General features: G+C 38.1%; 2 protein-coding genes and 2 long non-coding RNA genes across 4 annotated transcripts; 2 read left to right on the top strand and 2 right to left on the bottom strand.

The window, feature by feature from the left end:
• Positions 1 to 27694: 27694 nt before the first annotated feature.
• On the bottom strand, positions 27695 to 28995 carry LOC110683198. Its single transcript, XR_002503575.1, has 2 exons — positions 28619 to 28995; positions 27695 to 27924 (listed from the first exon to the last, which is right to left on the bottom strand). It is a non-coding gene; the product is annotated as an uncharacterized LOC110683198 (long non-coding RNA).
• Positions 28996 to 29558: 563 nt separating this feature from the next.
• LOC110683716 (inactive leucine-rich repeat receptor-like serine/threonine-protein kinase At1g60630) lies at positions 29559 to 39386 on the top strand. Its single transcript, XM_021860113.1, has 2 exons — positions 29559 to 31825; positions 38318 to 39386. The coding sequence occupies exons 1-2, from the start codon at positions 30505 to 30507 to the stop codon at positions 38974 to 38976; spliced, it is 1980 nt and encodes a 659-aa protein (XP_021715805.1). The 5' UTR covers positions 29559 to 30504; the 3' UTR covers positions 38977 to 39386.
• Positions 39387 to 63313: 23927 nt separating this feature from the next.
• On the top strand, positions 63314 to 65441 carry LOC110683373. Its single transcript, XM_021859731.1, has 3 exons — positions 63314 to 63634; positions 64473 to 64601; positions 64698 to 65441. Exons 1-3 carry the CDS (start codon positions 63314 to 63316, stop codon positions 65439 to 65441), a joined length of 1194 nt encoding a protein of 397 aa, XP_021715423.1.
• Positions 65442 to 67969: 2528 nt separating this feature from the next.
• Positions 67970 to 69932, bottom strand: LOC110683709. Its single transcript, XR_002503664.1, has 3 exons — positions 69787 to 69932; positions 69637 to 69710; positions 67970 to 69310 (listed from the first exon to the last, which is right to left on the bottom strand). It is a non-coding gene; the product is annotated as an uncharacterized LOC110683709 (long non-coding RNA).
• Between the last annotated feature and the right edge of the window lie 2157 nt (positions 69933 to 72089).

The raw sequence follows: 72089 nt of genomic DNA, 5'->3' as shown, positions 1-72089 counted from the left end.
AACTCTGATTCGTTTTTTTATCCATCCGACTGATTTTCTCTATAAATAGCCTCTTAAAATTCCGTTTTCAATCATCAATTCTTATTCTTTCTAATTCTAACCAACTCTCATCAAGAAATTCTTGATATAAACTTCTCTCTCTTTTCTAAACTAGACTTTTCTCAAATACAAAAATCCTATTGATTGCATTAATATTCAACCAACATAGATAAACAGGTTTGGGGTTAATCCTATTGATTGCATGTTAATCAGAAAGCGCACATGAATACGATCAGAATAAAGTAGAGGCCTATTATTAGGGCAGGTTCAATCTCTTTTAGGTTGGATTTGTACCTTCATCCCCGAACTGCCATTCATGGTTCCAGAGTTATTGGAGTTGACGATCTCCTGGATCGTTAAGGGGTGTAACCTTCACCTCGTGAACAGTTTACAAGTTCCTAAAACTTGTTGGCGATTCTTTTGCTCTAGCTTCCTTCCCTTTGGACGCCACCATGCTTTAGTGTATGATCACAGTGGGGTTCAAGCTAGGGATAATGCTTGAAATATTACCTACAGTTTTTGGCGACTCCGCTGGGAAGGATTTCTATTTTAATTCCTGAAATTTATTTCGGCAATGATTTAGAATGAGTGGATCAGACTCGAAAAGTTCTAAGTATTTCATGTGCGTAATTTTGAATAACATTATTGTCATATTCATAAAAAAGATCTCATTGGAAAGACCATCCGTAATGAGTTAAAAACATAAGATTTTTACACATAGGAAATTTGAGGGATATCTTTCACAACTAGGATCGAAATAATGCTGCGCGAAACTGGAAAATTTTATCGAGCACAGAAAGCTGCTGAGGCAAGTAGAACTAGCGTCAGGAAGCAAAGTCTAGTGCAACTTATTTAACTTTAGCGCCAGGCGACAGCTTCTATCGCCAGGCGCTAAAGCTAAATTGTCTCGCCGGCCTTTGTTTGCTAACGCCAAGTTCTTCCAATACCGAGCCAGAAATAAGCGTTCTAATTTTGACCAATTTTTAGCACTATTTGCTCGATCCTATTTCCTGATTGATTTTTTCTCATTTTTCTGAAACCCATATGTGTTCTAAATATGGACATAACCCCCTGGGAATTCATGCTCCATCTACCTGATTAAACGCTCTTAGCAACAAAGGGTGCATCCGAGAATGTTGAATTCACCAAACCATGGAAGCGAGATTTTCTAAACTCGCGGTGTCTCATCCACTCGCGCCAACCCTTCATGGTTAGGCTTCTGCGCAGTGCATTTGGACAATTAACCATGGACCCTCTTTGACTAACCCATATCCCGAACTTTAGAGAATTAGAGCCATGGTTAGGTTGCAAACTCATTGCATCATATTGTGACTACTTGTGCATTCTTTGCTTGTGCATACTCTATGTTTTTCCTAACCGTTTGTTTGACTTGTGATTAAGCCTAAATAAACTAATTAATGACTAAAGGACTTTGTTTAATTAATTAATTAATTAATTAATTTGAGCTAATAAATATGTTTAAAATCGAGTCATTGTCCCTTTAAGTCAACCCGGATTTTTATTCCCATATACTGCACAAGAGTCAAATTGTTTTGGTCATAGCCGGAGTTTTAGGAAGAACTAAAGTCGTACAACCTAAGGATCTTTAGCCCCGAGTTTTATCTTTAATTTGGCTTTGGTTTCATCCCAATTAGGGTCACAGATCAACAGTTATGACTAAAATACCACAACCTGTCAGGTTTAATACATATACGCGAGGTCTTAACTTAGTCTTTGTTCGAGTCTAGTCACATAGTCTAGCCACGTGGTCATGACACGAGTCTTAACATGTCACCTAAACTCACTAGTCTTAGCACACACTTTGTACATGTCACCATGACCATGTCTTAGGTTCATGCATGAGTCGGTTTTCCGTCATTTGAGTTGGGGGTACATTATATTCCAATTTCTTCATATCCCTCCATCTACATCATTTTTCTTCACATCACGACCTTCATTCTTCCTACCTTCTTTCATATATGCATGTTGAATAAAGTTGAGTCAAATAATTAACAATGAATATCCCTAATTTCCCTTTCCACGGTACTTGGTCAAGGAGAGAAGGACGATTAATCAAGGACAACACCTTTATTCAAGTCTTACTTTTTGATAAACCAATTCGTCAAAAGAGGAAAGCTAAAAAGATAATGGCAACTCAAGAAGAAGTCAACCAACTTAAGAATCAATTGACTACCGTGAATGAGGCATTGAAGGTTTTAACCCTCAAATTCAATGACCTTATGAAGCAACAACAGATGGGCCTCATGCATGAAAGTTTGAGCAAGTTGTCTAATGACTACAAGTTTCAAGGCATTAGCTCACAAGGGGTCTCAGTGGACAAAGATCTTCTTCCGCAGAATTTCAATGCCAACGACATCTCGAAATTCAAGGCAACTGACAACCCTTATTTTCATCTAAGAGATTTTGAAACAATAATGAGTATTAAGGGTATTGATAAGAAAATGTTTCCCTCTATATTTTCTCTATATCTTGAAACCGTTTGCCAACAATGGTTCTTCTCCCTTGAAAAAGAGATAACCTCTACCTGGGAATCGATAGTAAACGCTTTCATTGATAGGTACAAGTGCAATATTCAAGTTGAAATTGATTATAGACAACTTGAGATGCTAAGACAAAAAGAGAATGAAAGCTTTACTTCTTTCTTTAATAAATGGAGGGAAACTTCCGCTAAGATGATTGAGGTGCCCACTGAAAAAGAATCTGTGAGGATGTTTATCATGAATCTCCAAGAGAAGTATTCAAAGCATTTAAAATATCAACACATTCTGAATGCTTTCAAGGCCGTTTATGACATCGGAATTGAAATCGAAGATGACCTCGCAAAGCAAAAAGCTACTAACAATAGTAACCACGGTGGCTGGAAAGGAAAGAAGAATGACAATCCTTCTTCTTTCGAAAACGCCCACTCTAGTAATAATGTTAGTACCTTTGACCATGATGGTGTCTTAGCCATGGACAATCAAGGATAAAAAAAGAAACGGCCCAGGAGAGAATTCACACCCATTGGAATGACCTACGATGCTGCTTTTGACCGTCTCTACGATCGAGGATTAATCAAACCTATTGGCACTACCGAGGATCTAATGCCAGAAAAGTGATCTTCGGGATGGAATCCCAACTCCTATTGCAAGTACCATCGAGGAAAAGGTCATACCACTGATAAATGTTACAGGTTTCAAAATCTCATTCAAGATCTCATAGAGGCAAACAAGATCCCATTGCCTCTAGCTAGCGAGAAGACTGGTTGATGATGAAGCAAACAACACAAAACAAGAGGCGAGATTCAACGACGAGATTTCATGACCTCTTCTTTTCTTTTTTATTTACCCTTTCCCCAATAAGTCTACCACAGGCACCTTTTTATTCCCCTTAGATTAATTTTGTAGATTCTTTCTTTTTCCTTTAATAAAATGAGCATTTATTTTCTTGCATATGATTATTTCATTACATTGCATTAAAAAAAATAAAAAAAAATATCCATGTCAAACTAAGCACAAGGTATACCAATGATTTGAGGCACCCCTTGTAGCCACATCATATTACCTTTCACCCTTCAGATATACAATTCTTTTTTGATAAACCACTTTGAGCCTCGTCTAACGATAGACCTTTCTTTTTCAACCCATATCTACCTAACCTTGGGATGGGATAGTGTGCAACTTATGCAGTTTTCAATATCATAAAAAGCTAGAGTGACTTCAAAAGATTAAAATAGAAAAATTAGAAAAATAAATAAATAAAAGTGTACAAAAGGGTAAGTGTTCCAATGTCTTTGATATGAAAATGTCTTTGATAAGAACACGTCTCAGATTGCATCTGTTATCGAGTGCTCGGTACCGTGCCTTAGAAACATGAATGCCAAGTGAGTGATAGACCGCATGATCGAGATTTCCCACACTTATAAAATTAAAATAAATAAAGAAAAAGAGATAAGAGAGCTAAAATGAGTTAATAACCTCAAGCATAAAAGCATAAAGATTCAAAAGCAAAGTTGCACACCTTGGGGGCTTATCGAGGGTCTTGAGATTTCATCCCCTTCTTCTATAACCTTTAGCCTAACCACGTTACAACCCTTTAAAAGACCTTTTTGAGGTATACACACACTTGTGTGAGTTTCGGCTAGAGCTACGTTCGGCGTGATTCCTAATGGATATGTAGGCAACCTTACATCGAGGTGCGACCGTAATAAATATGCATTCATATTCACATTCACACACCATGATCATATCAAGGGATCTCCTATGCTCATCCCTATTTTATTAGAGCTAGACTTGGGGGCTAAATCCCTACATAATTAGCTTACCTAACCTAAGAGTCACCATCATTTGACTCTTCTTGAAATAATATCTTTTTCCACACACTTAGCCCTTGCGGCCTAACTTTAGAATCACTATCACACACATCACAGATACATGACCACATATACTTCCCTTAGGAATCCTTAGTCATGAAATCTTAATACAACGCTGAAGTATGCCTTGTCATATCAACATCACTCATCAATCATAATTGTCATTGCATCACGAAGTATGAAGTGCTTAGCCTCCGTGCCTAAGTTACCCAAATACTTTCATCATTGAGTCAACCATTGAGATATCCTAGGATGGATTAATCCTTGCACCTTGAGAGATAGTATCAAACAACATTTGACTAAGCTCATTCAACATGCATTCGAAAACTTCGATTCTTTTTTTGCGTCTTTCTTTTTCGGGAGAAATTCGGTACCCTCCACAAAAATGATGGAAAATTTTTGCTTTTTTGCATTTTCGAGTCCCACGATCATAATGCAATGCACACACGGGTCATGAGTCACACGTGTCATTTCACTTCGAGTCGAGTCAACCTTGAGTCAATTACAGCGAGTCAAGTTCATACCTTGAATCACGACAAGTCAATGAGTCAAGCAACACTAAGTCTTAGGTCAACCCTAAAGAAAGATAAGCAAAGTCCTATAGTCAAAGATTAAATGCAGGTGCATCCCAGCAAGCAAGAACATTCCTGGATTTTTTCAAAAAAAACCGCGAATATGATACATGAGATTTTTCTAAGATGAGAGGAGTTTGAGCAAAATTACATAGATCAGTAAATAGAGATGAAGATCTTTAATTTACAAAATATTTGAGCGGATTTGGTTGAAAGGAAACGACCATGTTCAAAGTTCGAAGTGAAACCGAGCAACAGCGGCAGCAAGACCAGAATAGGGAAGACCCAAATCCAGCGCCAGACAACAACATATGGCGTTTAGCAACAGATTTCAGCGCCTAGTGCTAGATCTCAGCGTCTGGTGACAGAGCAAATTCTTGGCGCCAGCGATATTTCAGCAGCGACAGAGCTCGAAGCCTCTCAGAACGGTTATTTCGACTTCATACAACAATTTCGGGTTCCTTGGTACGCCAGTTAGCCCCTATAAGAAAATTGACATGATTAGTAGTCGGCTCGATTACAATCGTAGTAAGTGATTGACCTGACAAAAAATCGTCTCACTTAGCCTAAGCGCCTAAAACACTGGCTCATTACAAGCACCAACGTATCGGTTTAAAAGAAAGCACTTAAACGACAATATTTCCACATACGGATTTTCGCGCATTCTTCTTAAACGACAATATTTCCAAATATGGATTGTCGCGCATTCTTCTTAAACGAAAATTTTTCCAAAAATTGGATTGTCATCCCCAACTAACAATATTTCCAAAAATGGATTGTTGCGCATCTTCTTCAACGACAATTTTTCCAAGATTGAATTGTCATCTCTAGTAAAGTTTCCAAGCGTGGATTGTCGTGCTCCTTCTTTGTTTGGCAATTTTTTCCAAGTTTGGATTGTTATCGCTGGCAAGTTTTTCGACATTGGATTGTCATACACCCAGTTCTCTATGGCAAAATTTCCCAAAGGATTGTTGTAGGTCTTTATTCATCATAAATTTCGGCAAAGGTTCCTCAACGTGGATTGTCATTCATTTCAGTTTGTGGCAAATTTTCCCGAATTAGATTGTCGGTCGACTCTTTTTTGCAAATGTTCCAAGACGCGGATTGTCAACTGTGGCAATATTTTCCTAAAAGGATTGTCGCATAGCGTTGGCAAATTTCCAAGGTGGATCGCTTTTAAGAGTTATATTTCAAGATGTGGATTGTCGATCATAGCAAAATTCTTATGACAGATTGTTACGAAGCATTGACAACTTTTCCCAAAATTGGATTTTGGCAAATTTTCCGAGATACGGATTGTCGCTTTATCGTGGCAACATTTCCAAAGATGGATTGTTACGAAGCATTGACAACTTTCCCTAAATCGGATTGTCAAACATCATACAAGAGTTGTGTTGGCAACTATTCCCAAAGAAAAGAGGATTGTCATCACAGCAAGGCACCGACATACAGGTTCGTTTAGCAAAAGGCACCGACATACAGGTTCAAAAGCAACAGAAGCGCCGGCGTATTGGCATAATGGAAGCAAAGTTCAAGCGAGCTTTTAAAGATCGACAAGCGTGGGTCTTCGGTAATTTTCTTCAGAATATTATCGCAACAAATGAGGATAGATTCAGGCAAGGATATCTTTGGCAGAGTTCCCTAGCTTGTGGAGAGTTGTCACAAACAACTGAAGGTGATTTCAAGCGAAGTTGTCTTCGATCGTGTTCCCTGGCTTGCGGAAGATGGTCACGAAATGCTAGAAGGTCGTTTCAAGCGAAGCAATCTTTGATGGGGTTCTCTATCTTGAAGAAGTATATCATGGCAGAATTGGAGGCAGTTACAAGCATAGCAGTCTTCAAGCGGCATTATCTAGCTTGCAAGAGGTCGTAAAAAATGCAGTAATACAACAATTCGCAAGCAAATCGGTTACTTCAGAAGCGTGTGCTCGACGGTGCAAGATACGCGTTTCTTTAACTCTCTTATCTGTTTTAACTAACGCTAGTTTTCAGGTATCGGTGTTACAAGAATGGTTTAGGATCGCTGAACGTTCTGAATCATTCTCCGTCCCTATCGATACTTTGACTTTTATTTTCGAAACTAGTTTTTCTCCAAACTCAGTCAAAGTAGGGGCTTCTGTAGACACCCAAATGTGTCTCCCCAAAAACAAACCCAGTGATGAGTACCTTTCATGTCATTTGATTATCGAACAAAGCGAAAGTGTGAAAAGTCTAGTGATGAGGATGTTTTTATTAAAATATCTCCTTTCTGTTTTTTAAAATATTTCTTTTCTTACCTTATTTTTGAAAAACGTGCATTCTAGTTTATTTTGGTCCATGATAAGGGTCCAATAATAGTGTATTTGGATGGGGTTTGAAAGGAACTTTCAAACGATAAATTATAAGCCCAATTCTGATGAATAATGAGGAAGTTATGGCTAAAATACTAAACTGGACCCGGTTTGGTTTTTATATGCGGCCCAATGATCTAGAGGAGGACCTATTATTAATTATCATTCCTAAAGCTATAAAGATTGATTTTAGTCTTTTAGAATACTCTAGAAGGTTCTTTTAAATACTAATGGAGTTAGAATTGATAATTATGTTTCAACGAGTTTGAAATTGAATAAAACTACTTTTTTTTAGAATCCTTGTTTTGTACGAAGTGGAATATATTCAGATTTTATTTTCGTGCCTTATAATACGTATCCAAATTTTATATGGTTGGATAGATCTTGAAATTATCTTTCCAATGATATATTATAATATTAAATCCGAGCTATAACGAAAGGGAATGAGATACAAAACTCTATCCAAAACTGATACCCTTCCAGTATTTCGACAATATCTTTTTATATACAAAATATTTTAATCTGATTCTAATTGGGTTAGAAATTAGACTTCAAGAGCTTTCCAACGACATATTATATGACTTTTTTGAACCTCTGGATCAAAAGATATGATAAAAACAAAATCCACAAAAACTGTTTTCCAACGCCTGGCGCCCCGTGTAGCGTCTGGCGCCTATCCTGGCGTCTGGGGCTAGAGTCCAGCATTTGGCGCCATGCGCGTGTTTGACGCTGAGATCGAGTTTTATTCTCGTCAAAACTCTGATTCGTTTTTTTATCCATCCGACTGATTTTCACTATAAATAGCCTCTTAAAATTCCGTTTTCAATCATCAATTCTTATTCTTTCTAATTCTAACGACTCTCATAAAGAAATTCTTGATATAAACTTCTCTATCTTTTCTAAACTAGCCTTTTCTCAAATTCAAAAATCCGCATTCATAAGACCTAGATACACCTAGCATAATTCGAAGTTGCCTTCGCCCTAGACGTGAAAGGTTTTAATTTCTAAGGGTTTGGTCCCAAATCTTTATTTCAATTATTTAATTTAATTGTTTGTTTTATTATTTTCCTTGAAGTTACTAACGTGTGTATTTTGTTATTAGAAAGAGGTAAGAGGCATCCAAGTAAGTGCTTTAATTGATTTATTGTTATTATGATATAGAAATCATGCTTAGGTTGTTATTATGATTCCTAGTGTTATGTTAGGGTGATTTGCTTATATCAATTATGATTTCTATGATGCTTCCTATTTTCTTTCCTAATATTCATGTTAGTATCATGTTAGGGCTAGATATTTGATCTTTATTGTTTAGTGACATGCTAGGGTTTGTTATTAATCTTGTTAGTATCATGCCTAGGATCTTGCTATTATTATGCTTTAACATGATTATGATAAATATGATTATGATTATGATTTTTAATTATTATTATGATTTATTATGTTGCTTGATATTTATTGTTATTGCTTGATCACACCTTTTATGCATGTTTAAAGGGAATTGGTACTTGTAATCACGCTTAATAAGATAATTAATAATCTTGTTTAGGGTTAATATGATTATAATTCAAGTGATCGCCAATAATAGTTTTATTTGTGCATTAATATTCAACCAACATAGATAAACAGGTTTGGGGTTAATCCTATTGATTGCATGTTAATCAGAAAGCGCACATGAATACGATCAGAATAAAGTAGAGGCCTATTATTAGGGCAGGTTCAATCTCTTTTAGGTTGGATTTGTACCTTCATCCCCGAACTACCATTCATGGTTCCAGACTTATTGGAGTTGACGATCTCCTGGATCGTTAAGGGGTGTAACCTTCACCTCGTGAACAGTTTACAAGTTCCTAAAACTTGTTGGCGACTCTTTTGCTCTATCTTCCTTCCCTTTGGACGCCACCATGCTTTAGTGTATGATCATAGTGGGGTTCAAGCTAGGGATAATGCTTGAAATATTCCCTACAGGTAGATTGTTACGGTTCGAGTCAATACCTCAACAACCTCTTATACCAAAGAGGCGTACAAGGAAACCACCACAACTATCTCCACAAGATCCATCTCTAGTCTACTTTCAACCAATGGCTACTAAGGAAGATATCGAGAACATCAACAAGACCATTGAGATGTTGTCTTACATGATGTAAACACTCACCACTAGAGTCAACACGGTAGAGCAAGACAATCAGAACAATGTCACTGCCGCTGCAATGGACAAGATTAACGAACACATGAGTAAGATCTCTAAAGAGTTCACTTATGTGGAGCAACCTGTCACCTCTTCGTCCATAAGGGACAAGCTTCCTGAGAAGTTTTCCACTGCTGACATTCCCAAGTTAAAGCCTACTGATAATCCGCTTTTCCACTTGAAGGCCTTTTCTGCGACCATGGCTCTTAAGGGAGTAGATGTGACACTCTTCCCTGTTGTGTTCCCTCTTTCCTTAGAGCATGCCTGTCAACAATGGTTCTACTCTCTGGAATCCAAACATGTTGCGACCTGGGAGGATGTCGCTGAAAGCTTCATGAATCGTTACAAGTGTAACATCCAGGCCAAGACTTCTGAACGTGAACTCTCCATTCTCAAACAGAAAGATAATGAAGGCTTCATCACTTACTTAAGCAGGTGGAGGGAAACTATTGCGCTCTTGGTGGATTCCCCTAAGGAAAAAGAGATGGTTTGCTTGTTTATTGCCAATTTTACTCATAAGTACAATCAACACTTGAAGTTTCTGCCTTTGAGTACCTTCGAAGCTGTATACGATATTGCAATCAATATCGAAGATGAACTGATGAAGACTGCTGGTAGAAACAATAATAACAACAGCACTTGGAAATACAAGAAGAACGACACTCCTTCTTCTTCGTCTTCCAAGCCCAATAATGCTACCAACAATATCAATATCAATGATGTGCTGGCCCTTAATGCTCCTCCTAAAAGATTCCAAAGGTAAAGGAGGGTTTACATGCCTTTGGGAATGACTTATGATGTTGCTTTTGATCGCTTTCATAGTCAAGGGCTGATTATGTCAATTAGACCGTTTCCAAAACCTCGACCAGAGAACAAAACCGCTAGCTATGACCCCAATGCTCATTGCAAGTTTCATCAAGGCAAGAGTCATAATACTGAGAAGTGTTGGAGGTTGAAGGATGCGATCCAAGACTTGATTGATGCTAATCAACTTCCAGTCCCTCCAGGGGGCAAGAAGCCTAACATTCAAATAGGTCCTCTTTCTAATGCTTTGGCTATCATAGGAGATGAAGTCTCCTTTGATTTGTCAATACTCATTCAACCTGTGAATGAACCTTTGCTGGAAGTTGTATTTGTCTCGAGCTATGAAGAAGTGAATAGAATTTGGGATAGTGACGATGAAGACATCTATCTCAAGGATATAGCCTGTTCGTCTCTTAGCACAAATGAAGATGTTTGGGGAGACCATGAGGTCAAGGTTCTCACCAGAAGTGGACGGTTGCAACAGCCTAGTCCACCTCCACCTCCACCGCAATCACAACCAATAGTTGATCCCATCGACCTTGTGAACAACGATGTGGTCAAACAATTACAAAAGACCAAGGTGGAAATGAATGTATGGAAGCTTTTGGCCACCTCTCATGAGCATTGAAAGGCTATGATGAATGCTCTGGTGAAAATAGGAGTTGATGATGATATGACTTCTCAAGGACTGGTCAACTTTATCACTACTGAATTGCCAAGTACTAGAAATTTGATTTCCTTTTCTGACAAGGATCTGCCCCCGGAAGGGGACCAACATAACAAGGCAGCCTTACACCTCACTGTGGTTCTAGGCAGATGAATGTTCCTATGAGCCTGGTTGATAATGGGTCTGCAATCAATGTATGCCCACTCCGCACTGCAAAGAAGTTGGGCATAAAAAATGAAGAACTGACTCCCTCTACTCAAGGGATTCGCGCTTATGATAATACTCACCGTCAAGTCGTGGGTAATATCATGCTAAACATAACTACTAGAGCCATTGAACGTCGCACCAAGTTTCAGGTGGTGGACATTAAGGCTTCTTTCAATCTGTTGTTAGGACGTCCTTGGCTTCATGAGCTAAAGGCGATCCCATCGTCATTGCAACAGAAAGTGAAAGCCATAGTTGGAGAGGTCCCAATTACCATTGATGCCTCCCCCATGCGCATTCAAGTTATCGATACTCCCATCGTCCATGTTGAACATCACGAAGAAGATGAAGATCTCTGGGGTTTTTCGTTTGATGATGTTCTCATGATCGAAGAAGAGGAGATGTGTCATCTCGACTTTGATCCTTATTCAAATACCATTGTTAATGCCATTATGAAGAAGCAAGGGCATTTCCCTGGAATGACCCTCGGACTCAAAAAGAAAATGGCTCAACTTTGGGGTCATCCTGGTGCACTTAAGAAAGATACCTTTGGCTTAGGATTCAAGCCAACAAAAGAAGATGTGAAACAAGCCCTTCTGAAAATGAAGGCTCGCAATAATGCTCGAATCATGAAGAGGGAAATGGCCATGGATCCATATCCATTCACCCACAATGGCGAATATATCAAAGAAGGGGAAGACTTCCCATGCTATGAATTCCCTGAGCCTTTCGTCCACGATGGGAAGCGTGAAACAGGATTCGAGATGTCCTTGATTGTGAATTCATCGATGAAGGCGAAGAACTCTTCACAACTGTAGACACCCATTTGTGTCTCCCCAAAACCAAACCCAGTGATGAATACCTTTCACGTCGAATCATAATCGAATGAAGTGAAAGTGTGGAAAGTTTAGTGTTGCGGATAGTTTTAATTTCTTTTCTCTTCTCTCTGTTTTTGAAAACTTATTTTAAGAAAATATCCAATACAGTTTGGTGGGTCCATGATATGGGTCCAATAATGGTGTAATTAGATGGGGATTGCAAAGACCTTTCCAACGATATATTATAAGCCCAATTCCGATGAATAATGAGGAAGTTATGGCCAAAATACTAAACTGGGCCCGAATTGGTTTTTATATGCGGCCCAATGATCTAGATGAGGGCCTATTATTAATTATCATTCCTAAAGCTATTAGGATTGATTATAGTATTTTAGAATACTCTAGAAGGTTCTTTTAAATCCTAATGGAGTTAGGATTGATAATTATGTTTTAAAGAGTTTGAAATTGAATAAAACTACTCCTTTTAAGAATCCTTGTTTTGTACGAAGTGGAATATATTCAGATTTTATTTTCGTGCCTCATAATATTTATCCAAATTTTATATGGTTGGATAGATATTGAAATTATCTTTCGAATGATATATTATAATATTAAATCCGAGCTATAACGAAAAAGATATGAATGAGACATGAAACTTTATCCAAAACTGATACCCTTCCACTGTTTTGACTATATCTTTTTATCTATAAAATATTTTAATCTGATTCTTATTGGGTTGGAAAGTAGACTTTAAGAGATTTCCAACGACATATTATATGCCTTATTTGGACTTCCAGATTAAAAGATATGATAAAAACAAAAATGCACGAATTTCTTAAATCAGCGTCTAGCGCCAGCCATTGGCGCCTGGTGCTAGCCATTAGCGCCTGGCGCCAATTAGCTGGTGCTGGCGCTAGCTCTATTTTGCGTGCGCCAATCTCGTTTTGCGTGCGCCAAGTGTTCTATTTTGATATTTTATCTTTTGGCTGATTTCTCTATAAATAACGTATTAAAAACTCCGTTTTCATTCACCAATTCTCACGAATTCTCATCTACAATCAATTTTCATTCGCAATCATTAAATCTCTCTTAATTCATTCATCTCTTCATCTTTCTATTTTTCTAAACTTTGTTTTCACATACAAAATTCCGCAGTCACAAGATCTAGAAACACCTAGCCATATTTGAAGTTGCCTTCGCCCTAGACGTGAAAGGTTTAATTTCTGAGGGTTTGGTCCCAAATCTCTATTTCAATTATTTAATTTAATTGTTTGTTAATTATTCTCCTTGAAGTTACTAACGTGTGTATTTTGTTATTAGAAAGAGGTACGAGGCATCGAAGTAAGTACTTTAATGGTTTTTATTATGATGTAGAAATCATGTTTACATTGTTATTATGATATTCCTAGTATCATGTCTAGGGTAATTTTAATATTAAATATGATTCCCGCGATGCTTCCTATGTTCTTCCTAATATTTATGATTGTTAGTATCATGTTAGGGTTAAAGATTTGATTTTTATTACTTAGTGACATGCTAGGGTTTGTTATTAATCTTGTTAGTATCATGCCTAGGATCTTGCTATTTTTATTATGCTTTAACATGATTCATGATTATTATTATGGTTAATATGATTGTTGTTATGATGATTATTTCATTGTTATAATTTTATGATCATGATTATATTTATTATTTTATTATTATGTTGCTTGATACAATATTTATATTTATTGCTTGATCACGCCTTTATGCATGTTTAAAGGGAATTGGTACTTGTAATCACGCTTAATAAGATAATTAATAATCGTGTTAGGGTTAATTTGATTATAATTCAAGTGATCGCCAATAATAGTTTATTTGTGCATTATATTCAACCAACATAGATAAACAGGTTTAGGGGTAATCCTATTGATTGCATGTTAATTAAAAAGCGCACATGAATACGACCAGAATAAAGTAGAGGCCTATTATTAGGGCAGGTTCAATCTCTTTTAGGTTGGATTTGTACCTTCATCCCCAAGCCCTTTTTTGGTTCTAGACCTTATGGAGTTGACGATCTCTTGGATCGTTAAGGGGTGTGACCTTCACCTCGTGAACGGTTTACAAGTTCCTATAAAACTTGTTGGCGACTCTTTTGCTCTATCTTCTTCCCTTTTGGACGCCACCGTACTTTAGTGTATGATCACAGTGGGGTTCAAGCTAGTGGGATTTAAAAGCTTGAAATTATTCCCTACAACAACTAAGAAACCAGCTAGTCCAAGCTCTGATGAACTGAACATTAACCTTCTTTTTAGACTAGAAAAGAATGAATCTAAGCCTGTCTGCAATGATGATTCCGAGCTCATTCAAGCTGTTATATCAAGCAAGGATTTTGACCCCTCCGAGTTAATTGTCAAGGCTGATAATATTTCAAAGGGATGGCGCAAGACAGTGAAGATCACTACGCCAAGCGAAGAGAAGTTGGAAATAACTGGTGGCGAAGGTCCTATGTTTGATGAGTCTGAGTCGTTTGGGTCCGAGTCCGAGTCTGAGTCTAAATATGTAGACGAGTCCTTAGGGTCTGAGGCCGACCCTCTTTCTGTATAGAATCCAATCCTGAGTCTCTTATTAAGCCGTCTCTTTCTGTCCCAAATAATTCCGGCGAGGTTGCAGCTGACCTTGCCCCCCTTGATGTAATGACCAAAGAATTCAATAAAATGAATACCTTTGCTTACGATGCGTGTCATTCCCCTAACCCTATTCAATATTGCTTTGCTAATGATAAAAATGACAAAGAAATAATAAAAGCAATGGAAGAACACGAAAATAAAACAACAATTATTGAAGATACAGAAACAGTTAATATTTCCAATGATACGACTATCAAAGAAGTAAAAATTGGATTAACACTAAGTCAAGATGAACGCAAAGAGCTAATTAACCTTCTTAGTGAATTTGTTGATGTATTTGCTTGTTCATACCAAGATATGCCAGGAATTGACAGGGATATAGCTCAGCATACAATACCACTCATTCTAGGTATGAAACCTGTTTAACAAAAGTTGCGTCGTATGAAACCGGATGTGGCTCTCAAAATCAAAGAAGAAATCAGAAAGCAATTGGCTGCAGGTTTCATCAAAGTATCCAAGTATCCAGAGTGGATAGAAAATGTGGTTCCAGTTCCAAAGAAAGATGGAAGGGTCAGAATGTGTGTTGATTACAGGGACCTCAATAAGGCAAGCCCGAAATATGGGTTCCCTCTACCTCACATTGACATTCTGGTCGATAACACAACAAACCACGCACTCCTATCATTCATGGACGGATACGCCGGATATAATCAAGTATTTATGGACGAGGAAGATATGGAGAAAACCACATTCATCACACAATGGGGTACATATTGCTATACGGTAATGCCATTTGGGTTGAAAAACGCGGGTGCCACCTACCAAAGAGCAGCCACAACATTGTTACATGATATGATGCACAAAGAGGTGGAGGTCTATGTCAATGACATGATTATTAAGTCAAAAGATCGCCCAGGCCACATAATTGCACTTCACAAGTTCTTTGAAAGAATCCGCAAGTACAACATGAGATTAAATCCAGCAAAGTGTGCATTTGGGGTCACATCAGGCAAACTACTTGGATATGTGATCAGTTCTCGAGGGATTGAAATTGATCCCACAAAAGTCAAAGCAATCATGGCCATGCCACCGCCCAAGAATGAGAAAGAAATTTGAGGCTTCATTGGAAGGCTGCAATATATAAGTAGGTTCATATCAAAACTCACGACAATACGTGAACCTATATTCAAGAAGCTTAAGAAAAATGTCCCAGTCACATGGGATGATGATTGCCAAAAAGCTTTTGACAAAATCAAAGAGTACCTGGCAAACCCACCCATGCTAACGCCAGCAATGCCTGACTTTCCTCTTCGACTCTACCTTACGGTCACAAGAGAAACGATGGGGGCAATGCTAGCATAAGAGATCGAAAGCAAGGAAAATGCAATTTATCATTTGAGCAAGAAGCTTCAAGGATATGAGACACGATACACACCACTTGAAAAGTTGTGTCTCGTACTTGTGTGGGCCGCACAGAAACTAAAACATTACATGCTCACTCATACAGTGCATGTCGTGTTGAAGATGGATCCTCTCAAGTACTTGTTCGAAAAAGCAACACTGAATGGAATATTACCAAGGTGGATAGTCAACCTTGCTCAATTTGACTTGAAATTTTTACCATAAAAAGCCATCAAAGGTTCTGCGGTTTCTGACTTCCTAGCAGATTTTCTGCTAGAAGAAGTTGAGAAAGAAGAAGATGAGTACGATTTCCCTAACGAAGATTTACTCATGACCGAAGATGATAGTTGGACGCTCTATTTCGACGGAGCTTCAAACCAAAAAGGTTGTGGTGTAGGAGTCTTGCTCGTATCACCCAATGAAGAGCATGTCCCAATTTCCATGAATCTCAACTTTGATGTTACCAACAATGCCGCGGAGTAAAAGGCATACATTTTGGGATTAGAAACAGCTGTGGCCTTGGGATTTAAGAGGCTCATAATATACGGTGATTCATCACTAATCATTAACCAGATCTCCAAGAGATGGAAGGTGAGAAGTGAAAGTCTCGCTACGTATCAAGCTCATCTGAAAACTCTCACGGGGCAACTAGATGAAGTGGAATATACGTACTTGCCTAGAGAAGAAAACCAGTTTGCTGACGCACTGGCTAAATTAGCATCAATGGTGCGTATACCAACAAATACAATCAGAATGTCGTTGACCATAGAAAGAAGATATGAGCTGGCTTATGTTCATGCACTTGATGATGAATAAGAATCACAAGAAGAAGATGAAGAGCCATGGTATACAGATATCCTTAACTACGTGACAAAAGGAGAATACCCTCCTAATACTAATAAAAGGACACGCCGTGCTTTGAGGCTCCTGGCCTCACAGTATGTGCTCATCAGGGGAGAACTCCACAAAAGGAATGCACTAGGGAGAAATCTCTTATGCATAGCCAAGAAAGAAGCACACAAAACCATGGAAAATCTTCATGCCGACATATGTGGAACGCATATGAATGCAAAGATGTTAGTCCAGAAGATTCAACGACAAGGTTATTATTGGACTACCATGGAGAGAGATTGTCACGAATACGTCAAGAAATGTATGAAATGTCAAGTCTATGCAAATTTACAGCACGTTCCACCTTCGCTTCTCTACACATATACCTCTCCATGGCCTTTCTCTACTTGGGGTATTGACATCATTGGAAATATAACGCCACCAGGACAAGGGGGGCATGAATTCATCCTCGTACCAATCGACTATTTCACCAAATGGGTCGAAGATCCCTCATATGCTAAGTTAACGGCAAAACACGTAGCTCAATTCATTGAGAAAAATATCATATGCCGCTATGGGGTACCTCATGAGATGATTTGTGATAATGGAACGCATTTCCAAGCCGAATGCACGGAATTATAACAGAAATATCATATCAAGCATTACAAATCATCACCCTACAGGCCACAAACAAATGGTGCGGTCGAATCGGCCAACAAAAATGTAAAAACTATCATTGAAAAGATGACGGAAAATTACAAAGATTGGCCAAGTAAGCTACATTTCGCCCTTTGGGGTAAATTACAAAGATTGGCCAAGTAACCTCTGTTCATACATCAACGGGGGCTACCCCTTTCTCTTTGGTCTATGGAGTTGAAGGTGTACAGCCAATAAAGCTCAAAATCCCTTCTCTCCGAATCACGTTAGAAAGCCAACTAGATGAAGTCGACTGAATTAGAGCAAGATATGATGAATTAGTCTTACTTGACGAAAAATGCTTGGCAGCTTTGCATCATGTCCAAACCTACCAACAGCGTATGGGGCAACATTTCAATATAAAAGTCAAGACTAGGAACATAAAAGAAGGTGACCTGGTGCTTAAGGCACTTTGCAAAAATGTGTTGGATCCAAGAGGAAAATTCAGACCAAATTGCTCAGGCCCGTACATTGTTAAATCCATCATGGACGGTAACGGTTTCCACAATTTAACCAACTTGCATCAACTCAAGAAATTTTATGCCTAGTTTCATGGGTTCATGACCCAATAGAGCTACGTTTGGCCTGATTCCTTTTTAAGGATACGTAGGCAACCCCTCAAGGGGGCCCGACCACTTTAAAATAATAAAATCCTTCCTCCATCGATCAATTACACACGCCAGTTCAGCATTGCATCACGACAAAATGGAGCTAAAATCAAAAAAATTCCCGGTTCAGCATTCGGAGTCCACCTTGATACGGGAATTTCCACCGTGTCACGGCAGCTACCACCGTGGCACGGTGGATTTGCAGCAAAAAAAAGTTGCCGCACCACGGGGTATTCCACCGTGTCACTGCAGTTTCCACCGTGGCACGATGGAAGTCTAGCAAAAAAAAAAGTTGTCGCGCCACGACAGTTTCCACCGTGGCAAGGTGGAATATCAGACTTTGCGATTTTTTTTAGTGACGCAGACTTCGCGAATTCTGTTATTTGTTCGACGTATTTTTTATTCTTCCATTGCGTCCGACTTCTTGACTCGGATATATATATATATATATATATATATATATATATATATATATATATATATATATATATATATATATATATATATATATATATATAAAGTCATTGTAATTTTTATTTAAGGCGAAAATAAATATGCTATTATTATTGAAATAAATGTGACTATAATTATTGGCATCATGCGCCTTATTTTAAAAAATTATAAATCATATAAGCAAAGCAATACTGATCTAATCCTTCTTCACTTTAGGAACCTCCTTCTCTTTTTCAATTAGGTCGACCTTCACCATTAATGTGTCTTTTGTAGCCCGAACCGTCACACACCTAGTCGATCTTTCACCCCTTTCACCTTTCTTAGAATTCTTTGGTTGCTTCTCTCTATAAACCATCTTCTCCTTACCCTTCCCTTTCACGTAATTCTTCTTTTTAGGCATTATAGGAGTCTTAAACTCAATCCCTTGTGTTCTCGGACCTAGACGATCCTTAGGAGGCGCTTTCTTACTTCCAAGACGGCTCTTCACATCAAAGTTGTGTGATCCGACTCGAATCCTTCTACTTCTAGGATTCAACCATGCCTTTTATGCACTAGATAAGGGAGGAGGAGCTTGGTTACTTGCAGAAATGGTCCACAAAGGTCTTCCAATCCAATAAGTCTCGTACTTGTGAACGTTACTTTCATGCAACGATACTTCACGAGGACTATCGTTATAGCGTGGAACTACTTGTTCAAGTCCATATTGTCACATCAATCGAGAAGGACAATAAAAAGTCAGCCTTGAGATACTAGGAACATGACAATATGGAGTATCATTCGTACCAACCATCCTAGTAAGCCTCCACCAAGGCACCACCCAACGAATGGAAAATTCTCTCTTTGCAAAGAAATTCTTCTAATCTTCATACGACATGTTCACAGAGTAATTCTTCTTCCTGCGGACTAGATCGTTGGGACCATATTTTCAATATCGTCGGGGGCTTCAAAAAGTTCTAAACGCTCCATCAACCAAATCTGCAAAACAAAAAAAATATAAAAAAAATAAAAAAAAATAAAAAAAAATAATCGAAAAAAAAATAAAAAAAAAATATTTGCAGGATCCACCGTGTCACGGCAGAAGTGCACTGTGACACGGTGCCTATTTTGTGTCACGGGGCTACTCAGAGCGCGTTTTTACCTGCAGCAGTACTAGAGAGCCCTTCGTGACGGCTTTCTGGTCAGCTTTTGCTTCATCAAGGCCGCGCAAAGTTTCTCCTAGACACGTAGGCATAGGAGATCTCCCAGATTCAACATGTTCATGCACAGATGCTAGACAAGAATGTCCTACCCTACCGTTTGCAAATAAAATCTTGCTAAACATGCAAAAAATATAAGCCATTCTACGGTATACATGATAAGACTCAGAGACAGGACGATTGAAATATAATTTTGCAAGTTTTTCTAGGTCTACCTCATTACCACACACAATTCTATTTAAATCTGGATCTGTCAGATTCAGATGGCGTTCAAAGTCTTTGTAATAATACAACGTAGGGTAGGCATGACAATAAGATTTCTGGCAGGAAACCCAAAGATGGCACCGAATTCCTCCGGCAGGGGACAGATTTCATCGTAATCAAATTTAAAACAATGTGTTTCTGGACTCCAATAGTCTAATGCTGCCCTAAGAAAATCATGTTCAATCACTACATGTCTCAGGGAAAATAAACCCCTGACATGAAACAATTCCAACTCTCGTTTGTCAGCATTGGTCAAAGAATAAGACCAGTTGCGCAATGTATTATCAAAATTCTGAGACATTAGTATTGAAATATGAAATTCTAATTATTTTATGTTTCGTAATTATGCATATCACGAATATACTGGTCCTATTTTATAACAAAAACGCTCGGAAATACTCTGAATCTATCTTTCTATACGGGTAAACCACACCGTTGCAGAATACTCGCACCGTGACATGGGAATTACCACCGTGTCATGGGATTTTATGCCGCGACACGACAGCTTTTGCTGTGACACGGTGTACAGTGCCGTGTCGCGGTGCCCACACGATTTCTTTTTTATCCTTTTCCTATATTTATCCGGATTTATATTATTTTATCTTCACCGTTTATCTTGTAATTTTGTTTTTCGAGAGTTTAATTCCTAATAAAATTCTCAATTTTTTTTATTATTATTTTTTATGTTATTTTTATTATTTTATTTTATTATTTTTTATTACTTTATTCTTTTTTCTATTTATCTTTATTATTTATTATTTTATTTTATTATTTACTCTTATTTCTATTATTATTATTTTATTTTATTTTATTTCTTTGGGGAAGTTGTAAACCTTGTCCCATTTCCATACTTATTTATTTTAGAGGAGTTGCAAAACTAATCCCTTTTTTCTTTTCTTTTTATTTCTTTTTTCTTTTGGGGAAGGTCGGTACCCTCCACTTACATTTTTTTTTTCGCGTCATTAATAAATACACAATCATACACAATGAGTCTCAAGCACACACTAACACACACTAATAAATACATACACTGCGAATAATGTACAAAATGAGTCATGATGCATAAGCAGTGTCAAGTGTCACCAACTAAAGTACAAATAAAGACCCTCGGTCAAAAATCTGTAGAACTAGAAGAGTGAGGATTAGTATCATCTCCAGCCTGTGAATACGGGAGCGGTGAGCCAAAGAGTCCTGCCATCAACCGGGTATGTACGAGGAGTAGTATCCCTACTAGTCCCAGTAACTCCAGTAGCAGTCAAACTCAAAGTAGGACCCGTCCAACTAGGTGTAGACTGACTCCAAGAGGTAGGAAGCATCGGCGGAGGCATCATCCCATACACTGGAACTGAAAACAACCCTGGCATCGGTAGAGGAAGCGCCCCAGATGATGGAGCTGAGTATAAGCCATGATCCACATGAGTGATAACTAGCCTGAACTCATGCTCTGAAGACTGTGAAAACGACTGTCGCTGCCACTGACCCTGAAAGTGCTGGAACGGCTGGGAAGACTAAAGCTGATGCCACTGAGCCTCCTGAAATGGCTGAGAAAGCCGAGGCTTCCGCTGAGACTGAGAATGTCGATGAACCTCAGGAGATCGTATGCCACGACTAGGCTCTCCCTCGTCCGAGCCTCTATGCCTTGAGCGCGAGCGGGACCTCCGTCGTTCTTGAAAGACACAAAATCAAAAGATGACAACAGTGAAAAATAGAATAAATGGTAAAAATGAGAAAAAGTGAATATACCTCAAGAACATCGCTAGAACCGCCCCGACAACTCGCACCACGCCGAAGCTTGATGATGCAGTACTTCAAAGCGTCAACCAGCTTCATGAATCCCATCATCTCCGGGCGAGTAGGCTGAGAACAAAGCAAAGAAAAAATCAGTAACAAGCGATATTAAAAGGGATGAATAATGTATCAAAAGCTTACCGGCTCAAAAACATCTGGCAAAGACTCCTACGCCTGTCTGAAACCCTTTGGCACGTCAGCAATATGGTCCTCAGTAATACCGATCGGCCCCAGGTAGCGGACGGATTGAGGCGGGATCTTAATCCTCCCCACACGACGAATAGTCGTCTGAAAATACGATTGAATAATCAGGTTATTCGACGGTTTAAACAAAGACTAGCAACAAACTTCTCAAAAGAAATCATACCTCAAGAAGACGGGGTGGAGGAGCCAAGGAGGGAAGCAAGTCCTGTGCACAATCACCCTCCATACGCACAAGCTCCTGCCAAGGAAAAGTGTAGCGCTCTCCCCTGTTTATCAACTCCCTAAGCAAGCGTGAGTCCAGCATCGACTCCGGTGGAGACAAGGGCACCACAAAGCGATCACTATTGTGATGACGAACGACACGCTCCCCCAGATACCAGAAAAAGCAAAAAAAGTGCGGTGCGCTGAAAGCTGCAAGGCCTCAAGAAGATTAGTCATCCCAGCCCAAGGCCGATACTGGATATCAATAGCAACCTAAAAATTACAAAAATTTGCAATGAAATGCTGAAAATAACGTCAGGATAGAAAATAACGGGCCACAAAAGTAATTCTTACACCAACAAAAGAGGTGCCTCGGCGTAGCAGCCCGCGTAGCGCAGGAACAGACTCCACTCGTGACTCGCCTCGGTCACGCCAGCTGGCTCAGACAGAGAAGTCATGGACAGCTCCACGACGCCGTCGAGGGGCCAATCCCGGAAAGTACTTATAGAACCATAGCTGCAATGAAAAGTAATCTTTGAGCACATGAGTCGAACAAATTAAAACTAAACAAGAAGAGGAAGATCGTCACCTCTTCGACTCTCCATAAACCGTAGACAGTGACAGGGGCCTGGTCGTTCAGCTGCCTACAGCCATGACGTAACGACAAGAGAAGATCGGCATATCCAAGACTAGCCAAGCTAAAGGATCCTATCTCATTGATCTTGAGTAAAGAAGAAAGGTAGCAAACGAGCGCACGCGAACTCCTATCAGGAGAAAGAGTCATGGAAATGAAAATCAAAATGAAGATCCACACTCGCTGCTCAGGTGATATCACATCCATGTCGAAACCACGGGCCAGAATAGAAGCCAACTCTGATCGCCCGCTCCTAAGACCACCTCAAGACACCGGCTACCTCGGTCGCCCCCCATGAAAGATCAGACATCTGTTGTACGACCCAGTCGGTGAAGCGTAGACCACTGATCATGCTAAAATCCAGAGGGGTCACTGTCATCTCCCCCCAAGCAAAGTGAAAAGTATTGGTAGTATCCCAAAAGTACTCCAACAACGCGCGAACGACTGTCGCGCCACAACCCTGGGGGCTGCAAAACCCTACGATTGCCGAATAAAAATCTACTAAACCAGCAGATTCCCACAAGGCGTTCGTAACAGGATCCCTTGTGATAATCCCATGAAGTTGAGGAATCAAATCTCCAGCTCCGGAACCGTGATGGCGAAGCGGGCCATCGACTATGTCGGCAAGTGGACGGTGAGAAACGTGGTTCTCACAGCAGAAAACCAACTCATCCGACGACCACAGTGGGAGTGTCCTCCCAAAAATCCTGACGCCGGCCACGAGTGGAAAGATCGCGATCCCGTTGTCTAGGCATGTTATTACAAAAATAAAAATCTAAATGCTTAGCATCATTTCCTAAGTTATTTAGTTATTTATTCCAAACAGCTTAATGGTTATTTCAAGTTGCATTTTCTATTATATGCTAAATTTTTACCTCAAGGCTAAAAATTAGCGAAATAATGGAATTATTTCTAGTATTTAGTTTCTCCATGACGAACTAATACTATGTTCTCCTAATTGCATGATACTATGTTCTCCATGACAATGTAGTACATACACAAAACAAAACATGTTTCAAAATTGCACGAAAACAATAGATCGACACATCATGGCATATTTTACAAGATCTACAACCAATATACAAGTGCAAAGGAACGACAAAAATAACAAGAACATCATTTCACAAAAGTAGTACCAAAAAAAGAGAGGGATTTGCTCAATTCTTCACCAAATCACACAATTTTTGTCTCAAATCGCTCACAAATACATATACATACATATACAAGCTAATTCATGCCAAAAATTTTAACATAAATCCTCAAAATCAAATATCCCCAAATTGTTTTTTCAAGGGTTTTTACATGAAATTACTCACTTGAAGCAAAATTCGGGACAAAAATCAAAGGAAACTTACATGGATCCTTGTGGAGAATCAAAAATGAAGAAAATAGCAAAAAATTAGAGCAAAATTGATGAGGATTTGAGCTCCAAAGCTCAAAAAACCGTGAAGACAGCAGTAACAGCCGCCGCGACACGGTTAGCTAATTTGTGACACAGTGTTCAAAGTCCGTGTCACGGTGAATCTGGTCATGGCGGAGCTCTGTAACAGCAGCAGCGGCGAGCAGTAGCGGAGAAAAATAAAATAAGAGAACACAGCAGCAAAACCACCGTGTCACGGTGACCGAAAATGTGACACGGTGAACACGAACATTCTCCAGTGCCGAGCTGACGTGGCATGATAGTTCTTGGACTCAAAAATTAAAAATTTAAGGAGAAAAGAAGAACGGGAGATGAAAATGGTGAAAGAGCAGCATAAAATGACAAATGGAAGCTCAAATTTAAAGAGAAGAGCATCCCGTCATGCATCCCCGTTTCCCGTGCCAGGGTGTCCGTTACCGTGTAACGGTAAACTTCTGACGTGGCGCACGTGTATTTTAGCTGGTAAAAAAATGCTAAAATCGAACATTTGACCAGTTTTGCAACCACAAAAATCCCGCGTCACGGGATATTATTCCGCGTGACGGGACTAACTGCCGTGTCACGGGAGTTTTTCTTCGTGACACGGTGGTTTTGCGCGTGACCTGCATGCTCCTTGAAGTTGTCAGCGAATATTCCTGGCATTTTGACCAAAATTGCACGATTCTCCGCACAAATTAGACAGTTAGTTTCTCAGTAAAATTACGCAGAAAATTCTAACTAACATTTAAAGGGTATCAAAAATTACTATTTTACCCCTTGCTAGCGTCAAAGTCAATTTGTCGACATTTTAAAACACCTAATATGGTCGGATAGTCGACGTGAAGGTGTGAATCATCTGCAACCCACGTTCGGGGATAATCGAACCATCATACACTTGCAAATTTCAGCGATTACATTAGTTGTCGGTTTTCCTCAAGCATGGAAAACATTATCGGCGGATTTTTCTTCAAGTATAGAAAACCGCTAAGTCGGCTTTCCTCAAGCATGGAAAGCGTTATCGGTGGATTTTTCTTCAAGTATAGAAAATCGCCAAGTCGGCTTTCCTCAAGCATGGAAGGCATTATCGGTGGAATTCTTCAAGCATAGAATGACACCAAATTCATCAGTCGACTTTCCTCAGGCATGGAAAGTATCATCCGGTAGGTTTCTTCAAGCTTAGAAAGCTACCAAATTCATCATTCGGCTTTCCTCAAGCATGGAAAGCGTTTCAACGAACGTCATCCGGTGGATTCCTTCAAGCATAGGACGCTGCCAAACTCATTTGTCACCGATACACTGGTGCTAGATACGTATTCTATCCTTTACTCTTTTATCTGTGGAATTAACATTTTTCTGCAGGTATCGGCGTATACAGAGTGATTTAAGATCGCAGAACGTCTTAAATCATTCTCCGTCCCTATCGGCTACTTTAACTATCGTTTTCGAAACTACCGTTGCTACAAACTCAGTCAAAGTGGGGGCTTCTGTAGACACCTAAAAATGTCTCCCCAAAACCAAACCCGATGATGAACAACCTTTCACCGTCACTATTGGTCGGGTTCAGTATTAAATCCCGAGAGTGCTTAAAAAATCATATTTAATTAAATTCAATTTTTGAATAATCCATGGATCAATTTTGATGTTTAGTTAAAGCATAGTTTTTTAATTTCAGCCCAAACCTTTTTTTTATTTTATTGTATTATTATTTATTTTGGCCCAAACCTTTTATTTATTTTATTTACTTATTTTCTTTTTATCCCAAATAATAATAAATCAGAAATGGCCCGAAATTATCAATCGAAACTTAAAATGTTGAACGAAATTAGGGTTAAAAATGAATTTAGACGGAAAAACGGACTAAAGACACCCGCATCACGGCATTAGTCCACCATGTCACGGGAAACTGTACCGTCTGATGGTGGGATTCCCCGTGACACGTGGCACCTGCTGTGACACGGGGGTTTTCGTGTCCTTTCCGCGTAAACCTTTTACGCATTTTGTTTCCCATTCACTAAATATTTCCCGCGTCACACAACAGTCCACAGCGTCACGGGAATGTTCCCCGTCTAACGGTGGGGATTCCCATGTCATGGTACGCTTTGTCGTGTCGCGGTGTATTTTTTTAGGGTTCCGTGTGTTCCCTCATCACATTTTTTCTATAAATACCCCCCTCATTTCTGATGTACGAGGCATCAATTAATTCTCTGTTTTTTCTCTCTTCTATGCTCTAGCCTAAACACTAGCCTATCCTTCTTCTTTCAAAATTTCTTCTTCAAGCACTCCAAGGAATCTATACTTTACTCGTGGTTTTGTCCTTAAGCCAAGGCGTGAAAGGTAGAACTGTTTAAGGGTTTGGCCCCAAATCAACTTTATTTAATTTAATTTAATTATTGTTTTATTATTATTTCCTTGAAGTTACTAACTCGTTTATTATTTTATAGTTGCAAGCAAACAGAATCAAAGTAAGAATTATGTTCCTTTTATTTCTATTATTTTTTCTAACGATTTTATAATGTTGGAATTATTGTTAAATTTCTTCCAAAATTAATGTTTATTCTATTATATTTATTGATCACTATGTTGCATGTTTAAAGGGAATATGTAATTGAAAATCACGCCTAATAAGATAATTTGGACAACCGGTTTAGGTTCCTTTTAATCTTGTTATTAAATCAAGTGATAACGATATATTAGAATTATATGTTGCATTAATATTAAACCAATTTAGCTTAATAATAGTTTGGAGCAAATTTAATATCTGTTTGTATGCCTTTGAGATTGCAGGAATCATTTTTTCGCTATAAGAATCGAGTAGAGGCCAATACGGGCGAATGTGACTCCATGACTCACTTCATACCATCTTCCCCGATCCTCCTTTCGTGGTTCCGAACCATATGGAGTTAGTAATCTCATGGATTATGAATGGGGTGTAACCTTCACGGGTCAATCGTTGTTGCCTATCGTTGTCCCTTATCGTGGTTGCCTTTTTATGATCAGTGAACGGTTTACAAGTTCCTTACACTAGTAGAAAAAACGCTATTCGTAACTAACAAAAATAGGTTTTTGTAACCAACATTGGCCGTTACAAGTACTGGGGTTACAAATAGTCCTGTCTGGTGTAACGGACATTGTCCGTTACAAATGGGTACCTATTCGTAACCAAGAATTCAATTGTTAGTTACAAATAGTTATGTATTTGTAACGGACATTTAATATGTTCGTTACAAACAGGTATATATTTGTAACCCACAATTGATATGTCAGTTACAAATAGGTACCTAGTTGTAACGGACATGTCAATTGTTGGTTACAAATGCTCATTTTCGATATTAAAAAAAATACCTAGCAAATGCTAGGTCGATATAACTTTATTATTATTTTTTTTATTATTATTATTATTATTGGCACCAATTCAACAATAAAAAAAAGATAAAAATAAATAGGTGAATATTCTAGGGAATAATAATCTTTTCAATTAATACAAACTAAATTATATTCTATCTCTAAATCATTTAATTACAAGATTTACAACAGATTATGCTAAAAATGGTCTAAAAAAACAAAAAGTGTCTATATAGCTCCATCATAGTTTGTCACGTTGGGCTTAGACGCCTAGTATAACCTTCACAAATGTGGTTAAGCTCCTTTCCCTGTGCAAACACATAAAAACAAATAATAAAAAAAACATGATACTTCTAAATTAGATCATAGGGGAATGATAGATTTGTTCAAAAGGGTAATTTATACGTTATATTTATTTAAGTTAGCGCACAATTGGGTCTAAATAATATAAAATTGCTAATTTATATAGTCAGAATAAATAAAAAAAATCTCAAGTTACTAATGTTCAACCATAAGCATTTAGCAAGAGTCAATGATAATTAAGGACTTTAATTCTTCTAGATTACAAAAAAAAAAAAAAAAATTAACTAACTCACATAAATTGGATACCACAACACATAGTCGATGAACAATGGGAAATTTGCTCATAATTCTAACCAAAATTTCGCATAAATCAAGAACACCCAAAAAGTAACAACACCCATCTAAAATCAAATAGAATAAAAAAGAGATTTGAGAAATTTTCCCTAATGGGTATTCCAAAAAACTCAACAATTTTCACACGAAAAAACACAGATCAAAGCATCTCTCAAATGGGCAAGAAACAGTAAACCCTCGAAATCCAATTTTTCTTTTTTAAAAACTCTGAGCTCAACTCACAAACAAATACCCATATAAACAACATGAAGCTCAATTGATTGATAACAAAGAACGAATATTTGCCTAAACAAATTACCAAAATAATCCCCAAATTAATTTAAATTCAAAAATATATATTCATACCTAAATTCATAAGCACCATTAAAGACATATATTGTTAACATCGGCTATGGTTGATGGTGAAGCTCGATTGTTGATGATAATAGCTCATGGTGCAGTGTGTGCTCGTGGAGGAGAGAATTGCTAAGAGGTTGAGGGAAAGAAGAGAGTGAAGAAGGGATGGGTTGAGATTCGAGAGGAACAAATAAAGGAAGCTAAGAGTGAAAGAGGGGTGAAAGAAGAGAATGGAGGAGGAGGAGATAGAAACAAACCAGAAAGAAAATAAGGGGGGAGGGGGCGGTTGTAGTGGTAGTTAGGGTTATGAGAGTAATGGGCTTTGGGCCGTTATAAGAGTATATAAAAATAACCTTCCTATTTGTAACCAACATTATGATGTCCGTTACGAATAGGATGTATTTGTAACCAACATTATGTTGTCAGCTACAAATACTATTATATTTGTAAAGACATAGCTAATGTTGGTTACAAATATAGTATTTGTAACTAAAAAACGCTTGTTGGTTAAAATAAGGCGTTACAAATAGCGTTTTTTTCTACTAGTGTTAAAAAACTTGTTGGCGGCTCCCTACTTTATTTGTCCCTAATCGTATTATGTCAATTCCCACTTCCTATGAGTGCCAAACTTATTCACACATGCTTTAACGTAGGCGCACTTCGAGCGACGCCTACAGAGATATAAATGTATTGCAGCTTCGTTCAAGTGAGAATTTAGCAGACTTATTTACTAAAGGCTCTTCCGACAACAACATTCAAAAAGTTAGCTTACGGCATTTGATTGCATCGTCTTAAAGATTTCAAGTGATGTAGTCATGAGGGGAAGTTAATGCGCGCTGTACTCTTTTTTCATTAACCATGGTTTTTCCCATTGGGTTTTCCTGGTAAGGTTTTTAACGAGGCAGCATCTTATGCGCATTATAGTGTATTATTTTGTACGGGTGTTATAGTAAATATTGTTTTATTCAATATATAGTCATCCAAGGGGGAGTGTTATGATAATATCTATTGTGGATGACTATTATCCCATATACAATCTAGAATACTCTAGAGTTGGGTATTTGGTCTTATTCGTTGATGGAACTCTAGGTAATGTACATGTATATATATCCCGTACTAGATGAAATATGAAATATAACGTAACAATTTTCCCTCATTTCTGTATATTTTTCTCTTCCATATTTAACACAAATTACATTCCTTTATTTTTAAATCGACCATTAGTAAATGGGCCCCTTATTACTAATTGAATTATATTTGTTTTTTCCTACGAAATTAGTGATTTCATTTATAAATGTACATTGCATGGGTACTATGCTAGTCTTAGATCAATGTGTAGTCCTTTTTTTTTTTTTTTTTAAGTTATTGTATTTTTTAAAACAAAGAAACAGTTAGCTGGGAAAGAGTTAACTCCAATGTTAACTCTCATACTTACTTCTTCCAACCAAACTCACTCACATTCTTCCTCCAATGGACTGATTAATGTACCAGTCTTCTTTCTGCCTTTCTCTCTCTCTTTCCAGAGTTTTCTCTTTAGATACTTCAACAACTAATTCCTCTGTTTAACACTACATACCCAAAATGGGACCATCTGTTAGTTTAGAATCAATATTGTATAGATCTCTAAGTTAGCATCATTTTTTTCACTAATCACAGTAATCAGTCACTTTAGATAGTGATTGCTTCTTCCATACTGAATACTCCCAAAACTACCCAATTCAAACTTCGCCTCCAAATGTTTTTTCCAAGATCTTTGTCGACGTCGTCGAAAACCCTTGTATCGACTCGACAAATAAAAGGAAACAAAATTTATACCAAAAATAACCCAATAATAGTCAAATAGATCTACCCTCATTAACAAACTAATTTTATTCAGTTTTTTCCAAAAAATAATAATGTCACTCGCTGTCGTCTTTCTGTGTATGATCTCCTTCCTGAGTTCTTCAATGGCGCAGAATAATGATGCGAAAACTTTATTAACATTGAAAGGTGAAATTGATCCACTAAATAACCTTCCATGGAAGCAGGGCTCCGACCCCTGCACATGGGAAGGTGTAAGGGAATGCAAGAGAGGTCGAGTTTTGAAGCTCGTAGTCGAAAGCAGCGCCTTCAGTGGCACCATTAACGGCGCAACACTCTCACTTCTTGACCAGCTCCGCGTCCTCAGTCTGAAGTCAAACAACTTAACCGGTCAAATCCCAGACATGTCAAAACTAGTGAATCTCAAAGTGCTCTACCTCAACCTCAACCAATTTACGGGACCATTCCCGGCGTCTCTGACATCTCTGCACAGGCTGAAGATAATTAATCTGTCGGATAATAATCTATCTGGGGGGATCCCGGGATTGATTACTCAGTTGCCAAGGCTGTATATGTTGTATTTGGATAAAAATAACTTCAGTGGCGAAATCCCACCATTAAATCAAACAACCCTTGAATTCTTCAATGTGTCAAATAATCGTCTTTCGGGAGAAATCCCAAAGACAACAGCGTTGTTACAGTTCAATAAATCATCCTTTCTAAACAATATAAACCTCTGCGGAACACAGATTGGTAACAGCAATGCAAGGTGTAACCCTCTTTCGCCAGCTTTAAGCCCGTCATTGTCACTTCCTCCATTGAAGCATCACCATCGCCATCACCACCGCCTATCTCGTCGTGCAAAAATTCTCATTGGAGCACTGTGCGGCGGAACTGCCCTCATAATACTCATCTTCATACTGACAGTCCTCCTGTGTAGAAAGTGGAACAGGAGAGCCATACCGAACAGGAAGGAATCACAAGCGGAAGATCAAGCCGTAGCAGCAGTAGCGGCGACAGCGGAGAGGGAAAAGGGGGAGCCATCGGGTGGCGGAGGAGAGAGAAAAGGAGGGTTTTCATGGGAGGGTGATAAGTTAGGGAAGCTAGTGTTTCTAGGTGATCAAGTGTTGAGTTACAATTTAGATGATTTGTTGAAAGCGTCGGCAGAAACGTTAGGAAGAGGTACAATAGGAAGTACATATAAAGCGGTGATGGAATCAGGTTATATTGTGACTGTTAAAAGATTGAAAGATGCAAGATACCCTAAATTGGAGGAATTCAAGGAACAACTGGAGGTTTTAGGGAAATTGAATAATCCAAATATTGTTCCTTTAAGAGCTTATTTTCAGGCTAAAGAAGAACGTTTGTTGGTTTATGATTATTTTCCTAACGGAAGTCTCTTCTCCCTTGTTCACGGTATGTTTTTCCGGCGCTTTTTTCATTTACTCTGTCGGTTTAATTCTGTGGTTCTGATTTTTATTTATTTATTATTATTTCATTTGTTTGTTTTTTTTTTTTTAAAAAAAAAAGAAATACAGTATAATGTTTTGTGATTCCAGGCTGTGGAAAAATATAAAAATTAATTTTGGCTTATAAAGAAAAGATTAACTAAAATGAAATATATTTTGGATTTAATTTACATAAAATAAAAAGTTACGAGTATTAATCTTCGGTTGTAATTAATGTTTAGTTTAATTTAATTTTGTAGTACCATGAATATTCAAATCTGGTTGCTTGAATTATATACAGAGTACTCTATTGCAAATATACAGTACTTCGTACTTTAAAAATTGGAAAATGCTATACATAACCCTAAAGGTTATATATAAGCATTAAAAATACTCTAAAAAATTATTTTAATTTCGGAAATCATGACAAAAACACACTAATTACACTGATTTGCGCGTGTTTTTGTCATGAATTCCTAATTTTATACAATTTTCAAGGGTATATTTAATTGTTGTATGTAGCCTTAAGGGCTATATATAGCATTACCCTTAAAAATTTTGTAATGTGGGATTTCATTAAATGTTTTTTTTATGGAAGATTCTCATTAAATATTGAAGCAAGATTAATGTTTTAATGTGTACATGAAATAGTTTTGAAGCATTCAACAAATAACATAAATAACGTAATAATGGGTGGTCAAACACTAAATTTCAGTTAAAAAAAAAAATTCCAATTACAAAATAAGTTTAAATTTTCTTTTAGAAAAACCTTAAATTGTTCTAGTTAGGAAATAAAGGCGTTGCCTGATGGATTTATCACAGTAAAAAAGTGAACAGCCTCAGTCCTTATTAGTGATCTTATTTAATGATGTACTACACTGTGATCTTATATTCTTATTTAATGATGTACTCTACACTGCTACTATCTCTGTTTTTCAAAGTTATTTACTCTGTAAGTTTTTCGTTTTAATTACATTTTACCAAAAAAGGTACAATACATTTTATGAATGCGTGTGTGTGTATATATATATATATATATATATATATATATATATATATATATATATATATATATATATATATATATATATATATATATATATATATATATATATATATATATATATATATATATATATATATATATATATATATATATATATATATACCCTAAGGGTTATATATAAGTATTAAATATAATCTTGAAAATTGTATAAAATTAGGAATTCATGACAAAAACACGCGTAAATCAGTGTTGTTAGTGTTTATATTTTGATGATTTCTTAGTTTTTTACGATTTTCAAATGTGAATTCAATGCTTATGGGCGTGTTCGGCAAAATATAGCTGTGAAGGTAGTTGTAGCTGTGGAGATAGATGTTAGCTGTGTAGGTAGCTGTTAGCTGTGAAGATAAATAATTTAGATATGAGTGTTCGGTAAAGTAGTGCTTGACTAGCTGTTACATATAAAAATCAATATTTTATTTTTAAAACTATAGATTAAATTTTCAACAACTACTTGAAAAGTTACCTCTAATTTCAAAAGCTAATGTTTCTAACTTTTCACAAAAGCTACCTCCACCACTAAAAGCTACCCTAACCATTACTTTGCCAAACACTCACATTTTTTGTTGAGTAGTGGTTTGACTTGGTCAAACCACTAAAAGCTACCTAAAAGCTACTCAAAAGCTAACGCCGAACACGCCCTATATGTAGCTCTAAGGGCTATGTATAACATTTTCCATATATATAATATATATATATATATATATATATATATATATATATATATATATAATAGTTATCATTAATTATCTGACATTACTTCAAAAGGAAAAAAAAAAATTGAAGGTATAATAAATTAAAGGAAAATTTCTAAATAATAATCCCAAATTTGCTTCATTTACTTTTAATAATCTCAATTTTAGATTATTTTGAAATAATCCCAATTTTGAGGGTTGTTTCCTTTCTTTAATCCCAATCCGGTCAACAAAAGTCATGACCTATAATACCAAGTCACTTGACACGTGTGATGTCCTCATTAGCCCACAATTTTATTTTTTTAAAACAAAAAAAAATCAGAAAATTAGCCATCCTCCCCCTTCCCAATCGCCTCGCAACAATTCTTAGCCAAATTCCGACTTATGTTGGCCACCAACACTGGCCGAACAACACCAATTTCATCCCCGAAGACCCACATTTTCCCATCAGCAACGCTTCCGATCCACATTTTCGATTCGAAGACCCACCTTTCTAAATCTCGAATTATTATTTTTTATTTTTTATTTTATTTTTTGCTATTTTTTTAGCTAAGTTCAGATTTGGAATTATTAAAAGTAAAGGATTATTATTTACAAATTTTTCTAAATTAAAATAAACATGAATTACATTAATTATTTATGATTTTAACCTTTATTTCCAAATTATGTAACTTTACTATTTTTAATTTTATTTTATCTACTTTTATTACACACCCATTTACCACATTAACAATTCAATACACTCTTTTCAATTACCTTAATTTCTGTGCAATCTACAACCTTAATTTTTAATTTTTATTTTTTTTTTAAATTTTGTTTTATTGTTGCAATGGAGGTTGAATTTGATAGCTACTTTTACACAAAAGAATCATGAAGCTTGCCGCACAATGAAAATGAAATGCTCCCTCTTTTCTCATTTAATTGACACATGATGAGTACAAAGTTACAGAAATGTTTAAATAGGGTATTTTTATTGAATTGTTTACCATTTTAAAGTGAAGTTAGGGGAATGTTTGAGTTAGAGTGGAGATTATTTTAGTATAAACCTTAAAAGTGGTTGATCATTGTGCAAAATATAAAACTATTAGGTTTTGTTTGACATCACTGTGATTTTTCTATTCTTTGGTTTTTTGTTTTTCAAAATCATATGATATATGTCGTATAATGAATAAATTAGTCAAATTTATTAAACTCATGTTGAAAATTGATAACAGAAAAGTAGAAACAAACTGAAAAAAAAAAACGATGTCAAACGAACAATTAAATATTAGTGAGTCCTTACTCTTTTAGTATGTGTCAATTATCACCTTAATCACAGTTATATTTTTTTTTATTTTTTTTAATTTTTTTTTCTTTTAATACTTTTTTCAATTTTTTTAATCTCTTTTAAATGATGAGTTTGTCATGCCTTTTACTTTATGACGTATGATTTCTTAAGCGATACATGTTAGCTGACCCTAATCATATTAGTGAATCCTTACTCTTTTTGGTACACACCTTATTCACATTTTCCAAAAAAAAAAAAAACAGAATAAAAAACATTTTTCAATCTCATTTAAATGATGATTTTGTCATGTCCTTTTCTTTATATTATATTATACATTCACTTTTTTTTTTGGAAAGAAGTCCTAAAGGACATTAAATTTCATTAAATAAAGTCATACGACATCTACAATTGACAATTAACAATAATGAAAACGAATTTAACAAAATCAAACAAGAATTAATCGGGGAAGGACTAAGAATCCAAATACATAAATATAACAATTCGGCACATTCTCGATTCGTTGTCTCATACAACTTTTTGAGTGGATCCGTCGTCGCTTCGCAATTTTGTGAGAAAGTTAATTCTTGTGCTGATTCTGTAACCCGAAATCGAGCCATAATCAATTGTAGCCCCGCACAACCGGAGACCAAATTAAACACAAATAAAACCTTGTCTTTCGAAGGAGTCCGAAAAACCTTGTCTTTCGAAGGAGTCCGAAAAACCTTGTCTTTCGAAGGAGATCGAAAAAACCTTGTCTTTCGAAGGAGATAGACCCTTTCTTTCTAAGGAGACATTATCATTGTAACCTAAGAAACAAAAAGCTTAAAAGAAACTAAAGATTGGGGCTTTCCACCGGTAAAATCCAATGGAAGCCCCTTCAAAATTGATAATAGAGGCTAGAGTTTAGGAGAGAGAAGAGAGAGAGGAGGGTAGGGTATTTATGGAGTATCCCATTGAATAATGTAGTTTTTTAATTATAAAAAAAATTGTTTTGAGCATATATTATACATTCACTTTTAGTTGTTCATAATACACTCCTTAAACCAAATAAAACACTTGTCAATTGCAAAGAGTGTCTATGCCAAGTGTTAGGATCATTCGTAAACAAAATTTAGGATCATTCATAAACATGAAGTATAAGATAAATGTCACATTCCATTGATCTTAGATCATGGACCACCATTTTTACCACAAGTTTGTCCCAGAAGCCAAGTACCTAATTAACCAAATATATGCACTTCGTTATATATGTAGGCGTGAGAGTGAGGGATAGCTTAAGTGGTTAGAACTTCCTTCCCGATTTCAAGAGATTATGGGATCGAGTTTCACCCATGTTCTTATGGTTTTTTAAACACACACACATATATATATATATATATATATTAAAGAAGGACCTGAAAATGAGAAGGAACAAATATGCATATATTTTATACTAAATGTGCATTTTTTTAATATTGAATGTGTATAATTGCATTTTCTAAATTGAAAGTTAAACTGAAGTTGCCTAAATCTATATAAATATATATATATATATATATATATTTTATACTAAATAAATGGGCTTATATATATATATATATATATATATATATTTAGGCAACTTCAGTTTAAGAAAACATCGTGGGCTCTATTATTCCTTATTTCTGTTCTATTATGGCATTATATGCATGATTTGATATTTTGTTTTAATTTTATGCACTTGCTACTTTGCTAGTAGCAGTCATTTTTGTTAAGTGGGAAAATTCTTAAATTTGTCTCAAAGTAAGGGGCAATCTATAAATCTGGACCATTCATTTGCTTAGATTTGAACAATCGAGACCGTTCCCTTGACAGATAGATATAGCAGATAATCAGTGTTTACTTTAACATGGGTGTTGTGTCAGAGTGCGTGATTACACGTCCTTTTCCTTGTGTTTTCTAGACACGAGACACAAGCTTAACTTTCCAGCGTGGCCGTACGCTTGCTTTTCCTTTAATTTTCATCACCATCATTTTGTAGTATTCATTTCTTTTTTAAAATATGTACTTCCTATGGTTTTTTAAGTTGACTCCATTTGAGTTTTACACTATTTACAAATTATACTTTAACTAGCGTTTCTGATTCATAGATACGATAAAATATAGTCATGTGAATTCTTAATTGAATTGTTTCAATGTACTCCCTCCGTCCTCGATTGATAGTCACTTTTGCCATTTTTGGTGACTCAAAATATAAGTCATATTTGCTTTTTTCAAGTACTATAATATTATTTTTTTTTACCAAAAATCTCTAATATTTGCAAAAATATTCATGCAAATTTAACTTTCCCATGTAAATTTTACTTTCTCATGTACTTTAATTACTTTCTCTTTCTACTTTTTTGCATATCCAATGTACAAAAAGTCCTATTTCGTATTAGTTTATGTGAATTTTTGAATAAGTTAAGCTACATTATTTTAACTACTTCATATGTAATATTATTTAATTTGCAAGGTTCTTGTCAAAAAAAAAAAAAAAAAAAAATTGCAAGGCTAAAGAATAATAAAAAGTAGTTTTAGTTTCACTTCTCTAACTTATCGTGTAAAATATTCATCAGAAATTACTTTTCGCTAATATGTATTAGCGATTTGGCATGTCCTATCTGAGTCCTAAAAGCAGTTACAGTATGTCTTACAACATAATACTACATTAGGTACAGTAATATAGAGGATTTTATTAATAGGATAATTAATGACAAGCTAACTAATTATTAACTATGATTGATACTAATACTGTAATTGCTTTGAAGCAAGAATCTGAAGTTACAGTCGTACAACTTCAAGTCATTAAACCAATCGCCTTTCGCATTAGCATTCATGATTATTCCATCAACCTTTTTTTTTTTGAGGGGGATTATTCCATCAACCTAGTGACCTCTACCTTAATGATAGTTGAATTTATGTTTAACTTTTGTTATTGGCAATCTCTATGAACAAAGTTCAGATATATTATGGGATTTTTGGAAGATATCGATTTAAGATTGTTTACCGATCTTGATTACTGTAGTCTGTAGCTAACTTATAGGATACTCTTTGGCTAGCTACTTCTTTTCTTTGCATAATCAATGAAAAAGCTAATCCTATATGATAAACGTTTCAGATTTACGAGCATGTTACTCCTCTATTTGAAATCAGGCGTCTCTGAAAGTTCAATATAGTATTCAGGAACTTAATAGATACTGCATTGATATTCAATTCAAAACTGATATTTTAACACGATAATATTACTATTTAAGTAGTGTTAGTGTTATCTCATGGTATCTAAGGTAACCTTAGTCTATAAATTTTAGAAATTTGATGATATTGCATTTTGTTCCTAAGAAGTAAGTCATTGCTGTATTATACTTGTTCGAATGAGGTTGTATTTGTCTGAGTAATGATGTTGCGTTGCTGAATTAACTCGTCGCATCTTATCAGGTAATAGACCTTCTGGAGGTGGAAAGCCATTACATTGGACATCTTGCCTCAAAATCGCTGAGGACCTGGCAACCGGGCTTCTTTACATACATCAAAACTTTGAACTTGTCCACGGGAACTTGAAATCCTCAAATGTCCTCCTTGGATCAGACTTTGAGTCTTGCCTGACAGATTATGGACTCCAATCATTCAGAAATCCAGAGTCCACGGAAGAACCTAGTGCCTCATCCCTTTTCTACAGAGCTCCTGAATGCAGAGACAGCAGAAGATTGCCAACACAGCAAGCCGATGTATACAGCTTTGGCGTTCTACTACTAGAACTGATGACAGGCAAAACCCCATATCAAGACCTCGTTCAAGAGCATGGGGCCGACATTCCTAAATGGGTTAGGTCCGTGAGAGAAGAGGAGACCGAGTCTGGTGAAGGTAGTTCAGGAAATGAGACATCCGAGGAGAAATTGAGTGCTCTTTTAACTATTGCAATGACTTGTGTTGCTGTTAATCCTGATAGTCGACCTCAAATGAAAGAGATTTTAAGGATGATAAGAGATACTAGGGCAGAAGCACATGTATCATCGAATAACAGCAGTGACCATTCACCGGGAAGATGGTCTGACACTGTTCAGAGCTTGCCAAGGGAAGAACATCTGAGTATTTGAGGATTTGATCAGTATTGTCTCACAAAATTGATCTATTATGATTTTGTTTAGAAAATCATATTCTTCAGTTATGGTCAGAGTTTTTGGATGTAAAGCTTTCTTTTGGTTCTTTGTAGGTAATTATCTTTGTTCATCCCCTTTTAGGTTAGCTACTTCGTGCTGATGCTGATTGAATTGAAAAGGTGCTATATCAGAATCACTCCATTTCTAAATGAAGAATGTTCGCTGCGTACCTGAAAATTATGGGCTGAATTATGTACTCAGAATTGTTTTTTGTTTAGCATTGCCTACGTAATTTGTTACACTGGTTTGGTGTTTGAGCAAGATTACGAGTACATATTATATTTTCCCGGCTATTAGCCCTGTTAAACATAAAATATATAGTGCTATAAGATAGGATGATTATAACAGTCGACTTTCTTTCATTAAGTATCGAAAAATAGATTTATTCAGGGTGACTAGCTGTTATTTTAACGTGCAGCCTCAAATCTTGCAATCTCTTGTCTCATGTCTGTGTAACCATTGATGCCTTATATGCTGAACTTCTCAATATGACTCAGTCTATTTCTGAAGTGTAGAATGACAGAAATTTGCATTTTTAAGGTACATAGAAAGAACGCAAGTGTACAGACTATTTGATCAAATACTTGCCAAATACGGTGTTGTATTTGAAGATATTATATAACATGAGATTGAACAAAAAGTGCCGCCTTCGTGGATTTTAAACCCAGATTAGCGTGGATGCATGGTTGACATTTGACAAGTTAATGTTTGAAACAGATGAATGCAAAAACTGGAACTCAAGATTCTGCAGAATCTGTATGTTTCTCCAGCGACTACAAGCAAATAAGACGATGTCTCCTAACTGCCTAATTGCCTATCAATTCAATATCAAGCTTGCTCCTGAGTCCTGAGTCCTGAGTCCTGACTCCTGAGCGAACTAGAACACAAAACAGGCAGTCTGAACATGTTTAGACGGTTTAGTGTAATGAACTACTCGTATAATACTTCAATATACTGCAGTACATAAAAATGGAGTATATGAAAACAGTTGCCGGTGATTCCAGTCATGCAGGACTTGTGTTGTTAATCTTGCTAGAAACGATCCAAACTCTACAGGTAATTTTTTCTAGTTAACTACTGGTATATTGGCACTTCTTTTGGTCTTCTTGTGTACTTTTATGTTTAATGTTCTGCTTGCAGGTAATTTCTTCAGGCTAACAAAATTCAAGTGTAACTTACAAATGTTATTTCTTCCAACAACAATAACAACAAAGCCTTAGTCCCAGAAATAATTTGGGGTTGGCTAACATAAATCATTATAAAAAATCTTACAATATACAAAAATGGCATAACCAGGCTCAAAAACTGAATCATGAAACAAGTGTTGGAGTTTTAATATAAACTACAAATAAGTTGTGCTTGAAAAGAATTATTTCTCCTTTGTCATAATTGCATTGTATAGTATTTTTCATGGCATCCTAATTAAGCTAGCTAATTCCTTGAAATATACTCAATTACTCAAATGTTTATGGCTGGTTTCCAAAAAAAAAAAAAAAAAAAAAAAAAAAAAAAAATAAAGAAGACCAAAAACAATAAGTCAATTGTTTTTGGCTTAATTGAGGGATTGATGCTTTTCATTTTTGGCCTAATTGGTGACAAAATTTGTTGTATCTTTCATTCGTGACCAGATTAGTTGTATCTCATTCACACTCATACACTATATAAACATATTTTTTTTGTCCCTTTTCAAGCATAGAAAAAGTCAGTGGCGGAGCCAATGGGGGCTTGGTGTCGGCCATGGCCTTCCCCACGTCTATATATCTATGTTACTCTTTAGAGTGAACCCCCATTTTTGGTTGGGAATTTTTATTTTCCAAAAATACCCTTCTTTGCTATTATTAGGGAACTAAAAATTTAGTTATTTTTTTTATTTACCAAATTTTCTAAAAAAAATAAACTAAGAAAATAAAAGCTTTAATAAATTTATATCTTTAAGTCCCTCGAGTAGGGTTAAAAAAAACGCTCTATGTTAGGGTTTGTATTCCGTTTTCTCTCAAATTTTTCCTGCAATTATTCTCTACTAATTCCAAGATAAATCAATCAATTCGTAATCAATCTTACTGTGTGTCTGGAGGATCAATTGGTGAAAGAGTGGGAGAACCTAAAACTGACTGAGGAAGAGAATTTCGTGCTTGAAAGGTCGAATGCAATGGTGGATGAAGATGGTCCGCAACAAAAGCTAGCTTTGTCGTTGGTGGGTAAACTACTGACCAAGAAGACCTGTAATGTTGAGGCAATGAAAAGGGTGCTGAAAAACCTATGGAGAATTGATGAGAATGTGGCGATTAGGTCTGTCGATACTAATCTATTTGTGTTCCAATTTTTCAATGATGATGATAGGTGTTTCGGGGTTTTCTGATGTCCTGCGGGAGAGTTACAATTCCGAGACTGGAACCGGACGCCTGTACCTGCAAAATAACGGAGACTCCTGAGAGCTCCGCCTCCAACGGTCAAGTTAGTACCTGATTAAGGAGTAATTAATACAGAAATTAAAGTAATAAGGTCTCTCTAGGTGAGAGTATTTAATGTAGGTAATCTGCTTTGCTAGCGAGATCAGCCGGTTATTAGTGTGTTCTGTAAATTATTCGGTCCCTGATTAATGAGGATTAATCGAGTATTTATAGCCTTGGGAAGCGTGCAACTCTCTAGGTTTAAGGTAAACCTAGGGCCGATCGGGCTTCTAGACTGAAATGGGCCTTGATGGCCGGTTGTCCCATTTGGCATGGGTGGACACGTGGCGTGTCTTAAGTGGTCCATGGAGGACGCGTGGCGGAACCTGGTTGGTCCACTTGTCAAACGGTGCTTGGTGGATAAAAATCCCCTAATCATTTGCCCCTCACAGGTGGCACGCGACTGGTCACGTGTCGCCTGTGACAGGCGTCGCACGGTGACAGGCGACGGCCCGTTACAGGTGTCACCTTGCAGACGGCCGGGAGACTCTCCCGCCCAAATTTGAATTCGGAGGCGACCCTTCGCCTTCTCATTTTGCCTATAAAAGGAAGTGCTGACTTCGGTCATTTTCACATTTGAGAATTTTTGCGAGAACATTCGGACCCCTGAACTTGCTCTGACATTTTCGGACTTTTTCTGCCTACCGCCTGTTCTGACAAGCCGACTGACCCGAACTTTCAGGACTTCATCAACTGTCATCCATTCAGGTAACTCAGTTCTCTTACTCTTAATTTTCTTTTTATTTTTTGAAATGGCACCATGGAAGCACACGACACGCCCTAAGTTAGTGATCAGCCGGTCACCGGGGACGGCTGAATCTAGGACTAGGAGTGCCGCCTGCCCTTTTCTGGACCCATCTTTGCCCTTTATACAAAGTCCGACTGAATCTGTGTCTATGCAGAACGTGATGGCCAGAACAAAAAAGACTGCTAGAATATCAAACTCAGACGGCTCCTCCCAAAGGGTACTCCTTAGCGAAACATCTGACCAGGCGCCAGATGTGGAACGAGGCGACTGTCAAGCTGACAGTTCTGAGAGAGGGACCAAGGTGTTCCCTTCTCATCTAACCGTGGACATGTCCAATTTACCTTCTGCTCCTTCTAAGGGAGAGGAGGCGGGCCCCTCTAGGAGAGGGGAGGAGTCGTCCTCTTCGGACTCGTCAGGGGACGAGTCCGATTCCAGCTCTTCTGACCACAGTTCTTCTGACTCAGAAGAAAAACATAACCGCCTACAAGAGGCGAGAAGTTCCCATGCAGTGGAGAAGGGGGATAATTGGGCAGAGCCGTCCGCCTCTTACAGAGAGGAAAACACCCCCTACTACTGCAGGGTGCCCCGGGGCCGGATCGCAACCATGCGAGACAACGTGGCGAGCTTTATTGCTAACCACAAAATGGGCCCGGAGTATTTACTGTTTGTGCCGGATCCAGAAGATACTGTCGTCTGGCCGGCTGGTACCAGCTATGGTGACGGCTGTTTTGGCTGCTATGTGGCGGCCATCAAAGCTGGTCTGCGCTTCCCATTACATCCGGCTGTTCAGCGGATTTTAGATGGGTATGATCTGGGGTTATGGCAGTTAGCCCCCAACTCTTGGGTAAACGTACTCGGCTATGTGGCCGGGTGCGAACTGAACGGGGTGGAGCCAAGTTTTGAGGCTTTCGCCCACATGAACTATCTCAGCCGGACCCCTAAGTCGGGAGGTACCGGCTGGTATCAACTAACAAGCCACAGGGGTTACCTCATGACGAGAGGTAAGGCAAACAAATGGAAGGATTGGCGGAACACCTTCCTTATTATCGAGAGTTCAGACACGGAGCTGAACAAACGATTTAACAAGTGGAACAGGGATCCGCCTCTTCTTGCAGGCGGCCTCAGCATGCCGCCTGTTCCCCCAAAGGCTAAAAGAGAGATCCTAGACAAAGGACTCTTCAAAGTAGAGACTAGGGTGAACTCTACTTCAGGGGTACGAGAGCAAGTACCCCTACACTGCGTCCCGAGCTTCAAGTGGCTCTATGATGAGTACTTCTTGGCCGCCTGTGGCCTCGGCAGTCGGTGCTCTAGAGGTAGCCGGCCTGACGAATACTCTGTTTTTTCACGCCTTGTTTACTTGGGATTTTTACTAACTTTGCTGTTTATTTCTTTCAGCCGACGCCATGAGTAAAATAACAGCATCTAAGACTGCGGCGGCCATGCTGCGGGTTTCGCTAATGAAGCAGTCGTACGCCGACTCCCCCAGCAAGGAGGCACCCTTGGTAAGCTTTGAAAACTCTTCCCCTTTAAGTTGTATTATGCATATACTAACTCTTTTTGTTTTCAGTCTGGCACTCCAAGGGCTTCTTCCTCGCAACAGCCGGACCCCAAGGCCCGGAGGACGACTGTTGCAAGCTCTCCTGGGTCTTCCAGGAAAACAGTGGCGGCTGAGAAGCAGCCGGCCACTTCTTCAAAAACCCAAGCGGGGCCGCCTAGATGTATGGACCCTTGCTTGTAAAAACTCACTCTTGCTTCCTTCTTGATTAGGTCTAACTTGTTTTTCCTTCTGCTTAATGCAGCCGGCCCCCAGGGACTTGACTTGGTTGAGGTAGCCAAGTCAATGGTTAAAGTAGTTCCTCCCTCTGACAGGGAGGCGGTCAAGGGTGCCGGCACCCTTGACCTCGATGGAATTTCGGGGATCCTAGCTGAGGTATACCCTTTTGAAGTTCCAGGACGCCTGTTAACCCTTATGATTGGAAACTGACGCCTGTTTTTCTTTGTACTTAGGCCCTGCTCCGAGTCAACAGCCTTCGCAAGCCGATTGATCGGAAAAACAAAGAGGTAAAGGCCGCAAAGGCTATGGCCGCCTCCAGCTGTGATAAAGCAATGTTTCAAATTGCCCAAAATGAAGTACTGACCATTGATCTTCTTTATTATCAGGCGCAGGCGACCGCCGCTGTTCGGGCTCAGCTAGAGGCGGCCCAAAAGAAGGTTGACGAGCTGGAGGGGACCGTCACCAAACTTAAAGCCGAGCTGAAGCCCCTTCGTCAGAAAATGCACTCTTACGAAGCCATGGAGAAATCTTTGGCTAACGTAAAAGAACGCCTGGTGAACCAGGAGAAGAGTCTTACCCAAGAGCTCTCGGACAAGGCCGAGCAAGAGAAACAAGAGCTCGTCCGGGAGATGGTGGAAGACTCCGCCCAAATCCAACGCATGACCTGGGAACGACTGTTCCCCAGTGCCGACTTTGCCTCATGGGAAAGAACGTACCGCCAGTGTTCGGAAATATATAATCAACAGATCCTGGCGGCTGCTGAAGAAGAGGCGATGGACGTTGCGTTGGAGGAGGAAGAGGCTGTTGTGGCGCTTGTGCCACTTGGGGGTAAGGCATCAAAAGATGATGCAGCTAAGGCCGAGTCCAGCAAGAAGAGTGCTGACCAGGCGGCTGCTGCTGATACTGAACTGCCCCCTTCTTAAGCTTTAAGTATATTTTTTCTTTTCACGGCCTGCGTGCCGTTTGCTTTGTAATTACCCGGCCAGGGGGCCGGGGTTTTGAATATTCTGCTGGTCTTTTATGGCCGGCTCATTTTAATCAAATTTTTTGTTTTTGTTCAAATTTGTCTAAGTATTTGAAATTTGCTCACTAGACAGACTGTTGTGTATGGCCGAACGTTAAGACAGGTACAAATAGTAAGTATGCCGCCTATGCCCCTGGACGACTGGTTGTCTGTTTCCAGGATAGATGATCAGTCGGCCATTTAATCAATCGGTATTCGAACTCTTTATTCAATTTGACCAAGTAAATAGAATTACCAAGTAGCCAAGGAATTTAAGTAGGAAAACAAGCGGCGGGTACCGGTTGTTTCCCTTTATTGCCAATGTTGGCCTCTAATTTGTTATTTGTTAACCTAGCAAGAGTATTGGTTGAGAGCCTTTGTTTATAAAAACAAGTGGACGACTCGTACCTTTTAGGCTCAGTACTAAGTTTGAGTGACTATTAAGTTAACATAGGAGTTACTTAGTCTTCGTCACAATCTTGATTGAGTAGTAAAGGTATCAGGCGGCGTAGGCCGGCTAGACCCCTTGATTTACCAATGTTTGTTGGCTATTTACTCAATAGGTTATCCAGTAGGAATAGGGGTTCGAGTGCCCTTGTTTGTATAAAACAGGCGGACGACTCAAACTTTTTAGGTTCCATACCAAATTTGAAGGAGTGACTATGAGTTAACTTTGGAGTTACTCAGTCGCCGTCACTTTTGTTTGAGAAGTAGAGGTACCAGGCGGCGTAGGCCGGCTAGACCCCTTTATTCGCCAATGTTTGTTGGCTATTATCTCAATAGGTACCCCCTGCATTTATCCCAAGTAATACAGGCGGTCATCTGACTCAGATGTCAACTGCTACCACTGGTTTGGTTAGTGATAGAGTTATCCTTGTCTCAAAAACGGCTATGTGGTTGCCCTTTGGGACAGTCGTATAGGTGCCGTGTAATTAGTTTATAGAACAATGTTCCACCCAAAAGGGAGCTGCTCTCTGCGACGAATTTCATCCGAATGGATGCCGCCGGACGCCTGCTATAATGTTGGGACAGGTCGGATTAGTTTTTAAAAGTTAGATCAGTTGACTAGGCGCCTGGTCTGATCATTCGGCCGGTGGCCTTGGTAAGTTCTTGGTGAACGTAGGTGCTAAGTCAAAGAAGGGTAGCCGCCTGTTAGGCACAGGGTCGGCCAGGCCCTAATCTTTTTAGCTAAGTATTGTGAGTAAAATACTCAATGGAGAGTAGCCGACTGTAAAGGTACAGACGGCATGCCCCTCTGATGATAGAGTGAAAAAACTCAATGGAGAGTAGCCGACTGTAAAGGAACAGACGGCATGCCCCTCTGAAGATAGAGTGAAAAAACTCAATGGAGAGTAGCCGACTGTAAAGGTACAGACGGCATGCCCCTCTGAAGATAGAGTGAAAAAACTCAATGGAGAGTAGCCGACTGTAAAGGAACAGACGGCATGCCCCTCTGAAGATAGAGTGAAAAAACTCAATGGAGAGTAGCCGACTGTAAAGGTACAGACGGCATGCCCGAACCGAGTGATGACGTTTTTCCAAATGAATGAAATTACATCTTTCGTCTTGATTCCCTTTACAGCCTCCGCCTCTACCCATTTAGTGAAGTAGTCAACGGCAACAAGTATATACCTTCTGCCGCCTGTAGCAGGCGTATATGGACCCAGAATGTCCATGCCCCACTTAGCAAACGGTAGTGGGCTGTGAATGGTAGTGAGGTCAGTAGCCGGACGGTGAATTAATTTGCCAAACCTTTGGCACTTGTCACATTTTTTCACCATCTCCATTGCATCTGCTTCCAAAGTAGGCCAAAAGTAGCCCTGCCGCCTATATGGGAAGCACAGAAACCAGAGTGAAGATCATCTAGTATCTCTCGTCCCTTTTCAGGAGTAACACACTTTAAGAAGGGTTGAAGGTGCCCCCTCTTGTGCAGTTCCCCCTGTATCATTTCAAAACAGGAGGCTCGTTTTTTTCAGTGATGCCGCCTGTTGAGGATCATCCGGCAGTGTACCGTTTGTCAGATATGCCCTGATTGAATCCATCCAGGTTGAGCTTCTGTCTAGAATTCCAATAGGATTTTCCTCGATGCTTCTCTTCTCCATTACTTCCCAAAACACAGTTCGAGGAGTATCGGAGGAGGCGGATGATGCTAATTTCGAGAGTGCATCTGCCTGGTTGTTTTCTGATCTCGGTACTTGGATCAGATGGAAATTCTCAAGGGAGCCGACTGCTTGTCGGACCGCCTGTAAATATTTGATCATGGCCGGATGTGTTGCTTCGTATTCGCCATTGTACTGACTATCAGTTGTGAATCAGAACAGGCGTCTATTTTCCTTGCTTTTCTGGCGGACTCTGTCTGGGACGCCTTTCTTTTTCTGTCGCCTGTTTCTTGAACAGGCGCACTTTCCTTGACATTGTCAAGGTCTGTTTTTTCTCCACTTGACCCAGTGGCCTTAGCAGTGGGTTTGACATCCGAGAGATAGCACTCTCGGGCCATCCTCTGATCTCCCCTTAGGGAGCCGACTGTTCCATTGTCCCTTTCAAACTTAAGCAGCATAAGTGACGGGATTATAACAGCCTTGGCACTATTCAGGGTTGGGCGACCCAGAATCATGTTGTAGGCAGAGAGTTCCTCTACAACTAGGAATCGGACTACCATGTGTCGTCCTTCCCCTTTTTCGCCCAGGCGGACGGGTAGATCAACTCGTCCCAGTGGGTGGACGACTCCTCCTCCAAACCCTATTAAAGGGTGGGAGGCCGGATGTATGCAGTCCGTCTGATATTTCAGTTTTGACAGACATTTGCTGCTGATGAGATCTGAAGAGCTCCCAGTATCTATGAGGATTCGACCAACTCTCTGGTTGGCCACTTTACATTCAATAACGAGAGGGTCGTCATGCGGCCCCCTTATTCCTCCTAGATCCTCTTCAGTGATGACAATCTCAGGAAATGTATATTTGGACGGTCGTTCTTGGTGAACGGAATTTACATCTAACCGCCTTATATTATCTTTGTTGCCCCTAATAGTGGGGCCGCCTCCTGAGAAGCCGCCTGCAATGGTGTAGACGACTGCATCATCTGTATCGGAACTGTCGGCCTGTTGATTCTTTTTGGCCGACTGCTTTTTTGAGGAAGTATTCCCCGTAGATTTCTTGACATAAGTGTCAAGATCACCTTGATCAGCCAAGCGGTCTAGGTACCGCATGAGACTAATGCAGTCGTTGGTGTGATGACCAATGTCATCATGATAAGCACAGATTTTGTCTTGGTTCCGGTTGCTCGCAGAACCCTTCATGGGGAGCGGTTTCTCAATTGAGAGCCGTCCCTTTATTTCTTTTAGGATAAACTGGTTATCCTTGTTAAACACATACTTTGGGGAGTATGGTTTGAATTCCTTTTTCTTCTTGGCCGGCTGTTTAGAGGAATCAGCCGCCCAGACCCCTTTTCTTTTTTCATCTTTGTTGGACGACTGTTTCTGTCGTCCTTCTCTATTGTCGAACCTCTTCCCGTCCGACTGTTTCATTGTACACAGATCAGTCGCCTGTATATAGGCTTCTGCTTCAATCAAGGCCTCTTGAAGAGTCGCCACCCTTTTTCGAACTAAATCAAATTTGAAGGTAGACCCGTCTTTGAGACCTCTAAAAAAGTCAGTATAAGCTACCTCATCCGGTAACCCTTGAATCTGTATTCTCATCAGGTTGAACCGCCTGATGTAGGAACGAAGCCCCTCCTTTTCACCCTGCTGAATTGTTCCCAAATCAAGGGTCGTTTTCTTCGCAGGGATGTTCATTGCAAAGTTGGAGGCAAATAAGTAAGCAAGCGTCCTGAAACTGTTTACACAACCAGTCGGCAGGTTGCCGAACCATTGCTGTGCAATTCCCTTGAGAGTTGCTGGGAAACACTTGCACCAAGTGGGATCATCCAACCCTTGAAGGTACATCAGGTTGGTGAATGCCATCAGATGGTCTTCCGGGTTAGTAGTGCCATCATAGGCGCCTACTAAAACATTTTTTACTTTGGCCGGCTGAGCGGCTTCAGTAATTTCCTTGGAGAAGGCCGACGGCTGTTCACCAAGTCTAAGCAGCCGTAGCTGCCAGTCCATAGGTTGGACGTTTTTTGCTGCAGGTCCACCAAATGGAGGTGGCTGCATAAAATATTGTTGTTGCGGCACAAATGGCAAATTTGGTACCGCCTGCGCACTATGAAAGCCAGACTGTCGGGAGGTGCCGCCTGACTGACTCTCATGGTACGACTGAGTTGGCCTCATCGAGGCATTTCGCAAACTGTCCTGAAAATTTGAAGTAGAAGCCGACTCTGATAATCGGTCACTCCTCTTCTGCTCTAGCAGGTGCCGAGCATCTGTGAACGTTTGCTTTGACCCGTCCGCCTGAATATGACGAACCGGTTTCCTATTTCCCGTAGGATAACAGAGTTTTGTGAAATCAAGAGCAGACGGCTCCCGCTTCTTAGATTTAGGATGGGGAGTCGCCTCTCGCCCTTGAACTGGCTTCCTCTTCAGTGAAGTGGAAGGTTTTTTGGCCGCCTGCTCTTTGACTGAAGCAGGCGGTTTTTTGTTGATCAACTCTTGGATCTCTCCCTTGAATCCCCTCATGAAGGTCATGAGTTCGTTCCTTGTGATGGGAGCAGACCCATCAGTCGGCTGTTGCCGAGCAAGCGGTGCGCCTGCTGGCTCGCTTCCTGTTTGAAGATACTCCCGTTCCCTTATTTCAGTATGACGGGTACGGCGGGCCCTTAGGGTCCCGTCTGGAGCTGTATGAGTTTCAACTTCAAATTCACTTTCGGTATCATGGTCCGACTGAACTTGAGGGTCGTCTAGGGGACGCCTCTCTTCTGGGGTCGGTACAGACTTGGATGCCATCTCTGAAGTACTCTCCCCACAGACGGCGCCAAGACTGGAACCGGACGCCTGTACCTGCAAAATAACGGAGACTCCTGAGAGCTCCGCCTCCAACGGTCAAGTTAGTACCTGATTAAGGAGTAATTAATACAGAAATTAAAGTAATAAGGTCTCTCTAGGTGAGAGTATTTAATGTAGGTAATCTGCTTTGCTAGCGAGATCAGCCGGTTATTAGTGTGTTCTGTAAATTATTCGGTCCCTGATTAATGAGGATTAATCGAGTATTTATAGCCTTGGGAAGCGTGCAACTCTCTAGGTTTAAGGTAAACCTAGGGCCGATCGGGCTTCTAGACTGAAATGGGCCTTGATGGCCGGTTGTCCCATTTGGCATGGGTGGACACGTGGCGTGTCTTAAGTGGTCCATGGAGGACGCGTGGCGGAACCTGGTTGGTCCACTTGTCAAACGGTGCTTGGTGGATAAAAATCCCCTAATCAATAGGAGGAAGGTTTTGGAAGGCAGACCCTGGGCTTTTTGACAAGGGAATAAACGCGTCGTCAATTGTCTATCCCTAAATCAAATAAAATTTATACAACCTAAACAAACCTAATACGAGTATAAGGCAAGCATAGGGGTCGAACCACAGAGAACGGATAAACACCACCAAATGTTATCGACAATTAAGCTAGTCCGGAGTAGGAGATAAATAAACTAAAGTCTAAAGATGCTTAAACAAGAAATAAAACATCAAGGGAAATGGTTTAGGTATAGCATTCACTTGAACATAAACAAAGGCATAGAAATTGAATTAATTATGAACTAAACATGCATGAATATCGAAGTAAAGGGTCCAATCTAGCCGCCTTCCGGGGTCAATTGGCTTCTCCTAACATAGCCTCTATGTTTCCACATTAGAACCATATACTAGGAGGTACTATTAAATAACAATCGATAGTAATGAACATTAACTAAGTCAACTTCCGTTTCTTGTTAGCAAAGATTCACCTTTAATCAACTAACAATGTGCACTTGCAAGAAGATTAAAGAATATCAAGCATATAAAGACTTTAATCACAAATAAATCAATTCTAAACCCTAGAACATGCTCAAGATCCAACTACACCACAACCATCCCCTTAATGAGGAAATTACTCACTAATCATGCTAATAACAAGATTAATTAACAAATAATCAAGAATAAACATGATTAACAAGCAATACCAACAACTAAAATAATAATCAAAATAAAGCAAATAAAAATAGAGGAGAGAGAGTTAGAGATTCTCATTGATTGAAGATGAAAGTCTATAGAAAAGATGATCAATTTCTTCTTCAATATCCAAGTTCATCAATAGTGAAACCCTTACTTTCTCTCTCTAAACTACCCTAATTCTAACCTAAACCTAGAGAGAGAAGCTCTCCTAAAACTAATTAGAAAGTAGAATAGATGGTTCTTGAATAATTTAATTACCCCCAAAAATGGGTATATATACTAAGCTAGGAAAAATAGAAAAAGAAAAGAAAAGAAAATAAATTAAAAAAGAAAGTAAAAAAATAAGAAACTAAAATAAAAAGAAAGAAATAAAGATAAGGGAAAAGAAAACAAAGAAATAAAAATAAAAAGAAAAGAAAATAGGATAAAATAAACCCACCAATCCCACCAAACAATCAGCCCCTCATTTCTTCTTCTTCGATTCTTTGGCTGCTTCAATTATCATCTTCACCATTCATCAAAATCCATCAAGCTTCATCAAATAATCACCACCGTTCATCCTCCTTGTTTATCATCAAGCATCATATAAAAACCGTTCGATCTTCATTAAGAGTCACGCGCGAAGCTCGTGACATGGTTCAGTCGAACCGCGGGTTGGTGTGGCCGAACTACGGGGTTGGTTCGGTCGAACCATGGGTGTGTTCGACCACACCTCTTAAATTTACAGAACTTTGAAAGTCTCTGACTCGTACTTCGACCGAACTCTCAACGGTTTGCTCGAACCCAATTGGAATTGCATTTTGCTCGTGCGAATTTGGTTCGATTGGTTGCTTAATTGTTGCTAGTTGTTGGTGGTGGTGCAGGTGCGGCAGATTCCTGGTCAGGTGGTATATTGGAGGTGGTGGTGGCTGTTACTTGGTTGAGTTGATTGGTGGCTATGGTGGTTGTTACAGCTGCCGTGGTTGATTGTGCTGGGCTGGTGAGTGGTTGCAGCAGGGTGTTGCGAATTGGAGCAGGGGAAATGGAGGTGAGTGGAATTGAGCGGAGATGGTGGTTTAGGTGTGCTAGTTGATGCGGGTGAATTGGTGATTGTACGGGGGTGATTGGTGGTGTTGGTTGATGGTGGGTTTGCAGGGGAAATGTGGCAAAGTGAATTATGATTGGAGGCTGGTGAGGAAGTGGCTGTGGTGGAGTTGTTGTTGCTGTTGTTGGTGGTTGTGGGGTTGCGCGTTGGTGTGAGAACAGGGGGTAGTGGTGGCTGTGATGCGTGGTAGTGGAGCTGGCAGCATGCTCATGAAATGGGGCTTGGGCATTTGACTCAAATTGAAACCCGAACTCACTTGACACGAAACCCGAACACTTACATACAAAACCGAGAAAGGATTGGAACAAAGAAAAAAAAGAATAAAATAAAATGAAAATAAATAAAGGACGAAATAAAACAAGACCAAGACAAATAAAATAGAAATAAATAAAATGAAATAGAAAATAAGAGACATAAAACTAAACTAATAAAAATAAAACAAAAACTATACAAGCAAATAAAGTAAAATAAAATACGAAAATAAACTAAAATTAATAAAATAAAGAAAATAAACTAAAATGCTCCAAAATTACCAAAATAAACTAGAAAATTTATTAAAGAGAAAACAAGAGAATAAAAGGAAAATAAGGGAAAATAAACACGAAAATAGCTCTAAAACTGCTCCCTAAGAGTGACATAAATATCACTCATCACTTTTGACAATCAAACCTTGCTTTTGAAGGAAATTTGTTCAGACGAACAACCTTTGATTCATGCCCTTTTTAGGTGAGAATTCTTGATGTTTCTTTCGGGAAAAGATCATCTTGGTTTGCTAGGGAAGTGGGTGATTGTATTGGTGAGTGCATTGAGGTGGACGAATCATACCCGCTTGGATGGGACGAGTATATGAGGGTTAAGGGGATGGTTAATATCAACAAACCCCTTCGAAGGGGGATCAAAGTGGTTGTTGATTCAGGGCATGCTAAATGGGTTAGCTTTAAATATGAACGCCTTGGCGATTTTTGTTATTATTGTGGCCATATAGGTCACAATGATAAGGATTGTGATGAGAAGAACGCTGGTAGTGGTGATGCTCCAATTGTATTTCAATACGGGCCATTCTTGACATCTTCCCCTCACCGTTTGAAGGTACCTGCTGCAGAGAGGGAGTAGGAGAAGAAATGGGTGGAAAGCATAAAAAAGAAAGGTCGTGTGCAACGTTCTAATTATAATGATCCTGCTGCTATTAGGCTTGGCCCCCTGGAGCTGCATGGAAGCTACTATTTTCTTCACCAAAAACCAATGATGCTGCCATGCCAAAGCCTAGCTGTAGGGAATATTTCAAGCGTTAACTCCTAGCTCGAACCCCACTGTGATCATACACTAAAGTACGGTGGCGTCCAAAGGGAAAGAAGATAGAGCAAAAGAGTCGCCAACAAGTTTTTTAGGAACTTGTAAACCGTTCACGAGGTGAAGGTTACACCCCTTAACGATCAAAGAGATTGTCAGCTCCATAAGGTCTTGAACCAAATAGGGTTCGGGGATGAAGGTACAAATCCAACCTAAAAGAGATTGAACCTGCCCTAATAATAGGCCTCTACTTTATTCTGATCGTATTCATGTGCGCTTTCTAACTAACATGCAATCAATAGGATTAACCCTAAACTTGTTTATCTACGTTGGTTGAATATTAATGCACAAATAAACTATTATTGGCGATCCCTTGAATTATAATCATATTAACCAACAAGATTATTAATTATCTTATTAAGCGTGATTACAAGTACAAATTCCCTTTAAACATGCATAAAAGGTGTGATCAAGAAATAAAAATAAATATCATCAAGCAACATAATAAATAACCATAACAATAATCATCAAAATAATAATAATTAAAATAATCATAAACATGTTAAAGCATAATAAAAATAGCAAGATCCTAGGCATGATACTAACAAGATTGATAACAAACCCTAGCATGTCACTAAGCAATAAAAATCATATATTTAACCCTAACATGATACTAACAATCATAAATATTAGGAAGAAAATAAAAGGCATCATACTTTTAATCATACTTGGTATTAAAGTTACCCTAGACATGATACTAGGAATATCATAATAACAACCTAAGCACGATTTCTACATCATAATATCAATTAAAAAATTAAAGCACTTACTTGGATGCCTCGTACCTCTTTCTAATAACAAAATACACACGTTAGTAACTTCAAGGAAAATAATAATCAAAGAATTAAATTAAATAATTAAAGGAGAGATTTGGGACCAAACCCTCAGAAATTAAACCTTTCACGTCTAGGGCGAAGGCAACTTCGAATATGGCTAGGTGTATCTAAGTCTAATGAATGCGGAATTTTTATATTTGAGAGAAAGCTAGTTTAGAAAAGAGAGAGAGAGTAATCAAGAAAATCTTGATGAGAGTTGGTGAATCAAAACGGAGTTTTTAGGAAGCTATTTATAGAAAAAATCATCCAAAAAGATAGAAAACCGAAAACAGAGTTCTGACACGCAACACTTGATTAGCATCGACGCTGGCAATAAGTGTCAGGCGCTAAAGGTTAGCGCCAGGCGCCAAGACTTAGCGCCAGACGCTAATGCTTAAAGGTTAGCGCCAGGCGCCAAGACTTAGCGCCAGACGCTAATGCTTAGCGTCAGGCGCTAATAATCAGTTTCACGCATTTTTGTTTTTATCATATCTTTTGATCCGGAAGTCTAAATAAGGCATATAATATGTCGTTAGAAAGATCTTGAAGTCTATTTTGTAGATAAAAAGATATGACCAAAATAGTGGAAGGGTGTTAGTTTTGGATCGAGTTTCATATCTCATTCATATCTTTTTCGTTATAGCTTGGATTTTATATTATAATATATCATTAGAAAAATAATTTCAAGATATATCTAACCATATAAAATTTGGATAAATATTATGAGTCACGAAAATAAAATCTGAATATATTCCACTTCGTACAAAACAAGGATTCTTAAAAGGAGTAGTTTTATTCAATTTCAAACTCTTTAAAACATAATTATCAATCCTAACTCCATTAGGATTTAAGATAACCTTCTAGATTATTCTAGAAGACAAATAAATCCTAATAGTTTTAGGAATGATAATTAATAATAGGCACTCCTCTAGATAATTGCGCCGCATATAAAAACCAAATCGGGCCCAGTTTAGTATTTTGGCCATAACTTCCTCATTATTCATCGGAATTGGGCTTATAATATATCGTTGGAAAGCTCTCTTCAAGCCCTATCGAACTACACTACTATTGGACCCATATCATGGACCAACCAAACTGGATTGGCTGTTTTCTTAAAATAGGTTTTCAAAAATAGAGAGAAGAGAAAAGAAATTAAAAACTATCCGCAACACTAAACTTTCCACACTTTCACTTCATTCGATTATGATTCGACGTGAAAGATACTCATCACTGGGTTTGGTTTTGGGGAGACACAAATGGGTGTCTACAGAAGCCCCCACTTTGACTAAGTTTGGAGAAACGCAAGTTTCGAAAACGAAAGTCAAAGTATCGATAGGGACGGAGAATGATCCAGAACGTTCTGCGACCCTAAATCACTCTTGTAACGCTGATACCTGCAAACTAGTGTTATTTAAACAGATAAGAGAGTTAAGAAACGCGTATCTTGCACCGTCGAGCACACGTCTCTGAAAGTAAATGATTTGTTGTGACGATCTTCCGCAAGCTAGAGAATACCGCCTGAAGACTGCTACGCTTGTAACCGCCTCTAATTTCCACTGTAATAGTCTTCGAAAAGATCACTGCTTGTTGATCCTTAATGCTGCTATGCCAGTACGTCGGCGCTTTGCTGCTTGTGAACCAGTATGTCGGTGCTTTTGCTGAATTGTGAACCAGTATGTCGGTGCCTTTGCTGTGATGACAATCCTCTTTTCTTTAGGAATAGTTGCCAACACAACTCTTGTATGTTGTATGACAATCCGATTTAGGGAAAGTTGTCAATGCTTCGTAACAATCCATCCTTGGAAATGTTGCCACGATGAAGCGACAATCCGTATCTCGGAAAATTTGCCAAAATCCAATTTTTGGGAAAAGTTGCCAATGCTTCGTAACAATTAATGAGTGATTTTGACATGACAAGGCATGCTTCAGCGTTATGTTAAGATTTCATGACAAAGGGTTCCTAAGGGAAGTATATTTGGTCATGTATCTGTGCGGTGTATGAAAGTGATACTAATGTTAGGCCGCAAAGGCTAAGTGTGTGGAAAAATTTTATTTCAAGAAGAGTCAACTAATGGTGACTCTTAGGCTAGGTAGGCTAATGATGTAAGGATCAAGCCCCCAAGTCTAGCTCTAAATGAATAGGGATGAGCACAGGATATCCCTTGATATGATCATGGTGTGAGTGTGTGAATGTGAATATGAATGCATTTTATTACGGCCGCACCTCGATGTGAGGTTGCCTACGTATCCGTTAGGAATCAGGCCGAATGTAGCTCTAGCTGAACCTCGCACAAGTGTGTGTATACCTCAAAAAGGTCTTTTTAAGGGTTGTAACGTGATTAGGCTAAAGGTTGAAGAAGAAAGGGATAAACGCTCAAGACCCTCGATAAGCTCCCAAGGTGTGCAACCTTGCTATTGAGTATTTGTATTTTCATGCTTGAGGTTTTATACTCTTTTTTTAACTCTCTCTTTTGCTTTAGCATTTATTTCATTTTTATAAGTGTGGGCAATCCCGATCATGCGGTGTATCACTCACTTGGCATTCATGTTTCTCGGGCACGGTATCGAGCACTTGATAAGAGACGCAATATGAGACGTGTTCATATCAAAGACATGTTCATGTCAATGTCATTGGAACACTTGCCCTTTTGTACACTTTTATTTATTTTTTGCTTATTTTTTGCTATTTTAATCTTTTGAAGTTACTCAAGCTTTTTATGAAATTAAATATTTCATAAGTTGCACACCATCTCATCCCAAGATTAGGTAGATATGGGTTGAAAAATGAAAGGTCTATCGTTAGACGAGGCTCAAAGTGGTTTATCAAAAAAGGATTGCATATTTGAAGGGTGAAATGTGATATGATGTGGCTACAAGGGTTGCCTCAAATCATTGGTATACCTTGTGCTTAGTTTGACATGGATTTTTTTTTTATTTTAAAAAAAGCAATGTAATGAAATGATCATATGTAAGGAAATAAATTCTCATTTTCTTAAAAGGAAAAAAAAGAATGAATCTACAAAATTAATCTAAGGGGAAAGAAAGAATCTACAAAATTAATCTAAGGGAAGAGAAAGGTGCCTATGCTAGACTTATTTAGGAAAGGAAAAAATGAAAAAGAAATAGAAAAAGAGGTCATGAAATCTTGTCGTTGAAGCTCGCCTCTCGTCTTGTGTCATTTGCTTCATCATCACCCAGTCTTCTCGTTAGCTAGAGGCAATTGGGATCTTATTTGCTTCTATGAGATCTTGAATGAGATTTTGAAACCTGTAGCATTCATCAGTGGTATGACCGCGTCCTCGATGGTACTTGCAATAAGAGTTGGGATTCCATCTCGAAGATCGATTTTCTTGCGTTGGATCCTTGGTAGGGCCAATAGGTTTGATTAATCCTCGCTCATAGAGACGATCAGAACAACATCGTAGGTTATTCCAATTGGTGTGAACTCTCTCCTGGGTTTCCTTTTAGATCCTTGATTGTCCATGGCTAAGACACCATTATGGTCAAAGGTACTAACATTATTAGTAGAGTGGGTGTTTTTGGAAGAAGAAGGATTGTCGTTCTTCTTTCCTTTCCAGCCACTGTGGTTACTATTGTTAGTAGCTTTTTGTTTTGCGAGGTCATCTTCGATTTCAATTCCGATGTCATAAATGGCCTTGAAAGTATTCAGATTGTGTTGATATTTTAAATGCTTCAAATACTTCTCTTGGAGATTCTTGATAAACATCCTCACAGATTCTTTTTCAGTGGGCACCTCAATCATCTTAGCGGAAGTTTCCCTCCACTTATTAAAGAAAGAAGTAAAGCCTTCATTCTCTTTTTGTCTTAGCATCTCAAGTTGTCTATAATCGGTTTCAACTTGAATATTGCACTTGTACCTATCAATGAAAGCGTTTACTATCGATTCCCAGGTAGAGGTTTTCTCCTTGTCAAGGGAGAAGAACCATTTTTGGCAAACAGTTTAAAGAGATAGAGAAAATATAGAGGGAAACACTTTCTTATCAATACCCTTAACACTCATTATTGTTTCAAAAGCTCTTAGATGAAAATAAGGGTTGTCAGTTGCCTTGAATTTCGGGATGTCGTTGGCATTGAACTTATGCGGAAGAAGTTCTTTATCCACCAAGACCCCTTGTGAACTAATGCCCTGAAATTTATAGTCACTAGATAGCTTGCTCAAGCTTTCTTGCATGAGGTTCATTTGTTGTTGTTTCACAGGGTCATCAATTTTGAGGGTTAAAGCCTTTAACACCTCAGTCACGTCAGTCAATTGACTCCTAAGTTCATTAACTTCCTCTTGAGTTTCCATTATCTTTTTAGCCTTCCTCTTTTGATGAATCGGTTTATCAAAAAGTAAGACTTGAATAAAGAGGTTATCCTTGATTAATCGCCCTTCTCTCCTCAACCAAGTACTGTGGAAAAGGAATTTAGGGATATCCATTGTTAATTGTTTGACTTAAACTTTATTCAACATGAAATGGATAGAAGAAGGTAGAAAAATGAGGGGTGGTGATATGGAGAAATCATGTAGATGGAGAGATGTGAAGAAATTAGGAATAGAATGTACCCCCAACTCAAATGATGGAAAAAACTGACTCATGCATGTACCTAAGACATGGTCATGGTGTGAAAAGAGTATGTACAAAGTGTGTTCTAAGACTAGTGAATGTAGGTGATATGTTAAGACTTGTTTCATGACCATGTGGCTAGACTATGTGACTAGACTCAAGCAAAGACTAAGTTAAGACCTCATGTATATGCATTAAACTGGACATGCTATGGTATTCTAGTCATAACTTTTGATCTGTGACTCTGATTGGGATGAAACCAACTCCAAATTAAAGATAAAACTCAGGGCTACAGATCTATAGGCTTTACAACTCGTATTTCTTCCTAGAACTCTGGATCTGACCAAAACAAGTTGACGCTTGTGCAGTATACGGGAATAAAAATTCGGGTTGACTTAAAGGGACTATGACTCGATTTTAGACATTAGCTAAAATTAATTAATTAAACAAAATCCTTTAATTATTAATTAGTTTATTAAGTCTTAACACAAGTCAAACAAACGGTTAGAAAAAAAAAACACATAGAGTATGCACAACAAATAATGCACAATTAGTCAAGTAGGCACGATATGATGCAATGAGTTTGCAACCTAACCATGGCTCTAGTTCTCTAAAGTTCGGGATATGGTTTAGTCAATAGAGGGTCCATGGTTAATTGTCCGGATTCACCGCGCGGAAGCCTAACCGTGAAGGGTTGGCGCGAGTGGATGGGACACCGCGAGTTTTAGAAAAAACGCGCTTCCATGGTTTAGTGAATACAACAATCTCGGATGTACCCTTTGTTGCTCAGAGCGTTCAATCAGGTAGATGGAGCATGAATTCCCAGAGGGTTATGTCCATATGTAGAACACATATGGGTTTTAGAAAAGTGAGAAAAACTCAATCAAGAAGTAGAATCGAGCAAACAATGCGAAAAACTTGTCGAAATTAGAACGCATATTTCTGGCTCGGTATTGGAAGAATTTGGCGCCAGCAAACATAGATTGGCGTCGGGTTTTAGCTGTAGCGCCTGGCGACAGAACTCTCGTCTGGCGCTACAGTTAAAATTCTGGCGCTAATATTCTGTTCGTTGACGCTAATTCCTACATGCCTCATCAGCTTTCTGTGCTCGAAAATTTTTTCCAGTTTTCGCGCAGTGTTATTTCGGTCCTAGTTGTGAAAGATATTCCTCAAATTTTCTACGTGTAAAAATCCTATGTTTTAACTCATTACGGATGGTCTTTCTAATGGGATCTTTTTTATGCATATGACAATAATGTTAATAAAAATTACGCACATGAAATATTTAGAACGTTTTGAGTCTCATCCACTCATTCTAAATCATTGCCGAAATAAATTTCAGGAGTTAAAATAGAAATCCTCCCCAGTGGAGTCGCCAAAAACTGTAGGGAATATTTCAAGCGTTAACCCCTAGCTCGAACCCCACTGTGATCATACAATAAAGTACGGTGGCGTCCAAAGGGAAAGAAGATAGAGCAAAAGAGTCGCCAACAAGTTTTTTAGGAACTTGTAAACCGTTAACGAGGTGAAGGTTACACCCCTTAACGATCCATGAGATCGTCAACTCCATAAGGTCTTTAACCAAATAGGGTCCGGGGATGAAGGTACAAATCCAACCTAAAAGAGATTGAACCTGCCCTAATAATAGGCCTCTACTTTATTCTGATCGTATTCACGTGCGCTTTTCTGACTAACATGCAATCAATAGGATTAACCCTAAACCTGTTTATCTACGTTGGTTGAATATTAATGCACAAATAAACTATTATTGGTGATCACTTGAATTATAATCATATTAACCCTAAACAAGATTATTAATTATCTTATTAAGCGTGATTACAAGTACAAATTCCCTTTAAACATGCATAAAAGGTGTGATCAAGCAATAAAAATAAATATCATCAAGCAACAAAATAAATAACCATAAAATTAATCATCAAAATAATAATAATTAAAATAATCATAAACATGTTAAAGCATAATAAAAATAGCAAGATCCTAGGCATGATACTAACAAGATTGATAACAAACCCTAGCATGTCACTTAGCAATAAAAATCATATATTTAACCCTAACATGATACTAACAATCATAAATGTTAGGAAGAAAATAAAAGGCATCATACTTTTAATCATACTTGGTATTAAAGTTACCCTAGACATGATACTAGGAATATCATAATAACAACCTAAGCATGATTTCTACATCATAATATCAATTACACAATTAAAGCACTTACTTGGATGCCTTGTACCTCTTTCTAATAACAAAATACACACGTTAGTAACTTCAACGAAAATAATAATCAAAGAATTAAATTAAATAATTAAAGGAGAGATTTGGGACCAAACCCTCAGAAATTAAACCTTTCACATCTAGGGCGAAGGCAACTTCGAATATGGCTAGGTGTATCTAAGTCTAATGAATGCGGAATTTTTATATGTGAGAGAAGGCTAGTTTAGAAAAGAGAGAGAGAGTAATCAAGAAAATCTTGATGAGAGTTGGTGAATCAAAACGGAGTTTTTAGGAAGCTATTTATAGAAAAAATCAGCCAAAAAGATAGAAAATTGAAAACAGAGTTCTGATGCACAAAAAACTTTATTAGCGTCGACGTTGGCAATTAGCGCAAGGCGCTGAAGGTTAGTGCCAGGCGCCAAGCCTTAGCGCCAGGCGCTAATGCTTAGCGTCAGGCGCTAATAATCAATTTGACGCGTTTTTGTTTTTATCATTTCTTTTGATCCAGAAGTCCAAATAAGGCATATAATATGTCGTTGGAAAGTTCTTGAAGTCTACTTTTCAACACTATTAAAATAATAGTAAAATATTTTTTAGATAAAAAGATATTGCCGAAATAGTGGAAGAGTGTCAGTTTTGAATAGAGTTTCATATCTCATTCATATCTTTTTCGTTATAGCTCGGATTTAATATTATAATATATCATTGGAAAGATAATTTCAATACCTATCCAACCATATAAAATTTTGATAAAGATTATGATTCACGAAAATAAAATCGGAATATATTCCACTTCGTACAAAACAAGGATTCTTAAAGGAGTAGTTTTATTCAATTTCAAACTCTTTAAAACATAATTATCAATCCTAACACCATTAGGATTTAAGATAACCTTCTAGAGTATTCTAGAAGACAAATAAATCCTAATAGTTTTAGGAATGATAATTAATAGTAGGCACTCCTCTAGATCATTGCGCCGCATATAAAAACCAAATCGGGCCCAGTTTAGTATTTTGGCCATAACTTCCTCATTATTCATCGGAATTGGGCTTATAATATATCGTTGGAAAGCTCTCTTCAAGTCCTATCCAACTACACTACTATTGGACCCATATCATGGACCAACCAAACTGGATTGGCTGTTTTCTTAAAATAGGTTTTCAAAAATAGAGAGAAGAGAAAAGAAATTAAAACTATCCGCAACACTAAACTTTCCACAGTTTCACTTCATTCGATTATGATTCAACGTGAAAGATACTCATCACTGGGTTTGGTTTTGGGGAGACACAAATGGGTGTCTACATTAGCACTATCTCTCTTGTTGCGGTTGCTGATGAAGGCAGTGGTGTAATGGTGTGAAGGCCGTCTGCTATGCAAGCTGGTAAATACGTGAAGGACGGTGTTAAATCCAATAATTCGATGAGTAAGGAGGTTGAAGATCAGTGTGAGAGGTAGAAAATGGTGTTAAATGCGGGCACCAGTGTTCGACAGAAGAGGTATCATGGTGAGGCCGTGGGAATGGATATGACCGAAAGTCGGGATGCAGGGGCAGTATCGAGGAAAAGGAGTGTTGATGTTGTGCTCAAGTCTTCTCCGAATGTTCCTGTCACTAATGTGGAAAAGAGCCAAAAACTTTTTGTGAGTAATATGTCTTCTTTTTCTTCTGTATCTAAAGTAGAGGGCCTTGGGGATGTCCAAGCCCTCGAAAAGCAATGAAAATATTTAGCTGAAACTGCCACGGGCTTGGCAACTCGCGTGCAGTTAGGGGCCTCGAAGACATGTGTTGGAGGGAAAAGCCAAATATTGTCTTTGTAATGGAGACTATGCTTGATGAAAAAATTCTTAATAAAATAAAAAATTGTTGTGGTTATACGTATGGTGTTTTCTTTGTAGTACTGGTAGATCCGGTGGTTTGGGAATGTGGTGGAGGGATATTAATATGCAAATAGTGTCTTACTCTATTCATCATATTTGTGCTCATGTGTTGGATGATAATAATGTTCCTATTTGGAAAGTTGTTGGAATTTATGGGTGGTTGGAATAAGCTAATAAATGTCAAACTTGGTCGCTTATGACAACTCAAAGGGCTTGATGATCTCCCTTGTGTGATGTTAGGTGATTTTAAGAAATATTGAGCCTATCTAAAAAGAAGGAGGGGTCCTGAGAAGCGAGAGGCTCATGGATGCTTTCCGAGGGGCAATTGATAGTTGTGCTATGAAAGATCTTTGCTATAGGGGTTGTACGTTCACTTGGGAAAGGGGGAATTCCATGTCAACTTTTGTCAGAGAAAGGTTGGATCGATTCCTAGCTGATGAAGGGTGGTGTTCTTTGTTCCCGGATTGTGAGGTTCGACATTTATCTATATTGAAACCAGATCATGCTCCGATAATTTTGTCAACTGAAACTAGAAGACAAGATGATTGGGGGGATTCAGGATTCAAGTTCGAACATTTCTGGTTGTCTAATGAGGGGTGTAGTGGGGTTGTGAGTGATGCATGGGTGAGTGCGGCCGGGCTCGGTATTAGACAAAAAATTGCTGTTTGTGGTGAATGTGTTGCTAGCTGAGCCGCCTTAACCTTCGGTGACATCAAAAAGTAAATCAAGAAAGCCAAAAAGGCGTTAAAGGAGGGCGCCATGGATGGTATAAAACTGGAGCAATGTCACACCATTTCAACTGAACTTGATTCTCTTTATTTAATGGAGGAGTCGTATTGGTTTGCTCGTGCCCGGGCAAATGAGCTACGCGATGGGGACAAAAATACAAAATATTTTCATCACAAGGCGAGTCAACGGAAGGCAAAAAATCGGATTGTTGGGCTCTTTGATGACAATAGGGTGTGAAAAAATAAAAAAGTTGACATCAAGAAACTGATAGCCGCATATTTTGCTAAACTCTTTGCCACTAGTTCTCCAACTGGGTTTCAAGATGCAATGGAAGGCCTGGACACTTTAGTGACAGATGAGATGAATTCATTCCTAGATAGAGAACCAACGGGGGAAGAATTTAGACAGTCTTTATTTCAAATGCACCCTAATAAGGCACCGGGCCTTGACGGTATGCATGCTTTATTTTTTCAGAAATTTTGGCATATTGTTGGATATGATATTATTGCTTATGTTCAAAAATGGTGGAATGGGAATGTGTATTTGGCGGAAATAAATAACACTTGTATTTTTCTTATTTTGAAATGTGACAAGCCAACATTAATTTCGGAATTCAGACCTATAAGCTGTTGCAATGTTATTTATAAAATCACCTCTAAGGTGTTTGCAAATAAATTGAAAAAAATTTCTTGGCGATATTATATCTCCGAATCAGAGTGCTTTTGTTTCGCAGAGGCTCATAACTGATAATTCCATTGTTGCCTTTGAAATTTTTCATGCTATGAAGAGAGGTGGTGAAGGGAAGGATGGCAATGTTGCGCTAAAACTTGATATGAGCAAAGCGTATCATAGGGTGGAATGGGTGTTTTTGGAATAGGTGATGATAAAATTGGGGTTCTCGAATATGTGGATTCATCGAATTATGTGTTATCTTAAGAGCGTTTCTTTTACTTTTAAGATAAACGGGCATATCTCGGGGTCTGTGACTCCCTCGAGAGGATTACGCCAGGGTGATCCTATTTCTCCGTACTTGTTCCTGTTATATGCGGATGCTTTTTCGACGCTAATCTCAAAAGCGGCTAATGGTAACTTAATTTACGGTGCCAGAATTTGTAGGAATGCTCCCAGGGTGTCTCACCTTTTCTTTGCAGACGACAGTATACTTTTTGCTAAAGCAAGAGTGCAAGAATTCTCGGTTATAGCTGATATAATCAACAAATATGAGAGAGCTTCGGTTCAGAACGTCAATTTAAGCAAAACTGAAGTTGTTTTTAGCAAAAATGTAGACCAAAATCGAAGGCAAGAGATTATTCAAATTTTGGGTGTTAGGGAGGTTGAACGACATGAAAAGTACCTTGGGTTGCCCACTATCATTGGAAGATCGAAAAAAGCAATTTTTGCGGGGTTGAAGGAGAGATTATGGAAGAAACAACAGGGTTGGAAGGAAAAGATGCTTTCGAGACCGGGAAAAGAGGTGCTTATAAAAGCGGTAGATCAAGCGATTCCTAACTATATGATGAGCATTTTTAAACTTCCGGATGGATTTATTGATGATATCCACTCCATGCTTGCGAGGTTTTGGTGGGGTTCTACGGAGACTATAAAGAAGATACATTGGCAACGATGGGAAAGCTTATGTCAACCCAAAGCTCTTGGAGGGTTGGGCTTTAAAGATCTGAAATGGTTTAACCAAGCGTTATAGCAAAACAATTATGGAGACTTCACCATAAGCCTGGGCACACTTATTCACACAATTCTAAAGGCGAAAGATTTTAAGAATTGTGAGGTTCTTTAGGCTACGTGTGGCTATGACCCACGATATGTTTGGAGGAGTATGTGGGTGCACGGGATGTGTTACTTGAGAGCCTTAAGTGGAGAGTGGGTAATGGGAGTGCTATAAATGTGTGGGATGAAGCTTGGCTACCTGGAAACTCTTCGGCAATAGTTCCATCTCCAAGTGCTAACAGTGATATGGGGCTGAGTAAGCGACCTTATTGATCATAATTGTGGTGAGTGGGATGCGAGTATAATTTCAAACACTTTTAACAGTGAGGATGTGGCAAGAATAAATGATGAAGAGATGAAAATGGTGAATTTGGTTGAGAATTTTATTACAATAAATACCAAGTATTCAAGAGACTTGATCCTCTAACAAAGCTAATTAAAGCTATATTAAACTTCTGAATTCTTCTTGTGATCCCCTCTTCCTACCCTCTATTTATATAGACATCCTGATTTTCACATTTCTTTTAGCTTACTCTCTGCCTTCTTCCTCAAGCACTTAGCTGATTCATTGTGCAATCCTAATTGTTACCTCCTATATCTAGTTCATTACACATTTACACAATATCATCAAAATTTATGCTGCAATTTCCACTTGATTAGCAAATAGCAATTTTATGTTGACAGCCAACTCACATACAAAAGAAAACCGAATATAGAGATTATCATAACATAATCAGATGAATGCATTGGATTTCATGATTCCTGTAGGCAACATCTCACATGAGACTGCCTCACAATAAGTAAATTTTTACAAGATGATTCAAGGTGGCAACTCATAATGTCTTGTACAATGTAATAAAACGGTTAGCTCTTCATCCAACTACAAGACTAAACATAAAAATGGAAGTAAAAACAGTATGCTAATTACCTAAATAATGGTAATGACTTATAAAATTAGAAAATGATGGTAAGGCTTAAGGATTAGGAGAGACCATTTACCTATTCCAATATTGAAAAATAGATGCAGTCCAACTACGCAAAGAGAAACTGGAAGAAGCGTTTATTCTCCTCTAAGGATTAGGAGAGACCATTTACCTATTCCAATATTGAAAAACAGATGCAGCCCAACTACGCAAAGAGAAGCTGGAAGAAGCGTTTAGTCTCCTCTGAGTTTTAAGAAACTCACGAGCCTCAATATTCTTCTAGATCTCCTCCTCTTTCAGCCTGAAATCCAACACAGGAGAGCAAGTGAGCTCCTCATTAGCCATAAAAAGAAGTAACTAAATTGAGATAACAAAGGATTGAGGAGAGAAAGTAACCTCCTCCTACACCAACGCTGCCACCCAATAGATATACAGATTTGAGGAAAGATATAAGCTGAAAATGTCAAGCCCTCTAAACAAGAATCAGTTTCTTATTTTATATTATTGAACCAGTCCAGGTCCTCGATCTAAAGGCTAAATCTATACAAGGCATTAGAAGCAAAAACAATGTAAACAATCTTCACAAGAACAACAATCAATTCAATTCTTCTTCTACCCTTACAAAGTGTCATGATGCAGCAGTTTGATGTTAAGAAAATTCTTCAATACCTTTTATGTACCATCATGGCTATACTAAGTCACAAACAAATTCAAAGCGACAATCAAAATCGAGAATTGCTACTAAATTAATGTACAAATACAAAATACTCATTAAAATTGAGAATAAAGGGATATTTTAACCCAAACAAAAAATCAACCTATCCCATTAAATATAATTATCGATAATTTATTACATTACGGTCTATAGGATAAAACATACTGAACTTAAGAGAGAATGTTTAATATACTAAGTTATTGACTCAATTAATTTTAAAGACATATAAAAACACATTACCTTGCTAGATATATATGAGTTTAAGAGAGAAAATTGAAATTCGATGATATATATATACACATTACCTTGATAGATGCATCAATGTAGGAAAATCTCAGAAGTTCATTCAATGGAAGGAACCCAAACATATATATCTAATTATAAGAGATAAAAGAACAAAATTTCAGGTAAAATCTTAAACCAAGAATAATTTAACAGAAAACAAAGAATATAAATATAATTAGCCTCCCAAACCCCAACCTCCCTCACACACCCAAAGTCGCAACAATCAGCTACATCCAATTCTCAACCACACCACGCCCATATGACCACTTTTGGATCAAATTGCACAAATAAATTCATTTTTCCCTCTAAATAGAAATCCAACAGTACCCATAAATAAATAAAACCCTAAATCCCAGAATTCAAATTCATCAGATTAAACACCCAAAAAAACCTGAGAAATGGACTAAACATAAATGAACAAAGAATGATACCTGCCAAAGAATGAAAGGATACTGAAAATTGAAGGCGTTGGAGGATCGAGGAACACACTTAATGCTGCTCTTTTGCTAGCCGTTAACTTTATCGCTTCCGTTCCCATTCAAGCTCCCTTCTTCACGAACAAAGAAGAAATCATCTGGAAAAACAGTCAAAATGGGATTTTTACATGAGAAGAATTTCAGCAAAATAAGCTTAATTATAAGTAAAAGAGGGTTCTTTACTCTATGCCAAATGAATAAGGAACCCTCTTTTTCATATACTCATACAAAAATCTGTTTAATAACTGCAAGCGTTCAATCTTCCCATATTTATTAAAATCATGGCATAAATTATAGATATGTGGAGCTTTAAAAAAAAATCTGAAAATTAACCGAAGAGCAACAATTCCAGGATGGTAACGATGAGAGTTATCGACTCTTCCAATAGTCTCATCTCCATAATAAAGATGCTAACTTTAGTGAAGTTCTATAATCCCTAAATATCTACCCCTAAATATCTCAATTTTTAAATCAAAATCAATCTTTACCCCACAACCACCACTCTATTTGCAACTAACACCCACCAATAATATTGGATTTTTATGCTATAATTAGCAATATGTAATTGGAAAATAAAACAATAGAAAACATTGAGAAAAATTAGGAAGCAACAAATTATGAAGCCGAAACTACCTAAAGATCTGAGTTTAAAGCTCTTAACAAACCCATAAACAATGCTATTGAAGCTTAGACTGTCAATTTTTGAAAACATATCATTGACGAAGATTAAACTAATTAGATCCAACAAAAACAAAATCTAAGTTAAAACAAAATCAGATCCAACAAAAATAGACAAAACTAATGACATTGAAAGAATAAACTAATATAAACAGAAAATCACAGGCAGAAGAAATGAGGCAGTACCATTTAAGACATCTCCACACAAAATTTGACATGCATTACGTTTCTGCAGCATGATGCAGAAGACATGAACCACTATTTCAATCAAAAAATTAAAATGTGAAAATCCCACATAATTAAACAATAAAAACATCCTATTTCTAACCCCAAACCCCTAATAAGCAACGCATCACCCCCATTCTACATTCTCCAAAATTTCCACCCATATCATAATCAATAATTCATAGAAAATGCATAAATCTACACTAATTCAGCAATAAATCAACACACAACCAAAGTCAAAACACGTTTTAGTACACAAAACAATATCCAGATAACTCAGATCCCAACAATTCCAAAAAAAAATAAAAAATCATATGTTTAATTCAGTAGCAACCAGAACTTAAAATCTCAATTCTAGAATCACATCCAAATAAACACTAACCTAGTTCAAAATTCACTCAAAAACTATTAAAAAAAATCCTAGAAGACAGTTTTTCAAAAATCAGGACCTGCCAAGGACACCATTAACTCAAGCTTGCGTCCAGTGACTTGAAGATCTAGATTATTGACTTATACTCGAGCCATAATTCCTGAAACTTGATACCTGAAAAAAATTGACAAGAAATTAGGGGTTGACCTTATAAACGGCAAAATTAATCCAAAATAAAACCCATAAATCCCTTTTAAAACCCTAGATTAAGAAACTTCACTAACAGAATTAGACATACCCAAAATGCAAGTGAGTAAATTGATCAAGAGGTCCCGACATTAATTTTTTATCAAATTGAACCCTAAAATATTCAATCCACAGATATTAATGAAATTGGTTCCCATTTTTTTCTCAAAATAGATCGAAGTAAATCTAATAATAATTCACAAAGATTAAATCCGATTTTAAAATGGAAACGTGATGATTGAAAAACACATTACCTTGTAAGCTACTTCAATAAATGGGAAACCTCAGAAATTGCTTTAATGGAGGAACGGAAAAAGCTCAGAAGTTGCTTTAATGGAGAAAAAAATACTGAGTAAGAAAGTCTCATATTCGATAATTAAATAATAAAAAGAAAATAATTTTACCTCAAAAGCTATTTCCATGGAGGATCAATGAACATGGAGTAAGGAGAGGAGAGAGAAAGCAACTGAGTAGAGAAAAGGACTGATCTGATCCAAAGAAAACCAAAGTAGCATGCCTTAGGGCCTGTTCATATTTACTGAAATGAGCTGAACTGAACTGATTGGAGCTGAACTGAACTAAACTGAACTGATTGAAGATGAACTGAATTGAACTGAGCTGAAATGAATATTTTAGAAGAGAGGGAAATTAGGAGCTGAACTGAATTGAACTGATCTGTTTGAAGCTAAATTGAACTGAACTGAACTGATTGGAGCTGAATTGAACTTAACTGAAATTAAGTAAATATGAACAGGCCCTTAGTTAGTTAAAGGGTAAAGACGTCAATAAACTTTTTTTTTTTAGTTTTTTAGGGGTAGAATATCAGTACACTGTTCATAAGAATATACCCATTTTGTAACCAATTTGGCGTTTAAGGTGGATAGATTCTTCGACCCTTCTTTTTTTCTCTATAAATAGAGGTCATATCACCCCTTTTTTCAATCATCAATAAGCTTGATCACAAAATATCTTTTCTCCCTCTTTAGCCTAAATATTTGTCACCCTATTCTTCCATAATACTTCCCCTAAGCACTCCAAGGAGTTCATACAATATCCAAAGTTATATACTAAGACCAAGGCGCGAAAGGTATAATTAACTGAGGGTTTGGACCAAATCAAATCTACATTTATTTAATTTAATTTCCATTTGATTTATTTTTATTGAAGTTACTAACGGTTTATTCATGATGTAGCAATTTAAAGGAACGTGCGGAATGTGAGTAATTAATTAATTTAATTACTCTTATTTTATTTTAATATTGCTAGTATCATGATTAGGGTTATTTTATATTTTATTTGACTAACGCTATTATTGTTAAATTGCTTCCAATATTAATGTTTATTCTATTGTTATTATGATCACTATATTGCATGTTAAAGGGAATATGTAATTGAAAATCACGCCTAATAAGATAATTTGGACAACCGGTTTAGGTTCCTGTTTAATCTTGTTATTTAATTCAAGTGATCAAAAATATTTTTGAATTATGTGATGCATTAATATTTAACCAATTCAGCCTAACAATAGTTTGGAGCAAATTGAATATTTTGTTTGTATGTCTTTGAGATCGCAGGAATCACTTTTCACTATAAGAATCGAGTAGAGGCCAATATGGGCGAATGTGACTCCATGACTCACTTTGTACCATCATCCCCGATCCTCCTTTCGTGGTTCCGAACCATATGGAGTTAGTAATCTCATGGATTATGAATGGGGTGTAACCTTCACGGGTGAATTGTTGTTGCCTTTGTTGTCCCTTTATTCGTGGTTGCCTTAAATGATCTGTGAACGGTTTACAAGTTCCTTAAAAACTTGTTGGCGGCTCCCTACTTTCCTTGTCCCTAGTTGTATTATGTCAATTCCCACTTCCTATGAGTGCCAAGCACATTCACCACATGCTTTAACGTAGGCGCACTTCAAACGACGCCTACAATTTGGCGACTCCACTGGGGAGGATTCTTGGTTACTTATTGTAGGCGTCGTTCGAAGTGCGCCTACGTTAAAGCATGTTGCATGTGAATATGCTTGGCACTCTTAGGAAGTGGGAATTGACGTATATGATTAGGGACAAGGAAAGTAGGGAGCCGCAAACAAGTTTTTAAGGAACTTGTAAACCGTTCACGGATCATAAAAGGCAACCACGATAAAGGGACAACGATAGGCAACAACGATTGACCCGTGAAGGTTACACCCCATTCGTAATCCATGAGATTAATAACTCCATATGGTTCGGAACCACGAAATCAGGATCGGGGATGATGGTACGAAGTGAGTCATGGAGTCACATTCGCCCGTATTGGCCTCTACTCGATTCTTATAGTAAAAAGTGATTCCTGCGATCTCAAAGGCATGAAAATAAAAATTCAATTTGCTCCAAACTATTTTTAGGAAATTTTAGATTTTAACACCACACAAAAACCCGAAAATGGTTTTTAACACCTTCATAAAAAAAAATTGATTTTAACACCACACAAACTAACAAAAAATTGGTATTACCACCACTTTACGGATTCCTAAACGGAATCAGTTAAGTGCCACGTGTTGCTTTCTTATTGGACAAAAAAATAAAAAGACCTAAAACTATCCAGCCACCCCAGCCCCACCGCCGCGCCACCACCACCTAACCACCCACCCACCTCTGCCCTCCCAAAAACCACCACCAGCGACGCCTTCGCTCACCCAACCTAGCTGAAACCTACCCCTCCC

This window comes from Chenopodium quinoa, unplaced genomic scaffold (assembly GCF_001683475.1).
Source record: "Chenopodium quinoa cultivar QQ74 unplaced genomic scaffold, ASM168347v1, whole genome shotgun sequence".
Classification (NCBI taxonomy): Eukaryota; Viridiplantae; Streptophyta; class Magnoliopsida; order Caryophyllales; family Amaranthaceae; genus Chenopodium; species Chenopodium quinoa.
This window is presented reverse-complemented; position numbering and strand designations above follow the sequence as displayed.

Bases quoted from the DNA above. Each gene is read 5' to 3' on its own strand.
- LOC110683716 (XM_021860113.1), top strand. From the start codon at position 30,505: ATGTCACTCGCTGTCGTCTTTCTGTGTATGATCTCCTTCCTGAGTTCT. The intron at 31,826-38,317 runs GTATGTTTTTCC...GCATCTTATCAG, and splicing joins TCTCTTCTCCCTTGTTCACG to GTAATAGACCTTCTGGAGGT.
- LOC110683373 (XM_021859731.1), top strand. From the start codon at position 63,314: ATGGATGCTTTCCGAGGGGCAATTGATAGTTGTGCTATGAAAGATCTT. The intron at 63,635-64,472 runs GTGAGTGCGGCC...TTTGTTTCGCAG, and splicing joins GGGTTGTGAGTGATGCATGG to AGGCTCATAACTGATAATTC. The intron at 64,602-64,697 runs GTGTTTTTGGAA...TTTACTTTTAAG, and splicing joins CGTATCATAGGGTGGAATGG to ATAAACGGGCATATCTCGGG.